At 34.7% G+C, this 72,089-nt stretch overlaps 4 protein-coding genes, 1 long non-coding RNA gene and 2 pseudogenes across 5 annotated transcripts in view; all 7 read right to left on the bottom strand.

Moving 5' to 3' along the window:
* LOC146936472 (uncharacterized) overlaps positions 1-749 on the bottom strand; it is a 918-nt gene extending 169 nt beyond the window's left edge. Inside the window, exons 1-2 of the mRNA XM_085749213.1 lie at positions 515-749; positions 1-475 (exon numbers count right to left, since the gene is read on the bottom strand). The exon at positions 1-475 is cut by the window's left edge and continues 169 nt beyond it. Coding sequence (XP_085605339.1) covers positions 1-475; positions 515-749 — 710 coding nt within the window. The remainder of the gene's footprint in view (positions 476-514) is intronic.
* A 6,005-nt stretch (positions 750-6,754) lies between these two features.
* On the bottom strand, positions 6,755-12,852 carry LOC146936471 (DNA topoisomerase 2-like). The gene is made up of 18 exons (XM_085751292.1): positions 12,462-12,852; positions 12,051-12,343; positions 11,877-11,943; positions 11,518-11,782; positions 11,283-11,428; positions 10,909-11,124; positions 10,677-10,790; positions 10,457-10,570; positions 9,662-9,826; positions 9,228-9,566; positions 9,005-9,138; positions 8,565-8,889; positions 8,286-8,481; positions 8,146-8,195; positions 7,657-8,046; positions 7,429-7,546; positions 7,279-7,342; positions 6,755-7,148 (listed from the first exon to the last, which is right to left on the bottom strand). Exons 1-17 carry the CDS (start codon positions 12,837-12,839, stop codon positions 7,335-7,337), a joined length of 3,318 nt encoding a protein of 1,105 aa, XP_085607418.1. The 5' UTR covers positions 12,840-12,852; the 3' UTR covers positions 6,755-7,148; positions 7,279-7,334.
* A 7,684-nt stretch (positions 12,853-20,536) lies between these two features.
* Positions 20,537-27,876, bottom strand: LOC146936469 (uncharacterized). The gene is made up of 3 exons (XM_085757700.1): positions 27,715-27,876; positions 20,910-21,086; positions 20,537-20,740 (listed from the first exon to the last, which is right to left on the bottom strand). The coding sequence occupies exons 1-3, from the start codon at positions 27,874-27,876 to the stop codon at positions 20,735-20,737; spliced, it is 345 nt and encodes a 114-aa protein (XP_085613826.1). The 3' UTR covers positions 20,537-20,734.
* On the bottom strand, positions 25,497-26,120 carry LOC146936470 (uncharacterized). The gene is made up of 2 exons (XR_015033190.1): positions 25,867-26,120; positions 25,497-25,552 (listed from the first exon to the last, which is right to left on the bottom strand). It is a non-coding gene; the product is annotated as an uncharacterized LOC146936470 (long non-coding RNA).
* Positions 27,877-47,531: 19,655 nt separating the features above from the next.
* Positions 47,532-48,394, bottom strand: LOC146936468 (cinnamoyl-CoA reductase CAD2-like; annotated as a pseudogene).
* Positions 48,395-50,741: 2,347 nt separating this feature from the next.
* LOC146936467 (SKP1-like protein 14) lies at positions 50,742-51,353 on the bottom strand (annotated as a pseudogene).
* Positions 51,354-51,766: 413 nt separating this feature from the next.
* Positions 51,767-54,880, bottom strand: LOC146936466 (topless-related protein 2-like; the record flags this gene model as incomplete). Its single annotated transcript, XM_085749212.1, has 10 exons — positions 51,767-51,808; positions 52,868-53,007; positions 53,224-53,462; positions 53,562-53,689; positions 53,867-53,959; positions 54,045-54,140; positions 54,224-54,299; positions 54,377-54,438; positions 54,590-54,699; positions 54,793-54,880. Coding segments are annotated over 10 exons (1,074 nt in total), but the record flags the coding sequence as incomplete, so codon positions are not given.
* Between the last annotated feature and the right edge of the window lie 17,209 nt (positions 54,881-72,089).

Here is a 72,089-nt window from a genome sequence, read left to right as displayed (position 1 = left end):
CTGTCCCATGGTATCCACCACAACCAGAAACGAATTTGACGAAGAATTGTGAAAACGGAGAACATCAAACACGAACTAATTCGTCCGCCGAGATCGAAATCAATGATTGATTCGTCATGTAACTGAAAGGACCGAATCTTGTTGTCGTCATCAGAAGCAATTAGTTCAGTCTGTTTTCCAACGAACAACCATAAGGTTGAAGGTCTCACGGCGGCGACGCCGTAAACAGAGCTCCTCAATCTCATCGGAGTTGCGTGAATGACGAATTCTTCTGACGCTTCAGAAACAACAAAATCAGAGCAGCGATTCTTCAATTCAGGTTCAAGAACTTGCAATTTCTCATCATCTTCGTGCACAACTAACACATAATCATCATCATCGACGATGTTGTTGCAAAAAGTAACAAGAATGCATGAAATCTCACGAATCTTGACGGAGAATCCATCAAATTTTGGTTCGATTGAAGGAGTAGAAACTGGAATGATGGGAGAGTCGAAACTACCAAATCAGATGCAATCATGAGAAGCTGAAGGTTCCTGAATTGCAGGAGCAGAATCTGTGTCAACGGAATCGTCATCTTCATCAATGTCAAAACCGGAAGCGGAAGCGGAAGCATCATCGTCTTCATCCCTACGGTATCGCTCTGATACCATGTTATGAATCATGGAATCCCAGGGATAAAGGTCATAGTGATCAGCAAGCAAGAGTGCATATGTGTATTCATGAGGAAGATAACCATAGAGACTCATAGGAGAATCAATAGATTTGATAAAAGATATGAATGAGTACAATAGAGTGAGGTATTTATAGGAGTGAGTTGGAGTAACTAACTCCCTAACTAACTTGCTTGCTCTCCAAGCTATCTAGATAACTTGCTCACCAAGTTATCTTCTCACTATAATAAGGGCAAGCAAATCATATCACATCAGACGGTGCAGACTAAGAAGTGGCAAGCAACTGGTAATCCCCTTAGCATTGGGTCTTCTTTGGCCTTTGAAAAACCTGTTGTAACAACGAAAATTGTGGTAACAGATAATGCAACGGAGCAGACTCTTGAACAACAGGTTTCCCTTAAGTCTGATGTTCACATTGACAATCACAGAGTGTAGATTGATAACGATATAGAGGTAATTCCTGAAACTTCTGCAGCCCAAGACACAAGCACGAATACCTTAGGTGATAAATCTGCTTTTGCTTATCGCTTGGCTCTTGACAACGTAACTGATGAGATTGTCCGTAATAATGATATTCCCATAGTGGTTGAACCGGTGCAATTACAACATGAGATTATTCCACATCCTATTGCAAATCACTCCATTGACAGTGAAAATGCTGGCTTGGATATGTTGGCACTTGACAAAGCATCTGATGCAGATGTCCGTAACAACGAAACTCCCTTAGTGGTTGCACTGGTTTTGCAGTTACAACAGGATACTGTTTCCTGATCCATCGTACTTAATGAGGATGAGGGGACTGACAGTGAAAGGAATGGCGTGGAAATACAAGCAAATTGCAATCCTGTGTTAAAGTCGCATCCTTTTGCTACCGTTATTCCACATCGCTGTCCTATTATTACGAAAGACTTGGAAATAATTCAAAAGGCTTTGGTTGTTTCGAATGTGGTGGATGTAGATGGGTTTACCAATGTTCTATCCAAAAGTAGGAAGAAAACGAAAGGATATCAAACCCGCTTTCGGGGTCCTTTACCAAATCCTTCTCAATGAAGAAGTCAAAGAGAATATGCGGAGAAAAGTAGAAGAAGTAGTGGCGGTTGGAGTTCCAGTATATGAAAGGAACGGAATCAAAGATTAGTTTAGTGGCATGTCGATGATGCTTGGAGTTTTATTTGTCCTTCAATGGACTGTTTCTGACATAAATATCCTTACTGTCCTGAATTTGAGAAATCAGATCCCTGTATTGTGATGGATCCACCAAGCTGGACGCAAGAGAGCTTTGCATTGGCTGGATACTAGTATGATATTTCTATTATTGCCATTTGTGGAACATTAGAGATCAATGTGTTGTTGTCAAGATAACAAGGTGTTTGTGGCTGCAATTTATGCGCACAATCTGTCTCCATTTGTCCCAAGGATGAGACGCAGAATGTTGAAAGAGCAAAACTATCATTGTTGAATAATAAGCAAGATGGGCTTGGTGAGGGAAATAATATTGATAGACAATCTGATCATTTACTTACGATTATAGCTTACAAATATGGGAGACTATTTTGATCGAGAATTAATGGACCAAAAGCTGTACAACAATTCTTCATATTTTCTGAGTAGCTCTGTAATGTTTTTGATTAGGGAGATATTTTTTTGTGGGATATTATGCCCGAGTTTGTTCGGGGGGATTTCTTTGGGGACCGTAATGGGTTACCTAATTTTCGCTTTCCATTTTTTTTCTTTGTATTTAGTTGTTTGTTTCTCTTTTGAGGGTTAGGTTTGCCACCCCCCCCCCCCCCCCCCCCCCCCCTCCCCCCTCTCTCTCGTATAGTTTTTCCCTCTTTTGTATATATATTATATGAATGAGCGGCATAGGATTGGAGTTCTCTGGGGGTGCCGACCTAGTCGAGATGTCCAGCGGTTCCTTGATGTCTTCCTCACTCTTGATACAGTAAAAAAAAACGTACTTACTTTATTTTATAAAATAATAATTAATTTAGTTTATTTTTATTATATCAAGTTTTTGTTTAAGTATATTTATTTTACTAATACATGTATTTCTTTTATATCATAATTTTCTTTCATTTTATCTCATACTAAACTACTTAATAATCTCTTCATTTCACGCTCCTTAATTTCCTCTATCTCTCTTTTCTCAACTATATAAAATATGAATAAGGTCTAAAAGTTGTTTAATTTTACTCATGGACTAAAAGTTGATTTTATTTTTTCTTCAAAACTAAATATATTCTTTCTAATTTTCTCATAGATCAAAATGGACATTCACTCATTTTTATTTTTATTTTTGACGAAATGGCTTGAATTTATTTTATTTTTGACCAAAAGAATGGCTTGAATTTTTTATTTGAATAAATTGAATTTTCATTGTATATAGGTCGCCAAAAACTAAAAGTCAATGCAACCATGATTGTGTGCTATGAGTCAAAAAAATCAAGTATAATTGTGCATCAAAATAAAATTCTAAGTATAATTGAAGTTATCTAATTCAAACAAGTACTTTTCGTGACTCAAAAGAAAATAAATCAATAGGGTTAGAGGCTGCTCACTCTAAAGAAGGTATCTCCGTATCTCAAAGAAAGTATTGTCTGGATTTGCTTGAATCTTTTGGTCTCTTAGGTTCTAAGCCCTGCATCAACACCCTTAGATACTTCAATCAAATTGCATCAAGACACAAGTAAACCATTTGATGATGTGTCTTGCTATAAGAGGCTGATTCATAGATTATTGTATCTAAATACTACTAGATCAGATATTTCTTTGGCTACTCAACAGTTTAGTCAGTTCCTGAATGCTCCAACTATCACACATTACAAAGCAGCTTGTTGAATATTGGGATATCTTAAGAATAACCCTGGTCTTGGTCTCTTCTTCCCTAGAACTTCAGAAGCTCAATTACTTGGCTATGTTGATGCAGACTGGGCAGGCCGTGTAGATTCCAGAAGATCAACAACTGGTTTCTGTTTCTTTTCAGGATCTTCACTCATATCTTGGAGAGCTAAAAAGCAAGCAACTATTTCCATATCTTTTTCAGAAGCTGAATACAAAGCTCTCTCCACTGCTACATGTGAAAGTGGTTATTGTATCTTCTAAAGGATTTGAAGATCAGAACTAGCCTGTAATTTGCCGAAAACACCGGTAAACAAATTGGCATGCCCAGTGGGACCCTGTTTGTGCAATTGATTTTCAAAAAAAAATTCATAAAAACTGTTTTTCAAAACTCATCTCCTTGAGAGATCTGTTTTTAGAATTTCATTACTATTTCCGGGTAACTTTATTGCTAAAAACACCAAATTGTTTGTGTATGCATTTGAGAAGTGGTAAATCTATGGCTCGTGCCAGTTCATCCTTTTCACAACCGTCTTCACAAGCACAATCTTTACAAGCGACTACTCCTTTGGGAGATTTAAACATGTGGACGTCCTCTCCAATGACACGACCAGAAATGGGAACCTTTGTGCCCCCATTCACTGTTGGTGTTCCTTTGACTACCAGTGTCCCAAGTTCTCCTTTAGTCAGGCCTAGGCTTGATGATCGAAACACAAATGTGCAGAACCTTCCTAGGGAACAACCGTATCATATGCCAACTTCGATTATGGCAAATGTGCATAATAGTGTGTCCGCATTTGCAGACCAAGCAGATCCTTTCATAATTCACAATGCACATAGTCCCTAAGTTCTAGCATTTTTTGTCAAAATACTCTACCAGTCTTAACAACTGATTCAATGAATTTGTTAAGACAACAAATGGATGAGAGTAATCACGAAATGGTTAATTTGTTGACGCAACAATTTGGTACCGTGTTTAACCCTTTTGATACGGGACACAAACCGTAGTTACCAAACCCTAACCACACAAATGGGGAGGATAGCAAATTTCTTTGCTCCTCCAGAACCTGTTTACCAACCGGTTCCACAAATCCAAAAGCAAAAACCGTTGCGGTTGATCGAACCAATGGTTCATAGGCCACAACCTGTGCCTCAACCCCATCCGGTCGAACCAGTGATTCAAGGTCGACCTGAAGAGGTATTAGTGGATAAAAATTATAAAAAGAAAAGCCTAAGGGCTAAGAAAGCCAGAACTCAGAAATATCACAAAAGAGAAAAGGTTGCTTATGTTGAATCAAACGAAAGCGACCAAGAATTCGACATCGCTTTTGGCGGTGTCGAAAGGAAGGAGGTTGACATTGCTGAACCAGAGCCCCCTTATACATGTAAATCGTTAAGGCCCTCATATGGGAATTATCCTATCGAACCAAGCAATGAAAGATATGTTCCCAAAAAATATACGTTCGACATAACCAAATGCGACGAGATTTACGATCTCTTAGTTGTTGATGGTCAAGTGGTAGCACCTAAGGATTTAAAATTCCCACCACTAGAGCAACGTAAGAAAAGAGGTTTTTGCAAATACCATAATTATTTGGGACATAACACCTCACGATGTTCCCTTTTCAGGGATTTGGTTGAGAAAAGTCTCAATGAAGGCAAGCTGAAGTTTGGAGACAAGACAATGCCTCAAATGCAAGTAGACTCTGATCCTTTGAAAGATGCAAGAATGATGTACACTGACATTGCAAGCTGCAATATGGTTGAAGTAATTGTTGATGTTGTCGAAGATTTGTCTGTCGAAGCAGAAGTAGAAGTAGGAGCTATGTTGCGGAATGTCAAATGGTGGACATCACTAAAGATGCAGGATACGTCGAAGAGACTACCCCAGAGCCTCAGTTCGATGAGAAAATGGAAATAAACTTCATGCTAGAGCGAGTTGTTTGGAATAGAAGTAAGGCCTACGTACGTGACCGAAAAGACGAGAGAGAAACCTTAGAGGTGTGAAGTTATAAAAAGATGGTTATGAGACCATTTAAACAAAGATACAGTTGAAGAACTTAGGGTGAAACCTAAAAGAATGGTTGATAAACCATAGATTTGATTGTGTCCCCAATAAGGAACTCGCATAGTTCCTAAATTGAAAACCACATGGTAAATTTTTGGCACTTGTTGCCATGAAATTAAAGGTTTCTTGTCAGAAACCAAGAGAAGTGATTGAGATCAAAATTGATATAATTCCTATCTAAGTCCTTTTGAAAATTTGTTAATGACAAAAATTGTGGGTGCAAGGAGGAGTTTGTTTTGTTTTAGACTCTCTGTTACAAATTTTGGTTTCTGAAAACAAATTTTTGCCGTTTACAATTTGTCAAAAGAACTGGTTTCTTCTGATAATATGCACAAAATAAAAGGCCCGTATCAAAAGATGTAAAGCCTGCCGTGTGAAAATGAAAGTAGCACAAAAAATTAAATTCAACGAGATGGAAAATATTGTCGAGATGCTACAAGAAATTGATAATGTTAGGATACAAAATGTCTTAACGCCAAACAAAAGGAAAGAAACTGACAAATTGTTGAAATTAGAACTGGATGTTTTGTTTCATGGCTTCGTAAGTTGCTATGGCTTCTTGCAACCTCGAATCAACCAGAGCTTCAGCTACTAGCAACGTGGTAGTAGAGATTTCGATTGTAGCAGCTTTCTCCATGTGTTGAAGAGCAGCACGATCAACCCTTCAAGAATATCAGAATCAGATAAATGACTAAGATTATTCGGTTATTCACTAAAAAGGAGGGCAAATGACTGGCTAGACGAACTGCATAAAGGAATTATCACAACATGGGACCAGCTCAAACGAAGATCCTTGGACAGGTATTTTCCAAGTTCGAGGTGCCGATGAGTCAATGAAAAAGTACCTCATCGCAAAGGGGCTGCGCACTTGCATAGACGTAAATAAGGTGTTTTTAGATGTGTTTACCTTGATTTTCAGTAAACAACTGCTGGTTTAAAAAATGGTTACTTGCAAGATCAACCAGTAAATCTTAGGACATATTATGTTTGTTATTTTCCAAGAAATGATTAATGTTCTTGATATTCTTAAAAGGAATTATGAATATAACCGTCAAATCCAACACGGTTTGTGATATACATGCAAGTAATTTTAGAAATTATGTAGCAACAAAGAAATAGAAAACTTACAACACGGTTTGTGATATACATGCAAATAATTTCAGAAAATTGTAAATGATGCATAATTAGTGCTATGTAATATTATAAGAAATAAGTAATCCTCAATTTATACAAAAACTAACTTTTGAACAACTCAATTCAAGGAATAGAAAAAATACGGTTAGAGTCGTAAATCCGATTCATTAATGCATGCAAACTCATTCAGTCATCAAATTAAAATGAAACTCTGCAAGACACTAATCAATTTTTTACATAACAATAGCACAGCTCCTTTGCTAATGCATAAAACCACTCATATGCTCATCATCAGAATCATTGTCGCCATCAGAATCACTGTCGCTCAGATACTCCAAATTCTCAACCACCTCGTCCACTGCAGTAGGATAGCTAGTAGAGCCATCGAACAAATCTGTATTTAACCTTAAATCTAAGTTACCAGCCATCACTATCTGATTTCAACATGGTTGTGGGAAAAAACACCAACATCAATACTAGGTGGTGTGACCATATGTCACTAAGCATGGAAAATTAATTGATGACTGAAAACACATTTAACCACTACATTTCAAAAAAAATTACCTTGTGTCTTTTCACCAGATGATTCAAAGTGACATGCAAGAGATGGAATATCGTCATCAGCTTCCTGATGATATAGGCACATGAAAGTGTAAGCGTTAAACATGATTGGAAGGAAAACATTGCAATACAGGAAATTGGCAATTGACATACCTTCTGAGTATTCTTTCGTGGTTGTGACAGCTTTTTTTGCATCAATTGCAAAATCATTCTTTTTCTTCACCATGCTTAATCTGTTTCGATCCTTTTCTGTCTGAATTTTCTGTAGTTTCTGAAAGTGAAACGCAAGTAAAGGATAAGAACAACAACAACAACAATAGTAATAATAATACAGACCATTATTTTAAATACAACTAAGCAAAATAAGTAATTGTCTCTTACATCAAATTCCTTTTCAAACAACTCAAGATCGTTCAACCACATTAAATCTGGTGAGGTATCCGTCAAAGTCTTGAGCTCTATTTCCTTTTCACCAAGTTCAGCTTCCAGCTTCTCAAGGCTTTCAAGGGTGAAATTTTCAAGAGGCAAGGATGAAAGATACTCATAGTCACCCAATGTCGCTACAGTTTCCTGCTCACCAGCTTCTTGCTCTTTTGAACTGTAATCAATTGCACCTGCAACTTGTGGTTCTGCAGATTTACCTTTCTTCAAAAACTCAATCAACAATTCAGTTCGGTAGATCGGGCATAACGCATTCACAACATTGGTTATAAACTTTTGTTTGATTCTTAAACTCCGCAAAACTTGTTTAAAGTTCTTCACTAGATATTCCTGCAGGCAAGCACAACTTGCATTTCAGTTTATATATATTAACAAATAGGTACATGATATAGAGAAAGATCTATGTAATTGTTAGCAACAATAATTCACCTTTCTCTTCACATAATACTCCTGCCGAAGTCTACAGAACTCTTCAAGAACTGCATAAGAAATGACAAAGAAAAGTGAGTAGTATGAAAAACATTACATGATAATGCATTCAAAGTAATTATACATAAAGAAGGGTATACTTTGTTCTGGGGAGTTATATTTTTTAATTTTTCCCTCTGCATCAAAAAGATACATGTTGCTTGTGCTAATAGTGCACGTCAGGTTAAACTTCTTGCGTAATTCTTCTTTATCTTCGTCCTCTGTTGTAGCTATTTTTTCTGGCTTCATCTTGACTTTAAAGTAAACTATTTCATAAACCCCTGTTTGCCTAAAACCCTGCAACAAAGAAAATTTACATATGAAAAAGGTACAGATTTACCTATGGAGTATATGGTAAGTAAAAGTATAGGTCAAGTCACCTCAATGAGCGCCCGAGCAGTTAGTTTTTCAAGGAACTTCTTATAATCTTCAGTCCACATTCGAATAGGAAGCTCTTCGATTATGACAGTTTGTTCATTTATTCTCTCCACTAAACCATTAACTGTATAGCCCTTGGCACTTTTCTCAATGGTTCCTCTGAACCCTTTGTACCATGGTTTCATTGGCACCATTTCCTCTTTATTCAAGAAATGTCTTACATTCTTAATTATTTCACATGGATGATATTTGGGAATATCAGAACTAAAACATGTCCCCGTGGCATGGCAACCATTAACAAGCACGAGAGGAATAATTGGTATGTACCTGTGTGGTGACAAGTCGAATTTGAATCAGTTCAACTTTGATGGGGTTCCTTAGTTGTTACTTACTAATAATCACAACCAAAATAGCCATTACAAAGAAAGGAGAAACAAAATACCAGTTTGGTTCAATGGACCTCCCGTCCTCATTTAAGTATTCAAGAAGCTTATCATCATCCACAGGGAAGAGGAGACGAGTAATGCAATTTAGCTCAATGTATAACTTTCGGTAACTTGCATGGTCTTTACCACCCTGGAACGAGCAAATTATCCACTGAATATAAGTTCAAGAAAGAAAATGAGAAATAGTGCAATAAAAAAAACTACGCCGGTTCATCTCACCAGGTCACGAGTGCCAAATTGACCATAAGGTATGAGAAGATTGATGTTGTTGCTGCCCACAAAATCCTGTGCCATTCCAATAATTGTGCTAGCAATACTTCGTTCACCATAGTGACAATAAGAATGTTCAATCACATAAGCAGTTAATAGCCATACTTCTGTTTGTTTGGTCAAATTCATCATACAGGAGCAGAAAAGAGCCTTCCTTTGACCAAGTGTAAGGCCATCTACCATAGACGGAATGGACCTTTGGAGATTTTTCATTGAGAAGAATAGAAGTTCTTTGTTAACAAAATCCCTGTACTTTATACTTTTGCTTTCATAATTACAAGTGCCAGGCTGCATCATCAGATAATGGAAATCTATATGTTAACTATACACCCTAGAAGAGTAAGCTTGCGTTAGAAAATTTCTGTATTGGTTAAACATCAAACCTGAGAGTTACAAATCCAAGCCTGCCAATCCTCAGCTTTTTTACTGAATGCCAGCTCAATTGAAGTTCCATCTTGTTCATCATCATCATCATCCCAAACAAAATATGCCCTGTGCTCACCAAGATCTTGAAAGTACTCTCTCACTTCCCGCGCAGAAGTTAAGCCCTGTACAAACACCAAAAATTTGAAATAAGCAAAGACTGAATGAAAGAATTAGGAACACAAAAAGTATTTTGGTTTAGGGGAACACAAAAAGTATTTTGGTTTGAACGATTCTGTTCACCGCAAAAATTGTTTATTGTGTTGACATGATGGAATCGCCTATTTCCTACAGCTCATGGGTGGCAGGTTGTGCAGCCATGGCCCAACCCAAGCCAAATCCAAAATGATGAAAACCGACATTTCCCTTCAACCTTTTCTATAGGCAATAAAGTGCAAACATGTTCATCTTTGTTTATTACACACCTGTGTTTGATAAAATGCGAGTCTTGCGTTGCTCCATTTAATAGAGAGAGAGATATACACAAGAAATATTAGTGGGACTCGTTTCATTTAGTGGGTCTCACTAAGCTATCACTTGTGTCAATCTCTTATAAATGGAGCAAAATAAAAGGAGCGAAGTCAAACTCATAAAAGACCCATTTACTTTTCATTTATTATTAATTATTTCAATAAGGCATTTTAACTTTTTTATAATAGGCACTTGTAATATTTAAATATATAAAAATAACAAATATCCATAAAATCTTATCAATTTATTTCAAAATAAAATATGGAGGTTTTCCAACAACAAACCTGACAGTACTTTATCTCCCAATCATTTGCAGTGTTACCCAATTCTTTTTTCCAGTCTTCATATTGCTGCTTAGAATCAAATGATAACTCCTCCCCTCTATTTGAACAAGAAGCCTGCAGAGAAAAATAAATGTATCTCGTAAAAAAAAAAAAAAAAAAAAAAAAAAAAAGACTCAAGAATGTGTACAGAGTGTTTTCATTATCAATTATACATGCTAACCTTTATAATGGGAAAGGTAAACACAGACATGAACTTTGAAACTTTAAGCAGTGATGGCCAGAATGAATAAATGAAGTTTATCAATAGTCCTTTTAAGTGAGCGCCATCTTCATCCTAAATCACACATAAATTTGAACTATTATAAGAAAATCAAGCGTAGAACATAATCATGCCTCATACATAGAACATAAAAGTCAAGGCATTAATAAACTATGATCTTTAAGTTACTCACCTGATTGGCCATAATCATCAACTGGCCATATCTCAAACTTCTCAAACTTTTTGCATTCCTGTATTCCTTGTTTCGCACAAGTCCAAGAATGGCCATCAGATTCTGAATTTCTTTCTTTTTAAATAGCTTTCTACTGTCCCTCGCATTGAGCAATTTGCTGCTCAACGGAAACACACCATAGAGCTCTGGATCCACCACAGCAGAGAGCCCGGACATCTTCAAACCAAAAAGTAGTCATTAGGTTCAAGTTTTTTTTCTTTCTTTTTTCCATTCTTTAATTAAATTTAAATAAATGACCATAAGCTTCAACTGATTGTACCAAAATTTGAAATATACATTTTAAAATTAGTTTTTGTATATAGACAACAACTTACAGCTAAGTCCTTCACATATTCTCCCTGTGTCAAAATCAAGGTACATTTGCCAGAGTCGGGTCTGCCAGCCAACTTGGCATCCACATGCGTTCGATGTTTAAAATGTATCCGTGGTAGGAGGTTGTCCACAATTTGAGATTTTTGAACTGCAAAAATATAAAATATTTGAGTAAAACACCATTTCCTGCTAATTTGATAACATTGCAAAACAACCATCAAATGAAGAATTACTAACCATCATTCAGCATTGAACCTGGAAAAAACTTCAAACCCAATCTAGCTGGTTTAGTGGTTAACATCTCTTTGGTTTGAGAATTAAAGGCAGGGTTGTCAATCAGAGCATTGACAAAAACCCACAACTGATTCTTCACAGTGTCAGCATTCACATTGACATGCTTCTTCTTCAATACTTCCTTCTTTATATAGGTAGTAATTTGCTTGCTGATGTAATCAACATGAGTCCCACCCTTAATTGTAGCAATGGAGTTAACAAAGCTGACCTAGTAAAAAAAATAAAAAATAAGTTGTGTAAGACAAGAAATTAACATCAATGAACCTGCAAGTTACACTATACTTTAGACGTTCACTAGTCACCTGTTGAAACTTCCCGTCACTTAGACTCAGGCAAATCTCCAACCTATCACTTAGTTTCGCATAAGTCCTAATAATAGCAACCAAATCATGTTAGATAAAAACAAAGGAAAATACACCAACCCACACGCAGATTGAGTTCTCAAGTCTCAACTACATATCTGTATAGCAACATACCTTGGCAAGGGAAAGGGTTTGGACTTCTCAGCACAATTCAAGAAGAAATCAGCATAATCTTTGAAAGACTTGAATGGAATCACTTTGCTGTTGAGTTCAACCGTAACAGTCTCACCAAGGCACCCTGCCATGTCCAGCACACGCTTTTTCATCAAAGCTACAACGTCCTCTTCAAGATAGGTCATTCCAAACTTAACCAAGTCTGGCTTAAAGGTCACCGTGGTCGAGTAGTCATTAACTTCGCATTTGGTTACCACTCGCTCAAACTTAACACTCATGTTATTATGGAACTCCTTCATAAAATCAAAGACCAAAAATTTTTTAGCACTTAAGCAGAAACAATGAAAGCACCAAAACCTAACCCTAGAAACATCAAAAATAAAAATCTCAAAGGAAGAAAGGAATAACCACCTGACTCAAAGTCTCCTGTCCATCAGCAAACTCAACACAAAAACAAGTCGAGTAACGATTCGTGAGATGAAAAATGTTTATTACATCATCAACTGTTTCATCGCCTAAAAATGGAACACCGTTGTGGTAAACAGAAATAGTATTACTCTCAGGATCAATTTCTACTTTCAACCGGTTCATGGATGAACCTCGCCGTTTTCTATCAGCAGCGTGAACGAGGATTATGTCGAAGATGTTGTAGAGAACAGGGACGTACGAGATTTTGCGGTGAACTATTTTGTCGTCTTTGCAAACCCATTGTTTCTGGGTTTTTCTTTTTATCGAGTCGATGAAGGTATGGGGTTCGCACAGTGTTTTATCGAGATAACGTTTCTCCATGGTGGTAGAGAGAAAAGTGATGATTCACTCCCACGAATTAGGTTATATATGGGCTCTGTTGGTGTGCATGAACCCAACTTGTTCTTATTTGAACAAGTTAAAAAATATATATATTATTAAAATTGCTTGAAACATTTACGTTTGAGTTTATTTCAAATATAATATTAAATTAAAGATCCAACTTTTCTTCCTAAAATTAAGGATTCAAATTATATCAATTATCTTTTATTTGAAAATTTGTTCCAAAAATTATTTTTTAAATTTTATGTATTTTTACTTTTCCAAAATAAGAAACTAATTCAAAAAGATAATGTAACTAATTATCTTTTACGGTCCATGTTTGTTATGGATCCAACGTCAATTCGATTGGTAGACTCTAATTAAAATCATTTATTTTATTTTAATTAATTGTCACAAATTTTGTTGTTGTGAAGAATAGTTGGTTAAAATCATTTTTTTAGAAGTAAATTGATTTTATAGTGGAAAATTTGGATCCATGATATTTGGAAATTTCAATTCCTCAACCACTAAAATCATGTTTGGCACCTAAATTATTATGTTTTAATTTCTTGAATTTTGGCACACTCTTTTCTAAACTATAGCTGGTCAATTTTTTCGACTAGAAAATTTTCTATACTTTCGAAAAAACCGAAGTTCAATATAAAGGAGATATGTACATCAATTTGGTCTTGTCAATATCTCTGCTTTCTTTTATTTTTATGGTTGTGCTTTCATGTAATTTGGGCAATTTTTGTGGATTTTGATTTAAACTTATTTAAAATCCATCATCATATGCACTTGAATGTCTTGCATACAAATATTTGTTTTGAATTATTAAGTATGGTTATTTGATCATTGTAACATCAAACGCAAATATGTTGTTAGCAATTAAAGATTTAAAATTAATTTAATTCAGGTGAATTAATTTGTTTTGAAAATATATTTTTATTTGAAAAAAATAAGTTTTATAGCCTTTTGTTTAATTTCTACTTTGAAATTAAAATTGTTTCACATAAATTTTGTGTATAAGATTTGTATTTAGAAATGCTATATATTTGGTTGTGATATATATATATATATATATATATATATATATATATATATATATATATATATATATTTGAAGAATATTTGTTGTATTTTAATAATGAATCTCATCTTTTGTTATTCAATTTGGTAGGACATTAAACAAAGGTTTGATTCGTTAATTTTGAGAAATATTGACTCTACAATAAATGGTTAAAGAATCATTCATGTGTAGTAAATCAATAGTGACATGAATATTTTTTTGGTGTATATATATATATATATATATATATATATATATATATATATATACTAGGTTGGACACTCGTGCCAAGTACGGGCTAGAATTTCGTTATACTCAAGATGATGGAAAATATTGTGATTTATCAAGTGTCACATAAAGCTCAACATTGGATAAAATAGTGGAAGTGGAACCAAAATTAAGTGAAAAAATTCATATACTTATGCCTTAAAATTTTGGAAGATGATGTATTATTCTCACTTGTGTGGTTGCTATTTCTTCAACATGTTGATCCACAACAATGTTGACCCCCCAGGAAGAATCATATCCCGATTCAGCATTGTGGGGGAGCGGGACTGCTTCTTGGTGGTCACATGGAGAGTCCAACACTTAATGGAGAGATACTAATGTGTCAAGTGTGAGTTAAAATTTTAAATTGGATGCAAGAGTTGATGTTGAGCAAGATATAAGTGAGATGACTCATATACCTAATGTTTTAAGATTTTGAATAATGATGTGATGTCAATCTCATTTGTGTGCTTACTTTTAGCCTAATATAGCAACATAATCCAATGCACACTTCCACAGAAGTTTCAATATTATGATGATTTATTTGGTTAGTTTGGTATCATTAGTTTATTTGTTATCTTAAATTTTAGTTTTTGGATATCATTCCTTTTCGTGCAATTTTATTTTATTCAACCTCTATTATTTTGAATTTTTTCATTGTTGATCTTTGATGGGATCAAAAAATGAAAAAATATAAATGTGTTCTACTAATTTGACGAAATATATGTTTATTATCCTTAAAAAATAGATGCTTATTAAGCAACATATAAGTGAGATTACCAATGCACTTAATGCCTTAATGTTTTGGGTGAAGATGTGGTGCCAATCCTACTTGTGGGGTTTCTCTTAGTTAAGTGTGATGATCCAGTTACTTAATTTTTGGATGTCAAAGTTAATGTGTCAAATATGAATCAAAGTTCTACAATAAATAGAAGAGTGGATGTTGAATAACATATAAGTGAATAACAAAGTTCTACAATATACATATACATACATATATATATATATATATATATATATATATATATGTATGTATATTCCTAAAGACTTTAGTGGAAAAGTTATAACTTGATGGAAGATTGGGTGTTATGTTGAGTTAATAAAATATATGTTTATTATTTTAAATTGATGTGGCATTTTTTTAATGAGCCTAATATTTTCGTAGCATGACTGCCCAGTAATCACCAACAAGTCCATAAAATTATCAGCAACTCACTTTTATTTTTGTCATGTTCATAATCCTTTCTCATCTTGTTTCTTTTCCTAATTTACTTTTCTCTCTTCTCGTGAAAGAAAGAAACAAAAACATTCATCCATTTTTTTTGACAGTCAACAAAACTTCATTCAATCAAAGGCAAAAAAATTACAACCGATTAAGAGTTGGGACATTCCCCATACCCATAAATTGAGATTAGACCTACCAATCAAGATAGCAGGATACATCCTAACGATACATCTATAAAGTTCAGAAAACAAAAAGGCAACAATACTCCAAAAAAAATACCCTAACAACCAGACTAATTCCTTCCACCTATTGTCCAAGATCACCAAACTTTTGAGATCCACAGTCTTTGATGTCATCCAACTCCGGAAAAAAGATTGTGCTGTTGTTCGTGCATATTGACTATAATTAGTCTCTGTGATAACCAATACAACCATACGTTGAAAAGTCCTATGTGAGGCTGAGAGGATGTTGAGTTTGCTGATTGTCGCCATGGATTCGTTACTCATAACAAAGTACCGATAAGACGAATCCTTCACTAGCATTCCAACAAACACATGGCATGCAAACTTGAAATAAACCAACAATAACAAAAAGCAAACAAAACAGTAAATAAAATAATAGAGAATCAAATACGTGGAGCCAAACCACACTCTCAAACGGGAAGATAGCAGAGAAACCCCAATAAAACTTTTCCATGGTGGCTTTCGAGGGGGTCGTCTCGGGATCAGATCACTGGTTAATTTGTGCCTTGGGGGCGGTTTAGGAAGTGGCCGGACAACTAGTGATGAAATTGATACCCATCCTGTCATGGAACTTATAGTGGGGGGCGGAAGGAACAGAGACCTCCTGCAGATGGAAAATCATGCTTGGCAAGACCAGAAGATGGTGGAGAGACTTTATGGGACTTGTTCCAGCAGAAGTGATGAGATACAATGATAGAAGGGTAAAGGGTCGTGGTGGTTTTCTGTGAAAAGTTAAAGAGGAGCTTTGCCATGAAAAAAGGAAGAAAAGGGACGGAAAACTTCTCACAGAGGAGAGACAAAATATAACTTCCCACAAGGAGAGACTTAAACAATAAACATCTCACAAGGAGAGAATAAGAGAGGATACTTCTCACAAGGAGAGATTAAAACAACAGCAATGACTTGGAGCAGCTAGGTCATCAGATGAAAGTGATTCTTGTGTTGTGTTGTTGAAACGATTTTGTTAAGGAGAAAATGTGATTCAGAACCCTGAACCCTAGAGGAGAAAGAATTCGCGATCTCAAAATAAAATCATACTTTTGAGTATCTTCTATGCGTACAAATTTCTAGTGCAATCGCAAATCGCAAGTGGCAATTTTCTTTTCTATCGCAATCGCAAATCGAAGTTTATGGCAATCGCAAATCATTTTGACGGTGGAATGTTATTATTGCAAATCGCAAATCGTTTTGTGTTTCTAATCGGTGCTGCTGTGTTCCAAGTAATTTTCACAAAGCAATCACAAAAACATTCATCTATGAAAGCTAATAATATTAACATCATCGGCAACCAATTGTAAAAAATAAAAAATTGAATAGGCTCTTGAAAAAGAAGAAGATTGTAAGTAAAACTTTCTGATTAATTAATTTGTATGATTTCATAGGATTCAGATTGTGTGACTTTAGCGAGGGAAATATATGTGACTTTAGTCTTTGTTATTGTGTTTTATGAGAGAGAAAGATGAAAGACATAATAGTAAAGATGAGAGAGAGAGAGGGAGGGAGAGAGAGAGGGGGGGGGGGGGGAGAGAGAGAGAGAGTCATGGTGACTATCCCTCCACAAAGTCACTCAATCTCAACCCAATTTATTAATTCATGGTGACTTATGGTAACTTATTTCTGTAACATTCAAAAATTGGATCAATTACATAAATTATTTTTATAAGGAATTTAAACAATTGGAATCAAGATTCACAATTTAGCCATTTTCGATATTTTCATGGCTAAAAGTTTGTTCTTCAACTCTGATATATCATGCCTAATTCATCAATGATATACTATAATGATTTAAAAAAAAAGGAAGTCAGAGAAGTAGAAGAATAAATGGGAGGAAAAACATATTTCTGATATGTTCATTAGGTTCAGATCGACAAACTTTCTTTGTTTGGTGTCCATTAAAAATAATAAAATATTAATATACCAAACTAAAAATATATTAATATAACGTGATTTTAATATTATTTTGTGTTTCCAAAAGAGGTTGAATAAATTATAAATAATTATAGATTTTTTTACAAAGTTCATTTTTATGTAAAAAAATGTAATTGTGAATATCAGTATAAATACTCGACTGACGGATAGTCGTGCACATATGGAGAGAGAACATATATCATTACTTTCCAATGGAGGGCCTAATGACGTTTAGGGATCGCACATGAGCCCATTTATTTAAAGGCAACAACTTTTTTCTTTGTAATTAATTTTTTTCTTTATATTTAAGATATTTTAGGGAACCATCTTCTCTTACCCTTGATCTTAAAGTCGTACTTAATTTTCATTTTTAAATAAGTATGTCTCTCTTTATTCTAAGACCATTCACAATGGTGAGTGTTTTACCTATTTAGCATCACGTTAAATAGGCACCTCCATTGTTGAGTATAATATATGGGTGTCTATGAAGAAGAGTGACTATGGAAGCACCATCTCTCTTTCTTCATTTTTTGCAGGGCCCATTTAATAAATTTTAATAAAATAAAGAAATTTTGTTGAAATGTAATTATATAGAATTATTTGTTGGATTTATTTAATAATTTCTTTTGAGGTGCTGGCTTTGAGAAAATCGGTGCTTATTAAGTATGCCGTAAAATGAGTGAGGTGGACATAGGGGACCTATTTAAGCACTCAATTTGGGATGCTCTGTTGTGAATGATCTAATGCTCTAATATGATTTCTTTAAAATATTGAACCCTCTCTTATGTTTTTGTAATATGATATTTAATTATTTTCTTAATGCATAATCTCACTTATAGAATAAATAATATTAAGTATTTATGCTACTTTGCATCTACTTATATAAACTTTTCTTAATTGAAATTGTTAGAGTAGGAGACCCAGAATATAGGTAGCCCTATTTGTCTCCATAGATAAAATATGAGTATTTGTGCTCATGGATATTTGTTGACATCCCTAACTTGTTGATAGATGTGTGATTTAAAACTAATACAATGTACCCCAAATCTTCATGACAAAACAAAAGTACCAGAAAGTAGATTAATGATAAGAGTGTGTCTAATATGAATCTCTCAAATATGGTCTAAAGGTGGACCTTTACCATTTTTAATAAAAAAAACTAAATTTTAAATAATAAAAAATGAACAACAAAAATGATATTTGTATTAAAATTTACCAAACATATGATGGTCCACATTTGAATCGAGTTCATATTAGGCACCCCGTAAAAGGATAACTTTATTAATATAATATTAGTGGCATATGTTGATAGCATAGGAGAAAATTCTTTAACTACGAATGTTAAGATTCATGAAAAATATCCTAAATATTGCCTTAAATTATCTATAAGAAATCGAAAATGTACAATTTTTTTTTACAAAATTTAAAATATACAATTGTTTAATAAATTTTTATTCAATTATATTTTTAATAACTAAATCAAAAAAACATTCATTTCCAAAGGTATTGGTTATTAGAAAATATTTTTTTTAAATTATGGCTATTACAAAAAATATTTATCAAAATATTTATTTCCATTCAAGTTTATTTAATCTAGATTAAGAGTATCTTGTTTCAAGTAGTATAAAATATTACTTTTTTTGTTTAACAACTCTCTTTTTTGGCCGACTTTTTTTCTGCTAAAGATTACCACATGATTAAAAGAACTCAATTATATGTCAAATCGTCAAACCATGTTGGTAAGACAACACCGGCCTATTCAAATATTAGTTTGTCAAATTGTGGGAGTTTAACCTTTTCAGATATTCTCTCTAGAAAAAACAAAAACTTTTTAATGAAAGTTATGAAGATTTATGAAACTTTTCCATATTTTTTTTGAAGAAGCTAAGCAAAACTTTATTAAAGAAACAGACAGCTCCTCAAGCACAAGTTGTGCTTACGAGAAACTGTTGAATAAAATTACATCAATGTTAAGCCAGAACCAGCCAAAAACAGAATAAAAATTACAGTAATGCTTGTATACAACATATAGGGTTTAACCTCCAATAGGAATAGTCAAAATCGAACAAGGCATAGTGCGATTTGGTGATATACGATTAAGAAGAATGATACGACCACCAAGACTCATGTACCTATTCCCCCAAGAATTAGGCTTCCTCCTCAACTTTTCTATAAGTGGCTCCCAAGTTGACATACTCTTTGGATTAGCCCGTACCAGAATTCATAACTTCCAAGAAGGAGAGCAAATGGTTAGAGACAACAACAAAGGAAAGTCTCCAATGATATCAAACAATGAAGTTTCTAGCAAAGGAATTCATAACTTCCAAGGAGGAAATTCTGTTTCAATTGAAGGTGACGAGGATGATACTATTTCTGAAGGTTCAGAATTTGTTGAGAACATTCAGCTGGAACGAAATGACAATGAGGTGGACTTAGAAGATGAAGTGAATAAAGAAGTTACAAATAGAAAAGAGAAGGAAAATAGTGAATATCTCTTTGTGGTTCTAGGGGTGCCAACCTTGTTAGGATGTCTATTGCCACTTTAATGCAAGTTCATACTCTTGATTTATCAATAAAAAGAGACTAAGACAGACATCAATAGTCTGTTCGGTTAAGATTGTAATCAAAAAAAAGTTCAACTTATTTTTCATAAACCGGATATCATAACCATCGAATTGGGTAGGTTCAACTCAAATGGATAACAAAACTCTCCTTCAAGAGTTTTAGCGCTACCTTGAGTTCAAGTTCAAAAACACCAAGCAAAACATACTACACATAAACTTGGAACTCTTTCGGAAAAGTAGTTGATAGCTATTTTCAAGAAGTGATACCCCTTCATTTTGTTCACTTTGTTTACCCTTGCACGGATATAGCAATGACCTTGAGCATTAATCATGCGACCTACAAACTTGAATCATTCTCCTGTTCATTCCTTTCTGCTCAGTATTAGGAATTCTTTTCATATACCATAAGGTTGTACACAAACTTAACCAGGCTAATAATTATCAAATAAGGCATACAAGAAATTGTTTAGCATCCACTGTATATTTATCAACCCACAGATTCACAAAGCTGATACTTTACAAAAGTAATCTGAAAATTTAGTCTTAATCACCATTAATTTGACCATAATACTCATACTCAAACAATATGCATGCACTAGGATGACGCCTCAGTTCCCCCTTCAGACCTGTTAATAGTATAAGAGACATAATATAGTACATGATTTGCATTAGAGTTGAGAAATTGGAAATAATTCCACACTAGCAATTTAGACTTCACATTATAAGGAATTAAAAATGATTATAAAATATGCATAACATCTTTCACATTTTGTTAGTGCTAGAAATAAAGGATACCTGGTTATCAATAACTGCAAGTTTTGCTTCCACGTTGCTATTTGTACCGATTTCAGGTGTAGCTGATGTAATGCCCTTTTTCGACTTCAATTTCTTTACATATTTGATGGGCGTGGAAAGCTCATCATCATCAATTTTCAAGTAAGTCGGGCAGCGCCATTTGTTTCCTGCAGCAAACTTCAAGCAAAACAAAATATAAGCATGCTTACCTTAAAGCTAAAGTAAAGGAATATACTAAACAAAACAAAAAACTTTAAGCATGCATACGAAGTTTATATGATGAATGTTTATAAAACTGAGATTACTTAAACCATTATGATTCTATATAAGTTAAATAATAAACACGACTTCTTGAGGCTAGAATACACGATTTCCCGCAAACATAGCAAAATTTATACATATATCCTCACTTTCAGTATATTTAAACCATAGAAAAATTTAAACATAACTATTTACTTAACCTTGGCGCAATTGGTAAAGTTGTTGTGATGTGACTGAAAGGTCGCAGTTTCAAGTCCGAGCAACAACCTCTTGTGTGAAACATGGTAAGACTGCGTATAATACACCAAATGGTGGGACCCCTTCCCAGACTTTGCGTATGCGAAAGCTTTAGTGCATCGGGTTGCCCTTTTTATTCATTTTAATATATTTAACCCAAACAATTTATTCCTAAACTAGCCTATTAACATGTTCATTACTTATTTGTTGTTTTAGGACAATTTATTTAGAATAATTATTAATATTATTTTCAAACATACTGCGGCGGCTGGAGACTGGTGGTGATCCGTTCAAGTCGGTGACGTAGTTTGTGCAATGGTGCCCATTGACAGTGCTGCAAAGACGTGTGAGTGGTTGTTGTTTGTAATAGAAGCATGAATCATGTGGGAACAGTCACAAACTTGTAGTGGTGGTGGGTTTGGAAGTCGAAGGTTGCAAAGTCGCTGGCAGTTGAGAGTGCTCCGCTACGCTTCTGGCAGGGTATTACCGTACTGCTGAGATTAGATGGAGAGTATGTGTGTGTGTGTGTGAGAGAGAGAGAGAGAGAGAGAGAGAGAGAGAGAGAGAGAGAGGCTGTGATATTTGGAAATCTCAACACAGTTATGTAGAAGGAAAAGAAATTGTGACAGAACCTACGATATTTTTTTTTGGTAGTGATATCTGAAAACTCATGAAGGGGTTCAAAATTTAAATTATCTTAGATACTATATGTGATTTTTAATAGCTAGAATTATATGTATTATGAATCAGAAAACAAATGAATAAAAGTGTCAAATCTTATTGATTGGTAAATGATTACAAGCTTATTTATAGTTGAAATAGAGTGCACCATAGTAACTGTAGGTTTACAACATCTAATCAACTCTAAACACTAAGCTTCACTTTGTTTCTTGTGCTCTAAGTTATGTTTGTCATCCTTGTTGTGTGGTAACTTGCGCTGCAAGTTATCTTCTGCACTTTGATCATGTAATAGCCCCCCACAAGGTGGAGCTTGGTAGAGGTCTAGCAAGCCCAGCTTGGATAGTAAAACACCAAAAGGTTGAGGCAGCAATGGCTTGGTGAAGAAATCTGCTAATTGGTCTTGGGAAGACACAGGCAGAAGTTTCAAAATACCAGCTTGCAACTTTTCCCTAACAATGTGACAGTCAAGGAAAACAATGTGATTGTCAGGCCAACTCCTAACCGATGTGGGACTCTTAACACACCCCCTCACGCTCAGGATTGCACATCTGAAGCGTGAACATAAATGACGGGTGGCCCGATAACGGAAACCTGACAACAGGTGGCCCAAAATCGTGACGAGGCTCTGATACCATCTTAGAAATCGTGGTTGGGCCTAACACAACCCCACAAAACCGGCTTGTGAGGTGAGGATTGCCCGCACTTATAAACAAATTGTCAGGCCAACTCCTAACCGATGTGGGACTCTTAACATGTTTTGTTCTTTCATGAAAAACTGGATTGGCAGCAATATGAAGAGCACTTTGATTGTCACAAAACAAAACTGGAGGCCTGGAACATTGAACATGCAAGTCTCTAAGCAAGTAAAGAAGCCATTGCAGTTCACAAGAGGCAGATGCAAGGGCCCTGTATTCAGCTTCTGAAGAGGATCTGGATACAGTTAGTTGCTTCTTGGTTCTCCATGATATTAAGGAATGACCAAGAAAGAAGCACTGGCCACTGATAGATCTTCTGGTGTCAATACACCCTGCCCAATCAGCATCAGAAAAACCTTGCAAATGTAAAGGTGAGTTTCTGGGAAAGTGAAGACCTTTGCCTGGACATCCTTTGAGGTATCTGAGAACTCTCAAAGCAGCATGATGATGAGTTTGTGTTGGTTTAGAAAGAAATTGACTAAGTTGCTGAGTAATAAAGGTGATGTCAGGTCTGGTAGTGGTCAAATAGAGCAATCTGCCTATCAATCTTCTATAAGAAGGGATATCATCATAAGGAAGAGATGAATCATGGTGAAGTTTGATTGAGGGATCAGAAGGTGTTGAGACAGGCTTAGAATGGATGGAGCCTGAATCAGACAAGAGATCCAAGCAGTACTTTCTTTGACACAAAGAGATACCTTGCTTGGAATGAGCAACCTCCAAACCCAAAAAGTATTTGAGTTGGCCAAGATTCTTGATTTTGAAAGAGTTGTGTAAGATGGATTTGATATGATCAAACTCAATCAATGAATCTCCAGCAAGTATGATATCATCAACATACACCAATAAAACTGTAAAGGATGAAGCAGTTTTCTTGATAAACAAGGAATGGTCAGATGGTGCTTGAATGTAGTGATGCTGCAATAGGACAGAAGTCAACTTCTCAAACCATTTCCTGCTTGCTTGTTTGAGACCATATAAGGATTTTATCAGTTTGCAAACTTGATTGGGTTTGGATGAAGAAACACCTGGTGGAAGAGTCATGTATACATCCTCTTGTAAATCACCATGGAGGAAATTATTGTTTACATCAAGTTGATGTAGATTCCAACTATTGATTGATGCCAAAGCAAGAACCAATCTGACTGTGGTCATTTTAGCCAGGTGAAAATGTGTCAAAAAAATCAATGCCTTCAATCTGGTTGTATCCTTTGGCCACAAGTCTGGCTTTGTACCTCTCAATAGAGCCATCTGCATGGTACTTGACTCTATAGATCCATTTACAACCAATAGGTGTGACATGTTCTGGTAGATCAACAAGTTTCCAGGTACCAGTTGACTCAAGAGCAGAAAGTTCAGCTTGCATTGCTTGCTTCCAACAGTCAAATTTGTTGGCCTCAGTGAAAGATTTAGGTTCAGGGTTGGAATGCAAAGAATTGACAAAACAAGAATGTTGGTTAGACAATTTATGATGAGAAACATATTGTGTAATAGGATAAAGAGAAGCATGAGTATTATTACAAACATAATCTTGTAAGTATGCAGGAGTATTAGAGATTCTAGTGGACTGTCTAGTAGGAACAGGTAAAGTGGGAGGTGGAGGAGTAGGGTTGTCAGGAGAAGGGTCAAAAGGAGGGCATCAACAATGATGGGAGGGACAGGAATGATATCAGGAGAAGGTGAAAGTTGTGTGGTAGGTGTGGAGGAAAAATACTCCCATTGGGAAGTAATGGAATCAGGATTGCTGGGATATGGAAGAATGTGTTCATAAAAAATAACATGTCTAGATATGAAAATGGTTCTAGAATGCATGTCTAAAAGGATGAAACCCTTATAACCAGATTGATAACCAAGAAAAATGGACTTTCTAGCTCTGGGATGTAATTTGGTTCTATTGGCTTGTAATGTGGAAGCATAACAAAGACATCCAAACACTTTAAAGGATGAAATGTCAGGAAGTTTATGGTATAAAATTTGAAAGGGAGACTGATTTTGAAGGATAGGAGTGGTGATTCTATTGATAAGGTAAACTGCATGAAGAATGGCATAAGACCAGTAAGATGAGGGAAGTTTAGATTGAAATAGAAGAGCTCTACCAACATTGAGAATATGTTGGTGTTTTCTTTCAACTCTTGCATTTTGTTGAGGAGTTTCAACACATGATTTTTGGTGTAAAATTCCAAGGGATGCATAGAAATCAGAAAGCATGAATTCTGGTCCATTATCAGACCTAATGGTTTTAGGGGTGACTTTGAACTGGTTTTGAATCATGGTAATAAAGGATTTGACATGATGAGGAACTTCAGCTTTGGATTTAAGCAATATGATCCATAGGAATCTACTATGATCATCAACAATGGTTAAAAAATACTTATGACCATGCACAGATGAAACAGATAAGGGGCCCCATATGTCAAGATGCAACAATTCAAAATTGGAAGATGCATGAGATAAACTAGAAGTAAAGGGAATATGTTTTTTTTTGGCAAAGTGACAAATGTCACAAGTTGCTTTATTATCATTAACAATAGAAGAGTACAAAGATGACATTTTATCCATTCTTTGATGAGATAAATGTCCCAATCTGAAATGCCATAAGGCTTTAACAGGAATAAACTGGCTTGCATTACACGTAATAGCAGTAACATAAGTACATGGTACATTTATTGTGCTAGAATCTGAATTGATAGAAGCTAAATTTGAACTATGAAACTTGTATAGGCCATCTTGCTGACTAGCCAAACCAATCATCTTCAATGACTTGGTGTCCTGTATAAGACATTGTGTAGCAGAAAAGTGAAAAACACATGATAGAGATTGACACACTTTAGCAACAGACATGAGATTTAACTTGAAGGTTGGACAATATAAAACATTGGTAAGATAAAATTGAGGACTGAATGTAATGGTGCCAGCTTGATGAATAACAACAGTAGTTTTATTAGGCAGATTAACATAAACAAGTTTAATAGAGTAAAGGGATGAAAAATGAGACAAGTGGCTGCAAATATGTTCATTAGCACCTGAATCAAGTAACCAATATGAATTTGAAGGTAAAGAGGAGGAATGGATACTATATATACCTGCAGATGAGGAAGAAGCAGAGTATCCAGGAGTGATTTGAGGGGAAGCATTGATATGATTGGTTGTAGGACCAGAGGGAGGAGCTGAAGCTGAGGAAATCAAATTTGCTTGCTGAAGCAAAGATACAAGCTGAGCAAGCTGATCCTGAGCCAAACCAATATTACCAGAAACATTGCCAATACCACCAGAAACTGCATTAACTTCCCCAGAAACATTACTTGCATCAGAAGATTCAGCTGAAGATGCATTAGCTTGTGAATGACTAACAGATTGTGACTGAGTGTTAGATTTGTTGGGAAAGCCATGCTTTTGATAACAATACTCAACAGTATGGTTATATCTATTGCAAAATGAGCAATATCTAGTAGAAGGTTTATTGAAGGAACCTCTACCACGACCTTGGGGTCTTCTAGCTTCAGAAGCATTCACAAGAACAGAGCCTTCATCCATGGAAGAGAGAGAAGGAGTCAGTGTAGTGTTACTCTCTTCCTGGACAACTAGAGAGAAAACCTTATTCAAAGAAGGTAAAGGATCAAGTAGAAGGACTTGAGTTTTCACAACTGAAAACTGATCATTCAAGCCAAGTAGAAACTGAATGATTTGATCTTCAACGCGATACTCTTTGTTGGCTCTCATAGCAGCACATTGACACTGAACTGGACAAGTGCAATTCTGAATAGGACGATGAGAATGAAGCTCTTCCCATAGAGCTTTCAATTCAGTGAAATACTCCAAAACTGATTTGGAACCTTGTTTGAGATTATTAATGGAAGAACGCAAATTTGCAATTCTGATACGATCTACCTTTGAGAATCTTTCTTTAAGGTCTTGCCAAACTTCAAAAGCTGTATCATGAAAGACAATAGTTTGTGCAATCGAATCAGAAACTGAAGCAATGAGCCAAGATTGCACAAGATGATTGCAACGTTCCCAAGCATTTCTATTAAGATCATCATCATCTGGAACAGGGATGGATCCATTGATGAAAGCGAGCTTGTTCTTCGCGCCAAGAGCACGCTGCATAGATCTACTCCAAGAAAGATAATTGGAGCCATTAAATTTGGGAGAAATGAGTACAGAATGAGGACCTTCACTCGGATGAACGTAAAATGGAGATTCAGTATCTTCACGCTGATTACGAACCATGATGAATCAGAGGAAGAACAAAAAATTGAAGAAGGAGAAGAATCAATTCACGAGAAATGTGAAGAAAAAGGAAGTCTCAAGAAGAAATTGAGATCAATAGCAAGAAGAAGGAATCGAAACGAGAACGATTCACCAGAAAACAAGGAAAAACAGAGTGATGAAGAAGCTTGAGCTTCAAGCTTCAATGGCGGAAAACGGTTAGAACTGGATCGTAACTAACTCTCTCTCTCTTGAAGAGAGAAACTGATACCATATTATGAATCAGAAAACAAATGAATAAAAGTGTCAAATCTTATTGATTGGTAAATGATTACAAGCTTATTTATAGTTGAAATAGAGTGCACCATAGTAACTGTAGGTTTACAACATCTAATCAACTCTAAACACTAAGCTTCACTTTGTTTCTTGTGCTCCAAGTTATGTTTGTCATCCTTGTTGTGTGGTAACTTGCGCTGCAAGTTATCTTCTGCACTTTGATCATGTAATAATATGTGAAATCTCAGCACAGTTATGAATATACGGAAACAATTATCTGTGAGCATAAACTAGAATGATTCAACCACAAAGATTCATGCTATCAAATTGAAATTAAATACCAAAAAAAGAAAAGAAAAGAAGGATTCATCTTAACTTGCAGCTGACAAAAAATGCATTCCAAAGAAATTATTAGGCAGAAACTGGAATAGTAAAACTAAACTTACGCCATCATCTCCGATTTCAAGTGAAACATCAGTTTCAAGCATAGATGATTCAGAACCGAAGGGAATGTTTAAATCCAGATCTCGAACCATTCTTCTTCTTCGTCTTACATACACCTGATGGAAGTCTCTAGCATCCCTTTTCATAATCCCAAATGAATCCATCCTGAAATCGTTATAAATGATGAACAAAAAATAAAATGGTACGACTAAATAAACAACTAGATAAGAGATGGTGCATAAACAAAATCTGCATTAGACTGCCTAAGGCACCCTATTTAATGTTATACTAGATTATAACATTAAATACAATTAACACGAAATCTGCATTTACAAAATTCCTTTTAAATTAAACGCTCAAAAAACTCTCCTTTCCGTATGCATAAGCAGTAAACACCATTCCATATTAAAAACAGCAGAAGTTGTGTTCTTTATAATCAGGCATCATATTTATACATTTCTTGATTCCCATAAAACCAATCAGCATTGCAACTCCGATTTCTTGAAAATCATCATTTAAAACAAACTATAAATAAAGAAGCTTAAATGAAAAATCGATTTGCATTAGAAATCCAAGAAAAAAGCACACTGGTTAAAGAATAAAATCATTGATAACAAAAGACAATTAGATAGAAAATTGAACTATACTGAACATACTTGAATTCTTGTGATTGAAATGACCTTAGAGAAATGTTGTAGATAAATGAAATGAATGAGGTTGAGATGGGATATAAGAAGAAGAATCTCGGCAATTGCATGTAACAGAAGATGCAGTGTATTGTAAGTGATGTAACTTAACTACATTTTTTTTGTCACACACATTTTTTATGGAAGGGAAACTTTAATTGTACTTCAAATGGAAAGGAAATAATGTGGTTGATCTCTATACTTGAAATATAAGAGTGGCGGTTAAGGGTTGAAAAATTGAGAAGATCATTTTCCTACACGTATCGACTTTGGTAGTATTTCAAAGACAGTTTGCATCATTACACTAAATATGCTTATTTTTTGTGCAAAAATAGTCATTTTTTCATATATAATAACTAAATAGACCTTTTGATACATACATGCACAACATACCATATGTATACATAGAGAAATGTTATGTGGAAACATTTCTTATGTTCAACACCGTATCTATTTATGGTTTGGATACGGTTTTGCTTTATAAATTTTTTTCTCTCTTTCAATAACATTAGCAGTTATAATTTATAACTAATAAATGATGTATTTTTATACGCAGTTGAAATATTGTGTCAACCTTTTGATGTTAAAATAACGTCACTATAAAAAAAGAAAAAGTCTAAGAAAAGCCTCTCGGCACTAACGGTAACATCCTATCCTATCCACTACTTTGGCCCAAGGATATTACCTCTTACATGCTTCTAACCTCTTAAGGGCATAACATACACAACTTAGGAAAGTCACTATATGATTTGCATTAGACACGAGAAATGAAGAGGTTAAGAATGTTATGCATACCTGATTATCAGTAGTTCTTGGGTTTGATTGCTATTGCTCTTTGTACCAATGGAGCAAGAATTATTGATTTCCTTCTTAGTTGACATGCCCTTTATTTGACTTCAATCTCTTCAAATTTTTTATTTGCATCGAAAGTTCATCAACATCACTGCCTGCAAGTTGAGCAGATTCGCAATAGTGACAGTGTGGAAGGTAAAGTTTGTTCATCAACACAAATCAAAACTAGTTAAAGTTTGAAGCTCACTAATTTCAGCCAACCTAATAATCTCCATTAATGTTGCATCAACCTGACCAAATTGTTTCAAATATTCAATATCATCGAGAATTTCGTACCTATGGTCCTTATGTTGATGCCATACATTGTTTTCTGCAAGTCCTATTTTGAACAATTCATTCAACGTGCACGATCAATGATTTTATTTTTCTTCAGTGTGTTCAAAATTCCTAACCCTTGGTATAAATATTCGCGAAACGTATCAGGTGAGAACTAATACTTAATGTTAGAAACCAATACTTATGTGAGAAAAGATCATGAAGTATTAGTTCCAAAACTCATCGAAAATTCTATATTTAATCTACCTCAGCTATGAATTGATAGTTATTGGTGCAATGTGTTTATGTTTCTCTAGAAATATCTTCAAAAAATCATTCAATAATTTAAAAAAATACACAAATTGACTTAACTAATAAAATCGTTGACAGAAAAGTTGACTTAACAAATAAAATCCTTTGACGGAAAATATCTTATAAATTAAAAGTCAACTTTCTTATATATTCAAAATAAAATTGATTAAACAAAAATACAAAATTAAAAAGAAAAGAATAAAAAATAAGAATTAGGTGTATGCAAATATGCATATTTTCCTAGTGGGACAAAGACTCGACGATCCGAATGCGGGAACAGAATCTTTTTGTCGTGAATCTCAATTTTTATCCTTTTCTTTATCCTTTTCTATATAAAAAAGTTGACTTTTAATTTATAAGATATTTTCCATCAACAATTTTATTTGTTAAGTCATCTTTTACTTCAACGATTTTATTTGTTAAGTCAACTTATGTATCTTTTGAATTATTGAATGATTTTTCGAAGATATTTCTAGAGAAACATAAACATATTGCACCGATAACTTAAATTTTGTAGCCAGAGGTAGATAAAATATAAAATTTTGAAGAGTTTTGGAACTAATACTTAATGCTCGTTTCTCACATTAAGTATTCGTTTCTCACATTAAGTATTAGTTCTCACCTGATACGTTCCACGAATATTTATACCAACCAAACTGTAGGGTTAGGAATTTTGAACATTCTACCCAAACTCCGCTGCATCACTCAACATGCAAAGAGCAAGTGACTTTCCTGAAGTCTTTATATTTGCTACGTCGATCAACAATAAAATCTTTGACGTGCACGTTCAGCTATGAAAGAACTGTGCAAAATAGGACTTGCAGAAAACAATGTATGGCATCAACATAAGGAACATAGGTACGAAATTCTCAATGATATTGAATATTTGAAACAATTTGGTCTGGTTGATGGAACATTAATGGAGATTGTTAGGTTGGTTGAAGTTGGAGAGCTTCAAACTTTTCCTAGTTTTAATTTGTGTCAAAACCAAAATCCAATGTACACAATGGAAGTTTTTGGACATGGTTTGCAGATTGAAGCTTCTCGGGACATGGCATTGATTAAGATATGTCCAACTAAACTAGTTGAATTACTTATGGATGTGGTAAGTTTTCTTTTTCTTTTTTATGTCACTTCGTTTATACAGTTTTTGCTTTTTTTTTTTATAGTGCAATCAAGGTTTAAAATCTCGCATACCGTACGGTGACAATTGCAAGGTGATTTTTGAACGGTTGTCAACTGTTTTTTATGCAACTTAGATCATTCACAATTGGGTTGTGGTTGCGAAGACAAAAGAAACATTGATGACACGACTTAGATCAACATCGCGAATAAAAATACATAGCAGTTTAATTTATCACTTGCCTTGTTGCGGATTTGAGTAGTTTCTTGTTGAGTCTATGGAATATTAATTATTTTTCCTCATACAATATCAAATAGTCAGTGGTAATTTTGTAAACATTGTAAATTTGTCGAACCATAAAAATAGTTTGAAACAATTTGACACCAAAGCTATCTATATAAACAAATTCTCCATAGATAAATTGAGTTACAGCAAATAAAAAATATTTGAAGAAAGTAAACAAACAAACTAGAAGAGAAATACCTAAACATCATAAGCTTGTCAACGGTATGATATCAAATTTGTCATAGCTATAGTGTTCTGCATCAAAGAAATCTGAATTGGTCATAGCTTCAGAAGCAGCTCTATTTCTCTTCCGTGTATAAACCATGAGTTCATCAACCTTTGTGATTCCATTCTTAATGATTCTATTTAAAATTTAAAGATCCATAAAAGATATTTTAATACAGAAATTAGAGCTCTAACAAAAGTAAATAGCACACATTTGTCAAAAAGAAAATGTCTATCTATTTAAAGATGTTTTTTTGAAGATAATATACCAACTAAATTTTAAAAGCGTTTTGAAAGATTCATTCAAAATATACAGATTTTATTTTTTGATAGATCAAACACGGTTACACACAAAACCATTGTAAAAATGCATTAATTTGAAACATGGGGAATGATAGTGTGTTTTTCAAATGGCTATCTATGAAAAAGAATCATTGAGATAAAATGAGTTACATTTTATGTAACGGTCGGCGCTTGGACCCTGAATTCTCCAGCTATTCATTTTAAAGGATGAATTTTTAGTTGTTAAACTATTTGACAAAAGTTATATTTTTAATTACACATATTATATTTACAAGAAAAGTGAGCTAAATTCAAGCATAGAGACAAATCCAAAATAAATTAACACATATATTAAAACCTTGAACAATTGTGTATTAAATGATGAACTAAATGCATATTTAAACTTAAAAGACAAAATCAATCACAATTGATATATGATTCAATTGAAGGAACGTTAAATGTAACATTTGAACCATATTCTATTACAAAAATATATATAATATATGAATCAAACATTATCAATATACTTATGGATAAATCAACCACATAATATATGAATCAAACATTATCAATATACTTATGGATAAATCAACCACCTTTTAAGAATCAAGTATATTAGTCTACAACAAGGAAGAATAATTTCAAGAACTACAAAAAAAAAAAAAAGGATTACCATATAAGTAAAAAAGGATCATCATACCTGAGGAAAATCAAATGATCAGCTTCAACACTAAGAAATAAACCAAACCTAAGGAAAATCAAATCAGCTTCAACACAAAGAAATAAACCAAAGGATATAGATGAGATGAGAAATATATTCAAGGAAAAAAATATATATTTGACCAAAGATATTATATATTATATGGGTTTAATTTATACTATATAAAGAGGATAAAAAAGTTTGACTTTTCCCTTTTCAATTTTGCCATTTATTATAAAAAAAAATTATAATTTTTTTCTGTTCACATTCTAGTTGTCGGGAGAAAAGGGTTCTGCTAATCCGGAATTCAACTCGGAATCTTTTTTTTATTAGATAGACAAAATGACAATCTTACTTACTAAAGCTTGTCAGGTCAAGCTAACCCTAACCCTAAACCTAAAGCTAGCATTTTCCCGCTCATTCTAAAGCATTTATGTCAACCCTTAACCTCCTCACCTTTAATACACGCCATAAAGTCATTTCATTACAGCCTTCTAAAGCATTTATGTCGACACTTGACCTCCTCACCTTTAATACACGCCATAAAATCATTTCATTACAGGCTGGAAAATTAGACCCGTGAATTACGTACAAAATTGTATAATGGAAATAAACTAACACACAATCAATTGTATATTTATTCGCAATAAAAACAGACTGTTGAAAACTTCCATTTATAACGCTGGAAAATTATACCCGTCAATTACGTACAAAATTGTATAATCGAAATAAAACAACACACAATCAATTGTATATTTATTCGCAATAAAAACACGGTTGAAAACTTTCATTTATAACACGATTGCATATTGTTTTTATTTTTGAAATAGAATATCACACGATTGCATATTAATTGTCATCCCAAATTTGAAATGTGAATTAGCAACATTGGAAATAAAATAACACACAATCAATTGTATATTTATTAGCATTAATATCACACTGTTGAAAACTTCTTTAAAAAAACAAAAAAGAGGTCACACGGTTGCATGTTAAAAAAAACAGTACATTTTGCATATTAAAAGAAAACCACACGGTTTGCAAAATGGAAATAAAATAACACCCAATCAATTGTACAATAAATAGCATTAAAACAACGCGGTTGAAAATTTCTTTAGAAAAAAAAGGCCACACGATTGCATATTAAAAAAAAAACACCGCTTGCAAATTAAAAAAAAACACACACGGTTTGCATATTAAATTCAGTCTATAAAATCAACCTCTTTTCTCCTTCCAATATTCTATTGTTGAATCAAATGAAGGGTCGTGGTATTGAAACTCCGCTGTGCTATCACTACTTGACAAGTAATAAGGTTATTTTTTCTCACAATTACGACGTGTTTTAATATCGTTTCCTATTTTTTAAACCTTTATGATGTTGCAGGTCCTTTGCTCAAAAATCCATCTTCATCCTTTGAAAGTGTTGTCAACAAGTATTGTGTGAAGTTTAGGACGTACATAATCGAGTATGATGTTGAAGAGGTGAAGATGATTTTGTCTGACATGTTTCAATTTTTTTATTAGCTATTTGTAATGGTTCTAATCTTGTTTGTTGTTGCATCAGGGGGGCTGTTATGCTATCGAACATGTTCATGAACGACCTTGGGGACCAAGTTCAACGATTTGCAACTTTGATTGATGCAAAAAGCAATCAGTTTTTGGTGTTGGTTGAAAGAATTGATGGGTCAGTGTTTTTCTCCAAGGGATGGAAATCCTTGCGAGATTTTTACGGGATCAGCTTGGGTGCTTGGGTTTCTCTTATATTTGTGGATCAAATGAAGTTTGTGATTAAACTGAAAGATAGGTTTGGCAAAGTGATTAAGCCTCCCATATTTGATTCTCCTATGCATTTTATGATTGACAAAACAAATGTCCAGACAACTTTTGATCCTAATCTCCCCCCCCTTTCACTCCTTTGATTTCTTATCATCACGATGTCGTCAACGACTTTCAGATAGAGTTTGTGATGAAGTTAACTGAATTTGATGTATCCAAGGGTTTTTTGGTATGGAAAATGTTTGTTGTTAGAATATTTATATTTACCAACGCCTATCTTGAAGTAATTTCCATCTCACATGAATTCCGAAATATTTTAGGAGCACGTAATTATTCATAATGGTTAACGTTAAAAAAAATTACCGTTTCTTTTGCTATGACTATAAACAAAAGCAAAGGTCAATCTTTGAAACATGTTGGCGTATATTTGTCATCGCGTATCTTCTCTCATGGTCAATTGTACGTGGCTTTGTCAAGGGATATTTTAAGAGAAGGTTTGAAGATATTAATATCTGATGATGATGGTGAAGACACTGATGTAACGTCTAATGTAGTTTATCACGAGGTTTTTTGCAATGTATCCTAAATTGTGTACTTTGAATGATTGACCGGAATTAAACTTCTTCATTGTTAATTATTTATGACTGACAATTTTCGCTAAGTTGTGTGCTTTCTGTTATTTACAAAATTAAAGTTCTACGATTCCTATGATTCATAGTTTGGAATGTATCATAAATTTTGTACTCTATGTTTTACAGCTTATTGTTATATTTATTAGGTTTAAATGTGTAATTAGTCCCTGCAATTTCATCAGTTTTTGGGATTGGTCCCTGCACTTTTTTTTGTTTGGTTTAGGTCCCTGCAGTTTGTAAGTAATTTGTTATTGGTCCCCCTGTTAGTCAACTGTTAAAAAAAAAACTAAAACTAACAGAGTGCCACGTGGCTCAATTATTTCATGCCACGTGGCATCTGACAAAACATAAAACTTTAAAATTCAAATAAAATAATTGTTATATTATTTCCTTTTTATATAAATAATATTTGTTCAGATTTAATTAAAAAACAAAATTAAATCTACTTCTTCATCCAAAATTAATCGTGAGCCATTTTATCGTTAAAATTCATCACGACCACCATTGACAAACACCATGTCTTTTTTTTTTTAATCGGCATATATTGTAAAGCCAAGCACAAGAAGTGCAAATTGGCAAAGCTGATGCAACTGAAAAACAAACCCCTGCATACTGTCATTAACGCAGCAGCAGTAAGGGAAAATGCAGAAAAATAAGTGCAACAAACAGAGGGGCAAATAAAGCCTAAACACCAAAAAGAACAAAGTTATATACATGCCCACCCTAAATAACAAACACCATGTCTACTTCTTCACTTTTAAATCATAATCCATCTAAATTTTCATCTTCTTCTCAAGTTACTGTTTTTGCCCTACATATTCATATTGGTTCTTACCCATCTTTTTTTATCTGCAGAATTATTTTTTTTAGACTTGAAACTTGATGATGGATGTCGAAATCTATTATCAATCTGCAGAATTATTCATTCACGCCGTTCCCTTTCTTCTTTACTTCTCACTCGTGGCTTGTCTTCCTTTTTGTTTATATTTTTAATTAAATAATAATAATAATAATACTAATAATTACAAAACAATTATTTTATTTGAATTCTTTTAATAATTTAAAATTTTGTTTTGTAGTGTGCCACGTGGCGGCAAATAATTGGGCTACATGACACTATGTTAGTTTTGATTTTTTTTTTAACAGTGCACTAACAGAGGGACCAATAACAAATTATTTACAAACTGCAGGGACCTAAACCAAACAAAAAAAAGTGCAGGGACCAATCCCAAAAACTGATGAAAGTGCAGGGACTAATTACACATTTAAGCCTATTTATTATGACTTATTCTACATGAAAATAAGACCCGTGCGTCAGCACGGGTCATGGTTCTAGTACCATTGAAATTTATACATCCAACTAGAGGTGTCAAGGTTCTAACCCTAATCAAGACATTCTGCCTAATATTATTTCCTTCAATTTTACCCTCCTTTGTTTTATTTCCTATCTCTTTATTATTCTTTACCAATCAAAGAACATGTTTTAAGTTGGCTGACCTTCTTTCAAAAATAAAAATAAAATTGGCTAACCAATTCCATTTGGATCTTTTCTTGCATTCGGATCCCATTTTAACATTGGTTTAGTTATTGTTTAGACAATTAAACTATGGGATTTTAAATAGATCTTTAAACTAAAAAAAATTGTAACCAATTCCTTGTACAAATATATTCTTGATCACAATATAAAAATTCTTAAATAATTTAGAAGATCTAGTGAGTGCATGGAAGCCATTTGGATCCTTCCTTGAATTTTAAACAATTAATTTTGAATTAATTTTATTTATTTATGTATGCATTTAATAGTAGATAGTCAAGCTTTTTTAGTCTCCAGGCAACATGGTAAACATCAGACGAGACTCACACACAAAACTACGAAATCTCGAGTTCAAATTTAAATGAAGATGTCTAACCTATTAATATTTACATTGTTAGTTGACTAAAGTCTTATGTACAACTTTTTTTAATTTTTAATGAATGAAAAAGAGATATGAGAGAATTTTTAAATACACTTTTAAACTAAAAATAATTATAATAAGATCTCTAAACATATTTGCTTTTTGTGATAGTCATTGTGGGTTACGAGCACTTACGAGCTTACATGACATGCACGTTGATGATAATCACATGATCTATTACCAACTTCAAAAAGAGCTTATCGGTGAAGAAACTGAACGTTATCGCTGAATGATTGGGTCGGACAATCATTTCGACGAGGTCTTATACGCTTTGACCGGTGATGGTATTTGTCCTACTCCACCGAATAAATGGATGAGCATGTCTCATATGGTAACAAAGATACAAACATGTGGTTGTTCTACTGTCCATCGAGAAAGGGCGATCGGTAATCTTTTTCCACTATGCGGTGCACCATCGCATAGAAATCGAATGATGTGTCTAGCTCATGTGAATGACAACCATTTTATGATGGTGTTGGAACATTGGTGTGATGTTGGAAGAAAAACGGGAAGATTAAACACAACTAATTATACTTTGATCTAATGTTGTGTTAATTGAAAAAATAGTGTGTAGGTCCCACATAAAATAGAACACACACATTAGTAGTGTTTAAATTGCGGTATTTAATTTTAAATACTTGATAATGATAAAAATAATAGTAATTATTATTTTTGTTGGTGAATATCACTTCCCATAAATTTAGCTTATGGTGGTTGTGATAAGAATAAAAACTCAACTGAATTTTCTATCTTTCCTTCATTCATATCCAATGAATTTGCTTCCTTCACTTTACTTTTGTGGATTTGTTTCTTTTTTTTTTTATCCTATCCACAAGTGTTGTTGAACTGATTAATAGATAAATTCCTTTGTTGTTGAACTGATTAATAGATAAATTCCTTTTTGATCTTATCCATTAGAGTAACTGCTGCAACAATTTTTGCTAAAACAGTTACAAACTGTAATATCCCGCCTGACAGTATCGGTATATTACCAGTTGACCGTGTCAGATGAATTTAATTCATGGAAAGTAAGTTATTGGAAATATTTTATGACATGCCAGCTATTTACGGGAAAAGTATCTGTGTCGGATTTAACCCGTTTAAAGGCAAGGGCATAATGGTAATTTCACGTGGAAAAGATATTTAATTGGTTTTAACCCAAAAATATCTCATTTCCTATTCTCTTTCTCTCTCTTCAATGTTGGCAAACTTTTTCTCCTCCTTCTCTCTACTCCATCGATCTCTCCTTCTTCTCTCCCTACCTCACCAATTCATCAAGTCTTCTTCATCAAGAATCATGTTCAAGTTTGGTCCTTCTATCATCCTATAAGAGATTGGTACCTTGGGGTAAGCTTCTTTCCACTTCTTCTCCTCTTTATAAGAAATTCAAGGTTAGGGTTTTGTTGTTTGGGAAAGAGGAAGCTAGAGCTTGCTTATGTTATGGTTTTTCCTTGTTCAAGGAAGTAATATGAAGTTGTAGTGAGATGATTTCACTATTTTTCCTTCTCAAGGGAAGTTTAAGAAAACTTAGGGTTTGGTTTGATCAAGAAGCTAAGGCTTTTGTTTTCTTAATTTAGGGCTTATAAGGATCCTATTTCATGGAGTTGGAGAGTGAAGCATGAAAACAACCTTGGAGTTGGTTTTGTATTGAAGTCAAGAGTTATGTTTTGGCTTATGGTATGATGAAAGAGGTTCCAAGTTAGGTTTTCTTCAAGATCAAGAAATCATGGTGCTAAGGTTGCAAGAATGAGCAATAAATGGATTGGTCTAAGTCAAGGAAGTAAGTGTTCAAAGCTAAGGTTTTGGGTATGTTTGAGCTTGGAGCTTGGAGTTGCTTCAAGATTATGATTAGGTGAGTTCCATAGCTAGTTTTCCTACCCTTTGGGAATATGATTATGCCATGTATGTTTAGTATGAATAACATGAAATTCTAGGGTTTATGTATTAGTCTAGTTGCCCCTTTTTATGTCATGCATGCTATACATGCTAATACTTGCCATATGCATGTTTTATAAGTTTCCAAATGATCAAATATGTTCCAAAACACATAGAGACACTTGGTTTGAGGTTTTTGGTTCAAAAAATACCATTTTTAAGTGTCCTGGACTGTCCTAACTCGCCACGACGAGCTATTACTCGCCACGGCGAGCTAGAACTCCGAAAGGGGGGTTTTGCTCGCCCCCAACTCGCAGCTGCGAGATGCTGCTCGCCTCCCCAGCAAATCTACTCGCCTAGGCGAGTAATACAGGGAGAAATCCCATTGTTTTGCTCGCTTCAGGTAGACGTGGGGATTCGCGACGCAGTTTTCTCTGTGGTGTCTTTTAACGAATGTAAACCCCTAAAACCAAGGTCCTAAATGATGATCAAATAAAGCATGATTTTTATGAGATGAGGCAAGTATCAAGCATGTTAGTAAGGCGTGGCATACGAGAGAAACAAGTCATGAATCGGGTAGCAAAATATTCATTAAGCAAGGGAAAACTAGAGCCTCGACATAGTTGTCGAGAACTAGCTAGTTAGCAAGATCCCTAGAATGTTAAGACGCGAAGTATACTATCTTTGCACATGATTAAGATTAAGAACTTACAAGCATGAACAAGTATGTATTTACCGATAATCGGATCGACTTAAGGGTCCGAGGTAATAAGCAAGCAAGTATGAATATGTATAAGTTTTATGTACGACAAGACCATGACTAATAAGTAGGTGGCATGTCTCTTGCTATCCACATCAGGGGGATACAAGAGGTTCTCAATCTAAGGGGAACGATTCAAGCCGTAAGGGACCCGCATGTCACTGAAATAAGCAAGACGTAGGTGCTCGTGTCTCTTGTTATCCACGCTAGGGGGATACGGGAGGTTCTCGACCTAAGGGGAACGGTTTAAGCCGCAAGGGACCCGCACGACACCGAGGGAGTCCGATGTACGTACATCGGTCATGTATGGGATTGATCTCGGGGTTACTCCACCCGGGACTATCCGTAAAATGAATCAAGATAATAATTGTTTGTTCAACGCTAACCTAAGGAATGAACTTAGATACGTTTATGTACAATATGAATATGATTATGATATGTTCACGATCAAGCAAGAATGAATCCATGCATGTTTATGTTTAAGAACAAGAGCATTAGATGCTATATGACAAGTATAAGGCATGGAATAGAGCAAGTGAAGAGCATGATACCGACGACGATCTTAGGTTTCCCCTAATCGTCCGGTTAAGAGCCGTGTCATGATCATGTTATGTTTAGGCCTCGATACATAGAGTGTATACTTGGCGACGCGGTTCTAGGTTCCCCTCAACCGCCATGACACGTATAGGATGAGAAGCCTATAACAAGTGAGTTATGATTATGACGGATTTAGTATGCACCACCGTCTAGATATGCAAATCCCCACACACGTATAATCCATACATAGGTTGTAATGTAGACACGTGGTGACCGTAGGTTTCCCCTTGAGGTTGCCTATAGCCTAGGATTTAGGGGAACTCACTGAGACATTAAGTCTCATCCCAATCCTCTTTTGTTTCAGATAAGCAGGATGTATATGCTTGTTCGGAGCCGGATGGATATTACTTCAAGGGTTCGTTCGTAAAGCTGCAGGACGTTATGGACATCAAGGATGTATTTTTATGTATGGATGAGTTGTATTGTATATTGTTTTATACGAACGTGACTTGATGTAAATATTATTCATTCGTAGAAATTTTATGTTGTATATTTTAATGTATCCAGTACTAATATTAACGCACGTGCCAGACTTTCTAGATACGTCTGGTATGGGTGTTACATTTGGTATCAGAGCAGGTCGATTCAGACCGTGCCTTGGGTCATTAAATTTACAACAAAGGTAGTGGGACCATTGGGTTCCGGGTAAATGTTCTAGCTGTTATTGTTAGTTGAGCCTGATCAACTCAATTTAGCATTCAACAGTTAGAACGGATGCCTGAGAGCTGAATAGGACCCAGGAGGAACGAAGTATGTGATGAAGAAGTTTTATCGTGCCAAAAGGTGGCCGGTGAACTAATCAGGTACAAGTATGAATCCTCCGGGAATGTAAGGCATGTTAAGAAGGGACGTTCCGACAATGTCGGGTAAGATGTTAGTGATCCTTCATGTACCCGAAAATGAAGTTCATGACATGTAAGTTATCAAGTTGCGTTAAGTGGGACGTAATGAGGTAAGCTATTCGTAGTGGAGAAAGTTATATGTTATCAGGATTAAGGCATTGATTTCCGACGTGCCAAGAATTGTATCGAAAAGGTTGAAGTTGCCATGCATACGTTATAGAATGTTTTATGATGCTAGGAACGAATGATGTGCATTGGTTACTTGAAAGAAAAAAAAATAGATAGTTGGAGAAACTCACCAATAGCGAACTTGGAATGAGATTTTCTGTTTTTATGAAATTTAACCGTTCGTTCCAAAGGTTTGCAATGACTATTGGGGAGATGTCTTCACAATAGTATTTTATGTGATGAAAAATCTTTTGTGACATCAAGTGATGAATGCATATCATATCCTAAGAATTTCAAGGGAAAAGGCATGGGCAACAATCAACGAAATCGATACAGTTTAAGGTAACTTTGGAAGTTAATGTTTTAAGAGTCAAGAACGAGCCAAGATCAAGAGTATAAAAGTTCCGGCATTTAAAAGGAAAGTCGCAGAAGTTTATGCATGAGGTATGAAGTAAGAAGTTTAAGCGGTGCAAAGTTATGAGAAGTCACAAGGTTCACGGATTATGTGGAATTATGACGTATCGCTCAAACCTATGTTTTGCTTAATTAACTTGCTAAGGCTCATTATGAAATTGAACTATCAGGTTTAAAGGATTTTAAAAAGAATTACGCGTATGGGTGATTGAAGTTGACATTTTGGAAATTCACAAGAGATTTCTAGGAACCGGTTTGCTATGACATTCGTAGAGCGGGCTAGACTTATTAGAGTCTAGGATTGGTGGCACGTATGTGTTATCAACTCGTTCTATGATTTTAGAGTAACGACCGGGGCCTAAACTCAGTATTTGTATACAGTAGAAAATCATCAACGTCAATGACCTGTGCGCTAGCTTGCGAAGTTTTCTTTAAAAGAAAAATCAACCAGCAAGCATTGTTATGATTAAGCAAAATATAGTATGCGAGAATACGAAGGTACAAGGATTAGATGTTCAAGAAGGATATGTTCAAGTGGTATATGAGTTTGTCAAAGGAAATCGAGTTGCTTGGAAACAGGTTCAATTATGATATGTATGGTAAATGTAACCAGCAAGAACGTAAGGTTTACCCCCAAGTCAAGAATTATGAGCATAAGATAAGTTATCACAAGTTTTGAATTTACAAGGCAAGTGTAAGGTGGTGATGTTGGTTGCAACATGGAGGTTCTCAAGAAGTAAGTAATCAAGTGATAAGCATGAATTGAAGTTTCAATTGCTTTAATGGATTATGGTATTTGTTTAAGCCAACCGGAGGGAATCAGAGTAGCGCCATGAAAGTTAATCGGTAATCATGAAATATGGAAAACTTGTAAGATTCAGAAGGTTTAACTTACGACTCAAGTAAAGAATCAAGTTTAGTGTTCCGAAGAAGAGGAACGATGTTAATGTCAAGAGGTTCAAGGATTTCCTACGGATATGTAAGCAAGTTATCATGAGAGAGAAGCAGCTTTTAGGTGATGTGCAATGAGATTCATACTTTTGTATGAAGTACTTGTCGAGTGAAAACGATACTTGTTAAGACATTTCAAGTCATGATTTTATAACTTTTAAAGCTAAGATTGGTATTTAGGAACTTGGGAACGATACTTATTTTTAACTCATGAAATTTTACATTTTCAAGACTGATAAGATACGTCGTAAGTAAACATACTTAAGACGTACAAACTTCAGGACCAACTTGTCATGGACAAGCTTTGGCCGAGTTGTAAAATCTTTTCTCAAAAAATATTGAAACTCGTCTAGTGGTTCTGTAGTACCATTACACAATCAGTTTTGGAAATGATAAAATCTTTTTAGTCATGTGTATATTCGTTCCAAGAACCCGAATACCAAAGTTTAAGAAAAAGTTTCCTTAAGAAAGATTTTAGAACATGTATCGTTATCATTTAACAAGAGACGTCACTTGGAAGTATGCACATGCTTTTGAAACGACAATGTTCGTATGAAGTCAATATCATGTAGGATACACGGAAGTGTATTAAGAGTATACGATGTATGTGCAAGTGGATATGTTAGAAAGTTTCAATAGCATGTGAACCGCAACGTTGGTTATTAGATTGTCAGATGAAGTGGCTAGTTGATTTCACTTTTTCAGGTCAGGCAATATGAGTTACCTATTAGTTCGGATGCGATAAGAATGCAATGAGATTGCAATGAAATTGGAAGATTTCTCAAGGCTCTGGAAAAAGATAAGAAATTCGTGGAATCGTCTATACGAGTAAAAAAATGTAAGAGGCATAAGTCGCAAAATGCGGTAAGAAAGATTATGTATGCATGAAAAGATGTTTTAAAGTTACAAGTAAGCACTGCAGGGCAAACCTGGTTTTCGGTGGGATTCCAGTTAAAAGGCAAATCCTGAGTGTTCATGTTATGATAACATATCTTTATGAATGGTTCATGCTAATCGGGTAAGATACGAGTCCGATATAATAATACATCTATGTGTAGCAAGGTAAGTTCTGAATCATGATGAACTTCTTGGATATGTATGAATAGAAGATGTATGGATCAGACCATAAATGGTAAGTCTTTGTCATGATGATCGGTAGGTGATCTCTAAATTTCGAGGACGAAATTTTTTAAGGGGGGTAGAATGTAATATCCCGCCTGACAGTATCGGTATATTACCAGTTGACCGTGTCAGATGAATTTAATTCATGGAAAGTAAGTTATTGGAAATATTTTATGACATGCCAGCTATTTACGGGAAAAGTATCTGTGTCGGATTTAACCCGTTTAAAGGCAAGGGCATAATGGTAATTTCACGTGGAAAAGATATTTAATTGGTTTTAACCCAAAAATATCTCATTTCCTATTCTCTTTCTCTCTCTTCAATGTTGGCAAACTTTTTCTCCTCCTTCTCTCTACTCCATCGATCTCTCCTTCTTCTCTCCCTACCTCACCAATTCATCAAGTCTTCTTCATCAAGAATCATGTTCAAGTTTGGTCCTTCTATCATCCTATAAGAGATTGGTACCTTGGGGTAAGCTTCTTTCCACTTCTTCTCCTCTTTATAAGAAATTCAAGGTTAGGGTTTTGTTGTTTGGGAAAGAGGAAGCTAGAGCTTGCTTATGTTATGGTTTTTCCTTGTTCAAGGAAGTAATATGAAGTTGTAGTGAGATGATTTCACTATTTTTCCTTCTCAAGGGAAGTTTAAGAAAACTTAGGGTTTGGTTTGATCAAGAAGCTAAGGCTTTTGTTTTCTTAATTTAGGGCTTATAAGGATCCTATTTCATGGAGTTGGAGAGTGAAGCATGAAAACAACCTTGGAGTTGGTTTTGTATTGAAGTCAAGAGTTATGTTTTGGCTTATGGTATGATGAAAGAGGTTCCAAGTTAGGTTTTCTTCAAGATCAAGAAATCATGGTGCTAAGGTTGCAAGAATGAGCAATAAATGGATTGGTCTAAGTCAAGGAAGTAAGTGTTCAAAGCTAAGGTTTTGGGTATGTTTGAGCTTGGAGCTTGGAGTTTCTTCAAGATTATGATTAGGTGAGTTCCATAGCTAGTTTTCCTACCCTTTGGGAATATGATTATTCCATGTATGTTTAGTATGAATAACATGAAATTCTAGGGTTTATGTATTAGTCTAGTTGCCCCTTTTTATGTCATGCATGCTATACATGCTAATACTTGCCATATGCATGTTTTATAAGTTTCCAAATGATCAAATATGTTCCAAAACACATAGAGACACTTGGTTTGAGGTTTTTGGGTCAAAAAATACCATTTTTAAGTGTCCTGGACTGTCCTAACTCGCCACGGCGAGCTATTACTCGCCACGGCGAGCTAGAACTCCGAAAGGGGGGTTTTGCTCGCCCCCAACTAGCAGCTGCGAGCTGCTGCTCGCCTCCCCAGCAAATCTACTCGCCTAGGCGAGTAATACAGGGAGAAATCCCATTTTTTTGCTCGCTTCAGGTAGGCGTGGGGATTCGCGACGCAGTTTTCTCTGTGGTGTCTTTTAACGAATGTAAACCCCTCAAACCAAGGTCCTAAATGATGATCAAAGAAAGCATGATTTTTATGAGATGAGGCAATTATCAAGCATGTTAGTAAGGCGTGGCATACGAGAGAAACAAGTCATGAATCGGGTAGCAAAATATTCATTAAGCAAGGGAAAACTAGAGCCTCGACATAGTTGTCGAGAACTAGCTAGTTAGCAAGATCCCTAGAATGTTAAGACGCGAAGTATACTATCTTTGCACATGATTAAGATTAAGAACTTACAAGCATGAACAAGTATGTATTTACCGATAATCGGATCGACTTAAGGGTCCGAGGTAATAAGCAAGCAAGTATGAATATGTATAAGTTTTATGTACGACAAGACCATGACTAATAAGTAGGTGGCATGTCTCTTGCTATCCACATCAGGGGGATACAAGAGGTTCTCGATCTAAGGGGAACGATTCAAGCCGTAAGGGACCCGCATGTCACTGAAATAAGCAAGACGTAGGTGCTCGTGTCTCTTGTTATCCACGCTAGGGGGATACGGGAGGTTCTCGACCTAAGGGGAACGGTTTAAGCCGCAAGGGACCCGCACGACACCGAGGGAGTCCGATGTACGTACATCGGTCATGTATGGGATTGATCTCGGGGTTACTCCACCCGGGACTATCCGTAAAATGAATCAAGATAATAATTGTTTGTTCAACGCTAACCTAAGGAATGAACTTAGATGCGTTTATGTACAATATGAATATGATTATGATATGTTCACGATCAAGCAAGAATGAATCCATGCATGTTTATGTTTAAGAACAAGAGCATTAGATGCTATATGACAAGTATAAGGCATGGAATAGAGCAAGTGAAGAGCATGATACCGACAACGATCTTAGGTTTCCCCTAATCGTCCGGTTAAGAGCCGTGTCATGATCATGTTATGTTTAGGCCTCGATACATAGAGTGTATACTTGGCGACGCGGTTCTAGGTTCCCCTCAACCGCCATGACACGTATAGGATGAGAAGCCTATAACAAGTGAGTTATGATTATGACGGATTTAGTATGCACCACCGTCTAGATATGCAAATCCCCACACACGTATAATCAACCGTCAGGTTGTAATGTAGACACGTGGTGACCGTAGGTTTCCCCTTGAGGTTGCCTATAGCCTAGGATTTAGGGGAACTCACTGAGACATTAAGTCTCATCCCAATCCTCTTTTGTTTCAGATAAGCAGGATGTATATGCTTGTTCGGAGCCGGATGGATATTACTTCAAGGGTTCGTTCGTAAAGCTGCAGGACGTTATGGACATCAAGGATGTATTTTTATGTATGGATGAGTTGTATTGTATATTGTTTTATACGAACGTGACTTGATGTAAATATTATTCATTCGTAGAAATTTTATGTTGTATATTTTAATGTATCCAGTACTAATATTAACGCACGTGCCAGACTTTCTAGATATGTCTGGTATGGGTGTTACACAAACTCTCTATATAAATAGAGGACTCCACTCAGTTCAAAAAACACACCAAAGAGTTTCTATTGAGTTGTCGAAAACTCTTTCTCTCTTCTCCCTCCAGCTTGTGTTGACGAGCTATTCTTATCCTCATCTCATTTTTCTGTCCCTTCGGAAATAAGAATGTTCTTAAGACCTTAGTCCTTATTCGGTATAATGTCCCATCGGAATTAAGAAAGGTCTTAAAAACATAGTCCCTTTGATAATGTATGTCCCTTCGGGATAAAGAGTGCTTTTAAGATCATAGTCCATTTATTTTGGAACAATAATGTCCCGTCGGAATTAAGAATGATCTTAACAGCATATAAATATTCTTTCAATATTTTTTAATTGAGGAGAAATTAAAAAGTCGAAATTGTGGTATCACCATAGTTGAGTGGTCGTAGTGCCATATTGATATTTTTGAGAAATTAAAGTTAGAATGGTGGTAACACCAAATTTGAGTGGTCTCAGCACCATATTTGAGTGGTAACGATACCATATTAAGGTGGTTTAAATATTAAAGAGTGGTCTTAGTAACATATTTGACGGTGTTAATCTCGAACGGTTTTCTACAGTGCAGTAGTTAACCGCACAGTTGTAGTTGGGCTTGTTTTATTCTGGAGGTGGCGTGGTTGATAGGCTGCCTTGCACAATTTTGGGAAGTGCCACGAAACGTCTTAAAGAGAGCTACCTGATCATGACTCAGCCTAGTAACAACTTCGGTAGATATTTATTTTAAAAATAGAATTTGAAAATCTAAATACAATAGTTTGGAAATCCAAAAACAACATATGGTGTATTTGAAGAATGGTTGTCCAATTCCTCCCACTTCTGTTATACTAAGTAGTCCTAAAGTATATAAAATTAATGAATGTAGTATTTGATGTTAAAGATGTTAGGGACTAACTTGATGGATTTTTATACCCTAAAAGAAGTACTTAAAATATTTATATAGTTTATGGATTAAATTGGAATGAGAGTGATAGTTTAGTTTAAAAAATAACTGAGTAGGGAAAATTGATAAAGCAATGCAAGAAAGAATAGGGTTTTTGAGAGGCACATACATTTGATTTAGCACAGAAATCAGCATCAGTCAATCAAGTCTCATCAACAACCACATCAGGAGTTAGAGGCCTTCCATTATACGCAACATCAGCAATAGAAGAGGTTAACCCAACACGTTTGAGTGATGGGGATTTTGCACATGAGTTGAGAACATTGAGAGTCCCTTTGAGCACAGGATCAATCAATTCAGCTTGAGGGTCCTTGGCATCATGATAGAAAGGAGATGCAGTGTGAAACACACCATGACAGCCTTGAACAACAGAATCAAAGGCACCCTCTTCAAGTAGATTTGCCTTGAAAAGTTGCAATCTCTCCTTAGCACCTTCAAGCTTAACCAAGTGGTCAACCTTCTTCGGATCATCTACAAGCAGACACAATAATCAAATCAAGGGTCAGAACATGTGAAGCACAAACACAGACACAAACACCGAAACAGAACACATGCATATTACCACCAATAAGAATTTCAATTGATGATAATTGATATAATTCAATATAATTATATATATGTGTGCGAACACCTGTCCGGCCACGCCTTGAATCATAAGTGTATGTTTTAAAGAGATGATAACAAAAATGAAAGAAAAGAAGAACAAATATTTCCGATCAACACTTCAGGCCGAAGGGTGACTGATGTCTGACACATGTGAATTATACAATTTTCTTAGATTATTATTGATGTTCATGTGTGAGTGTTTGATAGATCAGAAGAGAAGAGAAATGAAAGAAAAGAAGAAAAAAGACATACTTGGGTTGCGAACGGTATCTTTAACAATGTAGCAAGAAGCAATTGTACGAGCCATGAAGCGATGTAACCTGAAGCGCCAGTCACACACACAACATTTCCCAAGTTGCTGCTCATTTTTTTTCTATCTCAATTTAGCGCTTCCTACTAACAACACACGGGTCTATATATACTAATTACAACTTAGAAGAAGAATAAACAATTTTGATCTTCAATATTCTCTATTCTCTAAGGCTGCTATTTGGTTAGCAAATTAATAAGATGAGAAAAACATATTCGGTACTACTGTATACTCCATCTGGTCACATTTATAACAAAAAAAATGTTTCTGGTCAAATTTATATGAAAAAAAATATTTACGGCAGAAACATGAAAAGTAAAACTAAACTTACGCCATTGTCTCCAACTTCACATGAGCCCACAAATATAGGCATACAAGAATCGGAACAAAATGCAAAATAGGTGCCTTTTCTTCTTACTGAAGTACTACATCAAATGTTGAACAAAATAGGTGATTACACATAATGAAAACAATAAATAAATGATCATGTAACTGAGTTGATAACGAGTGAAATAATTAAATAGTAATCATCCATTTCAAATCTTTCGATCCATCAAAATGCAAAATCTAGTACATGATCATTATAAAATTACTATTTGGAGAAAACAAAAATCAAATATGAATTAAAATCGAGCAACAATTACATTTATTAGCAACTAACTCCAAAAACAGCATCAATGTACAAGGAAAGATGATGATACAAAATCATCTTCAATGTAAAAAGAAAGATCATCAAACTAGATTGTAACGTTTAAATAGAATTAACAAAATCGATCATAATATTAATAGTGGCGGAGCCTTTCATGGGCTAGGCTGGGACACGGTCCAGGCCACGGCCCACCCGGAAAAATTAAAAAATTAACAATCACAGGTCTACTTTGCGAGATTTTATACAATTTTGTGTCGGTTTTAGGTTTCGGTTAGTCCAAATTCCACCAAAGTGGTGTAGTGGCCCATCCAAAAAATTTAAATAATTCAATTGTAGATCTATTTTGCGAGTCTTTAAACATTTTTTCAACGGTTATAATTTTCCGCGGTTTCAAAAGTGGCATACGTGATTTTTGTGATGCTTATACTTGGCATATTGTACATGTCAACTGAAAATTCTCTCAGTTAACAGTCGTAATGTACAAAAAAAAGTTTCATAATTTATAGTAGTTGTTAAATACGTAATTTTATAAGTATCAACCCTAACTTTTTAGTCAAACTCCGTCATTTCAACTTCGTACTTAATGTTTATTACAACTTTAATTTATGTTTATATATTATAATTAATTTTAGTGGTCCATCCGATTTTTTTTTCTGGCTCCGCCACTTCATAATACACCCTAAATTCCTTTTTAAGTGTCTTTTTAGAAAATGAACACCAAAATAGCGATGTCTATTTTCACACATTTTCTTCTTATAATACCCTCATTTTAATCCACCAATAAATTTATATTTTTTTGCACACACTTTATGTTTCCAATAAATTGAATATGTTATCTTTCTCTCGTAACAAACAATTGTCAGTTTTCATCTTTTTCTCCAACAAATTCATTTTTTTTTTGCGGCCCTCTCAAACAATTGTCAATTTTCTAAATATTATGCTCATCTTTTTAATTGTTTTAAGTCAATATAAAAATTATTCCAACTTCACATTAATCAAAAGTTAAGAAAAAATTAACTTTCTTCCAACTCCTTTAATCAAAGTTAAGGCTTCAACTATGGCTTCAACCAATGCTAGAGTCACACTTAAAATTTTTAATAATTGTTACTCATCTTATTTATAGAATTTTAACTATTCTTGGAACCATTGTTTGGAACAAAATTTTATTTTTAATTTGAAGAAAACAAGCAACAAACTTTGTCAAAAAAAGAAACAAATTTTGTTTTTAAAAAACAAACAAACTTTGTTAAAAAAAAAACTTTAGTTTTTCAAATAGATAGCATTAATTAGTTTTATTGAAAAAGATAAAAGTAATAGACAAAGGGTATAATTGATAAATTGTACTTCTTAAAATACCAAAAAGACAATTAAATAAGAACTAAAAAGTTTACCCTAAAAATACGTTTAAAAAGGAACGGAGAGAGTAATGTTCAAGAAAATAAAGAAAAGGTATATGGAATATTAAAAGGTGGTGAAGAAGGCTTACGATGCAATATAGAAGGATGAAACGCCCAACAATGGAAGGTTGATCCTTCTGATAGGTTGAGAAGATAGGAACATGTCTATGTATGATACAGCAAGATGAAGTGTATCATTATGAAGCCAACTTCTACCAACCAATCCACCAAATATGCCAGAATCAGGATTTACAAAATCCTCTTAGAATAAAATAAACACATACATATGAAGATGAAATAATAGAGTCATTGATAACCAAAGTCAAGTCAAATAACATCAATTTTTGCCCATACAAGTCATGGATCCAACACCTCTGGCCATAAGAAAAAACCCTAATTCTGTTTCATAAGAAAAACATATCATAAAAACTATTATATTCAATTTGATCTTTATTATCCTCAACTTTTTCTCCATCAATTTTTCCATCGGCATCTTCGTCTTTGTCTTCATCTTTATCAACTCCTGTAAAAGTCCAAGCAAGTTCTTCACGAAGCTTCTAATACTTCCTCACATACTCCACACTCTTGTTCGCAATTCGATCAGCAATAACCTGGCTCGTAAAATCAAGAAGCTTCTTCATATCCAAGTAATTTGCAGCAAGAAAAAGATCTTTCACCTCTTCATTGTTGAGATTCTTCACGAACTCGGCTTCGAAGGCCTTGTTGATCTCTCCAGCGGCGTTCTTCTCACAATACTTGATGATTGAGGGAAGTTCAGTGCTTGAAACATTGTGAAGAGGAACGGTTGTGATTTTTCCATCGCTTTTGTCGACGAAAGATTGAACCGTTGCCATCTCCTTTGCGATTGAGGGTTTGACTTTGAAAACGACGTTGTCGGAGGTAATGAGTGAGATCATTGTTTCGGAGAGGGAGAGTTCATCTCTGATGAAACTTGTTGTTCTGCCATTGTTTCAGAGAGAGAACGGAAAACAGAGAGAAATTGTTTCAGAGAGAGTGAGAAGGGAAAACAGAGAAAAAGAAAGGGCTTAATTAATGATTTGGTCCCTTAAGTTATTTGTTGGTTACATTTTGGTCCCATAAGTTATTAACGTTACAATTTGGTCCCTTAAGTTATTTGTTGGTTACATTTTGGTCCCATAAGTTATTAACGTTACAATTTGGTCCCTTAACTTATTTTTTGGTTTCGTTTTGGTACCTTAACTCTTCCTCCGTCAACCACTCTGGTCCTTTATGTTATTAGAGTTAAGGGATCAAAACGAAACCAAAAAATAAGATTTGATCGAAAAATAAGTAATAAAACAATAAAGAATATATTTCGATATATGGTTACTAGACTAAGAAATTATCCGCAAAATTGTACAACTCCCCCTAGAATACAATAGGTTCATCTCGGCGGAAATCATACTGAGGCTATTAAGACACAAGAAATACACAAAGTAACTTAGGCAATTAGTATTTTTTTTAAATGGAAGAAGAAAAACAAAAGTTTACTTATGAAAATATGACTCAATTTTGTTTGTTTATCCAACTATAATGTATGTTTTGAAGCTTTTGGAAACGCGAAAGAAAGCTAGGTTCAATTTCTTTTCCTTCTTAACATGACAACATCACAGTTCAGAAAAACAAAAAACAAATATATAATTACAACAACATATATTATTTTTGATCAAGTAAAATGATATAAATGCAGGAGATGCCTGAACCTTGATACAAATCAGTCCCATATACAATCTAGAGAAAGAAAGGCCTATGCTGTCTCTAAGAAGCAAAGAAAGCACAAAGTTAGGGGGAGCCGTCCACCATTGAGAGGAGTATAAAGCAAGTTGTTGTCCATTCTTAGCTAATGAGTGTGCTACCAAGTTACCCTCTCTAAGGGTGTGAGTGATTTTGCATCTAACTTGAGCTCCAATTCAATTTGTCAGGGACAAAACCGTCTGGTAGATTCATAGTTTGATTATGAAAAATGCTGAATTTGTATGTCAGATTCATGCTAATATATTCAGGAAAAAAATAAACAATTATATCAAATAATCGTCAATGTGTTTGTCTTTACTATCGAATGGATTCATGTTGGCAACCATGAAGATTCACCACATACGGCCTTATTCCTTGATGACGAAGAAACCAAATTTATGTAATAAAACAATAAAGAATATATTTTGAGTCTGTTTGGATTGACTTATTGAACTTACATAGTGTTGAAAGCACCTGTAAGAGAGTTTTGTAGAGTTTATGATAATAACTTCTGACATTTCCAGTAGTTGTTTTCAACTTATTGTCATAAACTCCAGGATTGATTATGAAAACATCTTATTGATTATATGAAAACGGTTTGACTTTATCTTATCTTTTGATAGAGAAATAACTTATACATAAGTGCCTATATGAGAAATGTGTATGTCATAAGCACTTAAGTTATTTATCTAAACAGAGTCTTAGTAGTGATAATGAGTTATGGCAGATACAAACCTTTACATCAATAGGAGCTTTATTTGCTTCAATGCTGCCCAAGAATTTGATACCGTTGACATTAGCAAGGACTTTAAAACCACCATCTGCTGTAGAAACAGCAAGCAGATTTCCTTCCTTATTGTACGCCTTGAGGTAGACTCTGACACAAGGCATCAAACATGTCAAACAGTTTTCACAAAATGTATACAAACTTGTATTGAAAACTTAATCTGGTTACAATTTACAATATGTTGTATTCATTTATTGAACAGCAATGGCGTTTAACAACTAATTATAATATCACATTAGGCATTAACCATGTCACATAGTTTTCACAAAAATGTATAAAAATATGGAAAGTAAAAGGACTATACTCACAGGAAGACCACCATCAGCATCTGTACTAGTCAGAACATTAATAATGTCCACATCCCAAAACTTAATTTGGTTATCTACACCAACAGCCAAATATCGACTCTTTGCAGTGTCGAATTGCACCATGCCGGCATATTTGGTTCTCAACCCAGAATAAGTTCTTTTTACTACACCATCATCCTCATCCCACTCAGCTAGGAAACAATCTCCCTCCATAGTTGTCCCACACAAAAACAATCTAAACATAGAAGAGAGAAAATTACAACTCACATAAAAACATAAATAGAGTTAAAACAAAAATAAAAAGTATAATCTTGATTATTCCTAATTTTTTTACCTAGTTCCATCAGTTCTATAGATCAGTGTAGTGCTACACTTTCCGGGAGTGTCGTATTCCAACTGGAGGCTCTCGTTCTGATACAACCAGACTCTAATTTTTCCGTCAATTGATGTAGAAAATAAAAACTGCAAGAATATGATGTCATAACAATTATGCCAAGCATTAACAACACCATATTCGATTGTCATGTATATTGAAAATCAAAACAATCACATCGTTAATCAAATGTAATGATAAAAAATTTAACATTGAAAGATGCCTCATAATCAAATAAAAAAAATACACAATGTGAAGAATTTAACCTGGATATTTCGCTTCGAGTGAGGAAGAACCGAACAAACAGGAGCTACATGACCTTCAAAGCTAAAGATTTTCTCTCCATTCAAATCCCATACCTATATTTATCACTCTTCCAATTTAATATTTAAAGAAACATTCATATATTACAATTTATTATAGACTAGGAAACTTCTCTGTCACCTTAATTAACTTATCATCTCCACAAGTTACAACACATAGCTGATTTTTTGGAAATGAAAATGCCAAGTCATTAACACCACCATCATGAGCATCAATCTGTAATCAAACAAGGACCTTATATTAGTTAGGAATTTAGAAAAAAAGTATTTGATTCATATCAAAATTTGATCTTAGCATACCTCCAAATGCTGTTGAAGGCCATTAGGGACTTGATAGGCATACAAATGAATCAAATGTTTTTCAAAAGCAACCCCCGAAAAGAAGGGTAATATATTATAAACCAGTAATCAAGCAACAAAAATAAAAGAAAAGAATTGGCATGTTATTTACCAATGTAACTAGCATCCGGGCTCCATGCTACACGAATGACAGACAAATCTTTCGGATTTGCAGCCTGTATAAAAGACCGCATGTTATTAAAAAAAATATTTGCTTGCAATAATTTATTAGTAGTGCATTCATCATTTAGTACTTGACAGAATTTATTTTATTTATAGTACTAAATTTAAATTTTAAAGAGTATTCTTTGAACAGATATGCATGACCTGAAATTCGACGGAACAATTATAAAGATTCCATATATTGAAAGATTTTGATATCAACTTTTCTTTCATCCTTGCTCCCCAAAGTGAAATCTCCCCATTTTCACAATCAAACTATTTGTATTTCAATTAATATTCTAGGTCATTAAAAGGACTAATTAAGTTTTTGTATGTAATATAAAAACACGATGTCTATTTGAACCTACCAGCTAGTATAGAATGATATGTAAGATGAAACTCCATGCTCTTCACAGTTGATCCCTGATTTAATTCCCAAGCAACAGTTCTGGGAATTTAATCAAACAACCTAGGTGATTGTTATTGTCGTACCATTGATCGAGTTTAAAAACATATGACTCATAGTCATCATAAAGGTAACAATTAAGTATTGAATGAATAACGTAAAGCCTTAAACCCTGACTTAACCTTAGTGAGCTTGGGAAACCCAATTCACCTAAGTATTTTGTTACAAAAAGATAAGAAAAGAAAAAAAACCATACCGATTCTAATCCAATTCGAATGTATGTTTCATGGTGTAGTTCAGTTATTAACTCCAGTCAAATTGCTTGGTTTTATTGTTTATATTTTTGAATCAAGTAAGGCGTTTATTTTTATTTGATACAAGGGAGACCGTTAGGCCAAGCTAAAGACGAACACGACAATTAAAATCGACATTGGTTACATCCTACCATAGAAGGTTAACGCAACCAAGAAATGTGAGAAATGCTAATTTGTCAATCCTTTAATTTCATTAACTATTGGATACTGAAATTAACATCTAAATCAAGCATATAATGAATCCCAAGATTCAATTCGAACCAATTAAATCGGAATTTCTATTTTTATTCACAATAACTTTATTCATTTATAATCAGAAATAAACCATTATTGTATGTATCTTTTAATCACAATAACTATTTTTAAAATCTTTAAAAATTTATATACTTGATCTACTCGGTAGCTTTTAATTCAACGGTTGGATTGAAGAAATGTAACGTCAATAACAAGTTATTAAGCGGAGTACCTGTATGAAGAGTTACTGTTGGTTGTCAAGAAGAGTATCAATGAGTGGCTCTTTAGGGAGCCTTTCATCTGAGGAGCAGGACACTCAACTTGATTTGAACAAGTACTTAGTAGAGGACAGAGAATATAAAAGGGAGTTGATCACTTTTGCTTTCAAAATACAGAAAAGGAAGGATACGAATAATCAAGAGATTAGAGGAAGCATAAATGGCATTCAAACTTGTGATAGCTTCTCCAAATCCATCATTTCATACATTGTAAAACGTTTGTTTGTTCACTTTACCTCATCTAAATTAACAATTAAAGAACACACTCGGTTACTCACTCAAGTTTAGGATGAATATAGCATAACCTCAAACATTAACCATCTCACGGCCATATATACAACTTGCATGAATACATAGATTAACATTCATCGCATCCTAGTTGCGTTTAGTATGAATACATAGATTCACATAAATTTCAGTACACAATGTAAAGGGTCGTAAAGCAATCGCAATCGCTATTGAATGTCTTAAAAAGCAAGCCTAATTAAAGGCAGAAGGATAATACAAGAAATTGAGCATATACAAGAAATTATTTTAAATCCTCTATTTAACATTCTGATCCACATTCTGTTCCATGCAGGCAGAAGGATGATGCCTCTTTCACCCTTCAATTCTGTTAATGACATAAGAAACACAGCTTAAGGAGTTAGACTTGACATTAAACAAATTCAAAAAGGATTATAAAAGATCTAGAATTCAAAATAAAAACAGGCTAAGAAGTACTTGAAATAAAGAGGTTAAGTCTGTTACAATAACTGCTTCTTCATTGCTCTTTTTATCAATTCGAAGTGCCAAATTTTTTGACTTCAATTTTACTAAATTTTTTAGGGGCATCGAGAGCTCGTCAATTTCATTGTCGGGAGCAAAAACAAGCTTAAGGCTATGTAAGGAAATAGTAGAATATACTTTAACATAGAACAAAAATGGAAGCATGCCATAAAATTAATTCATATTTAATAGTAAATACAACAGCAAGCTTTCCATCTGATCAATTTCCCACGATTTCAAGAGGATAGAATACATGACTTCCCACGAACATAGCAAAATTTAATCATGTTTACTCACTTTCAATATATTTAAACTGGATTTCAAAATTTAAATCGCGTCCATTAATAATTCAGAATATCTACCATTTGACATTACAGTATATTTAAACCAAGATTCAGGTGCTATGAGTGACATAGGTGTATTGCAATGGTAAATCCAAGCAGCAGCAGCAACAACAACAACAACCAAGCCTTATCCCACTAAGTGGGGTCGGCTACATGGATCAAATGACGCCATAGTGTTCTATCAAAAACCAAATTTGGATCCAACTCATTGACCTCTAAATCTTTTCGAATGGTTTCTCTAATGGTTTTCTTATGTCTTCCTCTACCTCTTTTAACCTGACTCTCCTCCATTTGATCTACTCTAAGAACGACATCTACGGGTCTTCTCTCTACATGTTCAAACCATCTAAGCCTATTTTCTACCAACTTTTCTACTATAGGTGCTACCCCCACTCTCTCTCTAATGGTGCCATTCCTAATCCTATCCTGTCTAGTCTTACCACTCATCCAACGCAACATCCTCATCTCCGCTACGCTTACTTTACTCTCGTGTTGGCTCTTTACCGCCCAACACTCCGTACCATACAACATTGTCGGTCTGACTGCTGTCCGATAGAGCTTTCCTTTCAGCTTAAGTGGCACTTTCTTATCGCACAAAACACCTGAGGCTCTTCTCCATTTCAACCACCCAGCTTGAATAAGATGATGTACATCAGCTTCTATTTCTTCGTCATTTTGTACTATGGACCCAAGATATCTAAACCGCGTAACTTGGGGTATGATATGATCTCCAACTTTCACCTCCAAGGTAGACCCAATTCTCCTTTTGCTGAATTTACATTCCATATACTCCGTCTTGCTTCTACTCAGGCGGAACTCATACGCTTCTAAGGCTTGCCTCCAAGTCTCTAGCCTCCCGTTTAACTCCTCCCTCGACTCACCAAGCAAGACTACATCATCTGCAAAAAGCATTCATCTCGGTGCTAACTCTTGGATGTGTTCCGTCAGTACATCCAAAACTAAAGTAAAAAGATAAGGACTTAGGGTTGACCCTTGGTGCAGTCCTATTGTTATGGGAAAATCTACGGTATCCCCATCCCGCGTCTCACACTAGTCGAAGCCCCCTCATACATATCCTGGATAGCTCTTATATAGGCAATCCTCACCCCTTTCTTCTCCAGGGCTTTCCACAAAATCTCTCTAGGTACTCTATCATACGCCTTCTCCAAATCAATGAAAACTAAGTGTAAGTCTTTTTTATCCATCCGATATGGCTCCATCACGCGTCGAAGTAAGTAGATCGTTCCATAGTCGACCTCCCAGGCATAAAACCAAATTGGTTATCCGTAACGTGAGTCTCTTGTCTTAGTCTTCGCTCAATTACCCTTTCCCATAGCTTCATGGTATGACTCATTAGCTTAATTCCCCTATAATTCGTGCAATGTTGTATATCCCCCTTGTTCTTATAGATTGGAATTAAGGTGCTTCTTCTCCACTCGTCTGGCATTTTCGTCGTCCTCATAATCTCGTTGAAAAGTTTTGTGAGCCACACAATTCCTCTATCACCAAGACTTTTCCACACTTCGATAGGTATGTTGTCCGGCCCAACTGCCTTGCCATTACTCATCCTTTTCAACGCTTCTTTCACCTCGTGCTCCTGAATCCGACGATAATAGTTATAGTTTCGGTCCTCTTCTCTGATGTCTAACCTGTTAGAGTCTGGTAAGATCTCATATCCTTCATTAAATAAGTTGTTGAAATAATTCTTCCATTTATCCTTAATATCTCTTTCTTGCACCAAAACTCTACCCTCTTCATCCTTAATACACATCATTTGGTCCAGGTCTCTTGTCTTTCGTTCTCGTCCCTTTGCAAGCTTGTATATAGATTTCTCCCCCTCCTTGGTACCGAAAGATTGGTACAATCCTTCAAATGCTTGAGTTCTCGCTTCGCTCACCGCCTTCTTAGCCTCTTTCCTAGCTATCTTATATTTATCCCAAGTTTTGGCATTTTACACTTAGACCAATCTTTAAAACAATCTCTCTTGATCCGAACTTTACTCTGAACATTTTCATTCCACCACCAAGATTCTTTACCCCTAGGTCCAAAACATCTAGATTCTCCCAATGTCTCTTTTGCCACCTTATTAATCTCATGAGCCATCCTCTCCCACATATCATTAGCGCTTCCATGTGGTTGCCTGAAACCTCCCTCTAATATCTTGTGTTGGAATATCCTTTGTTTGTCACTCTTTAAATGCCACCACTTCATTCGCGGAACCCCGCTATCATACCCCAAATTTTAACCCAAAAATCATGCATTCATACACTGACATGTGTCCTTTGACCCCGACCGGTCCCAGCCTTTTCAATAAAAATTCGACATAGGGGTATTTTAAAATACCTCATATTTGGTTCCGAGTCGGGCCCTCTTCTCTCAATATTTCATTTTTTATTTTAATTTTAGTTTCCATCTTTTATTAACTTTAAAGTCATTTTTTTAATCTTTATTTTTATCTCATTTTTGTTTTTTATTTTAGTCCTTCTGTATTTTATTTTTTATGTCCAAAACATATTCAATTTGACACAAGAAGAACGTTCTCAAGAATGTTCTGCTGAAGTTACAAATATCCAAACACAGCTCATTCCCAACTCATCACAACCTATCAGGTTTCCTCTCCAAGCCAAACAGCCTGTCATGTTCCTCTCCAAGCAACAAAATTTTGACCATAACCCAGCTCTATAAATGTAACACCTGCAGACAGCATAAGAAACACAGAAAAAATTCAACAGAAGCCTAAACCGGCAAAAATCACGGTTTTGAAACCGATCCAAACATCAACAACCTGCATAGCCAGACCCATTCACAAACACAATCCATTTCACAAACCAGTCAACACCAATACCAAATCAAATCCAACACATAAACACGCACGCAAACCATCATCAAATCCAGTCTCTAAACTGTCACATACAAACCGGCCAGAAAACCGAATCACCAACACACCACACATACAAACCGAATCGGTTTTGAAAGTAAAGGTAGAAGGTGGTTGTTTCCTCTGTTCTTTCTCTTTTAGATCTTGCAATTTTGTCTAAACTTTTATAATTTTTGATTTCGAAAACAAAAAGAGAATAAAAAGAGGGTTTAGAAAATATAATTTTTTTTGAAAAAGAAGTCGTTTTTATTTTCCGGTACGGTGGCGCCGCCGTCCCAGGCAGGCGGCCACCGCACCGGAAAATCACTCCGGCGGTTTTTTTTATGAACAGAAGCATAGAAGAGAGAGAGACGAGGGCAAATAGAAGAGAAGAGATAAGAAAGAACGTGAAAAAATGAAAAGAATGGGGGGATTAGCCATATATATAGATCCCCGAATCAGGTGTGCGAAGGTGCATGTATTATCATGTACCCACGCGCTCTCATCCTTTGTTTTTAATCCAGTGGCCACGAATCCAGCATGTCCCAAACAGACCGGAGCCTTGTGATCTTGATCAGAAGGCCATGATTTGTTTCCTAAGCCCAGAACACGCTTGTCTCTCTCTGTGGCCAAGCTTGCCTTTTTCATTCCTGCACACCCCCCTTTAACTGCTTGCACCCCTTTTTCCTTTTATTCTATTCTATTTTTTTATGTCTTTCATGCATTTTATTTTATTTTTACATTACATTCTAATGTCTACTATTATCATATGCATATTTAAATTTTGTCATTAAGTACACACCTTTAATCCAGAGTGCTCTGGTCCTAAATTAACTATTAATATTATATTATTCTCCAGAACAATTTGTCCTTGTTTAATTAAATTAATCTAGAGTGCTCTGGTCCTAAATCAACTGTTAATTTTATATTTCCGCTTATATAATCGTTCTCCAGAGTATTCTGGTCCATGTTAAAATAACCTCATATTTCAGCTTAACATTATTTTTCTCATTCTTCTTATATAATTTTCATATCATTATTCAAAAATAACAAAAACATTCAAATAACAAAAATCACAAAAATATTTTTATAAACATACCTTGATCTCAAATCAAGCGATCGTCATTTTATTTTATTTTCTTAAACCAAATTTCAAATCAATCTTAATTCTACTTTGAGTCATTTTTCTTTAATATAAAAAACACAAACAAATATTCATTTGCCATTTTGGCTTTTCATTTCAAAACCTTTTTTCAAAACCAATAAAAAACACAAAACAAATCAAACGTCAATTTCAACCCCGAACTACGAGGTTTTGATCCCTCACGGGTATGTAGGCAAAGGACACGCGTCCTTCCAAATCAATAAAAACGTAGATAAATTAGGTCTCTATTTTCTTTCATCATTGCAAATTCCATTTTTTTAAGCAAGCAAGTTTATAGCACAAAAGTTAAATAAAATCAAGAGGTTCTCGTAGAGTACTACGAATATTTAGGGTGCTTAACACCTTCCCTAAATATAACCAACCCCCGAACCCTTAATCCCTAAAAAATGTGGTATTTGAACCTTTTTCCACTTTCTTTTGAAAAGAATTAAATGTTCAGTCGTGAAATCAAAAGTGGGTCAAACGCCAATCAAATGGCCTTCGACAATCCGAAAAATGACGTGACACCCGCTACAGTCTCTTCTCTTTGGGTAGTTAAGCCCTCTCCAGGTATGACTTTACAATCTAAACAGATCTTCCTGTCTGTTTTCTTAATGAGAAAGAAATCAATCTGAGAACATGAGGCCCCACTCTTGTAAGTGATGAGATGCTCCTCTCTTTTCCTAAAACGCGTATTTGCTATAGTAAGATCAAAAGCCGATGAAAAATCTAAGATGGAATTACCCTCCGCATTTAGCTCCCCGAGCCCATACCCTCCATGCACGCCCTCGAAATCTCTCTAAACCCTCCCTACATGCCCATTCAAATCCCCTCCTAGACAATGGTAAATCCAAGACCACTCAAAAATTTATTTAAAATATTAATTGATATTATTTTCATACATACCTCAAAGGCTGAGGGCAGTGATGGACTGCACGCTGATCTGGGAAGCCATAGGTCGCGGCGTGGCTGCCGGTTGAGAGTGCTGCGCTTCCGGCGATGAATTACCGGTGCTTCATTGATTATATGGAGAGCTTGAGTGAGAGGCTGTCATATTTTGAAATCTCAGCACAGTTACAAAGACGGAAAAAATGGTGACAAAATTTACAATATCTTAAAACTGCAGAAGGAGTTCAAAATTAAAACTATCCTATATGCGATCTTTAAAACTCATGGAGTGTAGCTTCACCCACTCAATTGAAAATTTATGATAAAAAATTGCTTGCGAAAAAAAATATCAGATAGCAAAACAAATTCGCAAAAGTAAATTTTTGCAAAAAGAGAAAGTGCAGGTTCTGTAAAATAACATCATAACACATTGAAAACATTTCCTTACATTTGACTGAAATATTTTTCAATAAGATAAAATTAGCTTCGGAAACTATAACCCAATTTGTAATATTGTGAAACATTGTGAGGACAAATTAGAATGATTCAAAATTAACAGTTTATGTTAACTTGTACTTGACATAAAATGCATGCCACATTATATAGAACAGAAACTTACGCCATCATCTTCGACTTCACTTGCAACATTAGTGTTAGTAGTGAAAGATTCGTTACACAGCGGAATGTTGAGATCGAAATCTCGAACGACATTCCCAGAACCAGATTCGCAGGGAATAGAAGATTCAGCACATAGTGGAATGTTTAGATCGAAATGTCTTACGGCATTTCCTGAACCAATGTCGTTTCTTCTGCTTCTTCTTTCATACACTTGACGAAAGTCTCTAGCATCCCTTTCCATATCCCCAGATGAATCCATTCTGAAACATTCTCAAGTGATGAACAAAATAAAGGATTGTTTTGATGCATAAATAAAAATAAAATGAGATTAGACTAAGGAAAAATAAATCAAAAGCTCTAGTGGCATCAGACTGCCTAAGGCACCCTATGGACACAACCTTCAGAGAATCTGAGATGCATTTGGTACCAAAGACACCTTCAATGTCAAAAGAAAGATCATCATACTAGATTATAACATTAAATACAATTAACATAAAATCTGCATTTACAAAATTCCTTTTAAATTAAACACACAAAAAACTCTCATTTCCGTATGCATAAGCAGTAAACACCAATCCATATTAAAAAAAAGCAGAAAAGATTGAAAAAAACAGAAGTTGTGTTCTTAATATTCAGGCATCATATTTAAACATCTCTAGATTCTTAAAAAACCAATCAGCATTGCAACTTCGATTTCTTTAAAATCATCCTTTAAAGCAAACTATGAATAGAGAAGCTTAAATGAACAATCGAGTTGCAACAGAAATCCAAAAAAAGAGCACACTGGTTAAAGAATAAAATCGTTGATAACAAAAGACAATTGGATAGAAAATTGAACTACACTGAACATACTTGAATGCTTGTGACTGAAATGAACTTAAGAAATGTTGTAGATAAATGAGATGAATGAGGTTGAGAAAGTGAAGGTGTGTATATATATAATTTGAGATGAGATGGGATATTTGAAGAAGAACCTCAGCAATTGCATGTAACAGAAGGTGCAGTGTATTGTAAGTGACGTCACTTACTACATTTTTTGTTGTTATCTCATAAAGTAACTTAAAACATGGAATAAAAGAAGGTAAAGAAATTGAACCTAGCTTTCTTTCGCGTTTCCATCCACACCTTTTCCAGAAGCTTCAAATCATACATTAGAGTTGGATAAATAAACAAAATTGAGTCATATTTACATAACTAAACTTATGTTTTCATCATATACCAAGAAACTTTTTTGTTCTTCTTTTTCTTCTTCCATTTAAAAAAATACTAATTACCTAAGTTACTCTGTGTATTTCTAGTGTCTTAATAACCTCAGTATAATTACCGCCAAGATGAACCTATTGTATTATGGGGGGAGTTGCGAAATTTTGCGGATAATTCCTTTAGTCTAGTGACATAGTCACACCTCATTTTTCACTTTACATTTTTTTGTTTTGTAGTTTGTGATCATTCGGTCATCCGTGAACAATAGTTTTCTCAAAAATTAACTTAAAACATGGAATAAAAGAAGGAAAAGAAATTGCAACTAACCTTCTTTCACGTTTCCAACCGCACCTTTTCCAGAAGCATCAAAACATGCATTAGAGTAGGATAAACAAACAAAAATATGAGTCATGTTTTCATATTGTTGTATTGTTCATTCAAGTATCTTCATGAAGAGGTTTGTGCACACACATTTTTTATGAAAGGGAAACTTTAATTGCACTTCAAATGGAAGGAAAATAATGTGGAAGATCTTTATACTAGAAATATAAGAAGGTCCCCTTTGCCATCACTCTGACTATTCTGCTCATTAGCGGTTTGCCCCATTGAAAACCCTAAGTCCGGAGCATGTGAAAGGTAAAGGAAGACTCTTGTCTCAAATCTCGGCGAATCCGGTAATCATCGTTTACAAGTAAGTGTGTTCTAATTTCATGTAATAACTCGATCTTGACGATTAAATTGTTTACATGTGGTTAAGGGTTGAGATTTGAAACTTGAGAGTGAGAAATTAAATTGAGAAGATCATTTTCCGACACTTATCGACTTTGGCAGTATTTCAAAGACAATTTGCATAATTGCACTAAATATGCTTATTTTTTGTGCAAAAATAGTCATTTATTATGCATACGTAGAGAAATGTTATGTGGAAACATTTCTTATGTTCAACACTATATCTATTTATGGTTTGGACACGGTTTTGTTTTATAAATTTTTTTCTCTCTTTCAATAACATTAGCAATTATAAGTTATAACTAATAAATGATGTATTTTTATACGCAGTTAAAATATTGTGTCAACTTTTTGATGTTAAAATAACGTCACTATATAAAAAAAGTCTAAGAAAAGCCTTTCAGCACTAAAGTTAATATCCTATGCCCCTGTCAACTGAGTTATGCTCACGGGGACCGACACTTATATATCTTGTTCATGCTAAAAAAAAGATCATAGCCGCTTTTCAACGATTAATATATCAAGTTTACTATCGTTCCCTTTATGTGTCAAAACAATATCGTTCCCTATAATTCATTTATTTGTTGTCAATTGCAAAATCACCAACAAAAGGAGAATAACCGCTTTTCTTCTCTATCTGGTTTTCGTATTTGTGCTTTACAACTTCAACTCGATGCTAATTAAATTGACAATCAACAAAGCCTTATTAGACTTAGTCAAGGTTTTTATTTAGTAACATATATCGTATCCAAATTTTATAAGTCGGACTTTTTACATCTTAAAACATCAATTATACTTCTAATTTCCATGGTTTTAACTCTCTTTTACTTAAATATTCCGAAACACGTCGTAACCTGATTTCAACCATAAATTTAACATGACAACATCACAGTTCAGAAAACAAAAATCAAATATATAATTACAGCAACATATATATATATATATTTCTGATCAAGTAAAATGATATAAATGCAGGAGATGCATGAACCTTGATACAAATCAGTCCCATATACAATCTAGAGAAGGAAAGGCCTATGCTATCTCTAAGAAACATAGAAAGCACAACGTTAGGGGGAACCGTCCACCATTGAGAGGAGAATAAAGCAAGCTGTTGTCCATTCTTAGCTAATAAGTCTGCTACCAAGTTACCCTCTCTAAGGGTGTGAGTGATTTTGCATCTAACTTGAGCTCCAATTCAATTTTTCAGAGACAAAACCGTCTGGCAGATTCATAGTTTGATTATAAAAGTGCAGAATTTGTATGTCAGATTCATGCTAATATGTTCAGGAAAAAAAATAAAAAAATTATATCAAATAATTGTCAATGTGTTTGTCTTTACTATCGATTGGATTCATGTTGGCAACCATGAAGATCCACCACATACCTTATTACTTGATGACGAAAAAACCAAAATTAAGTAATAAAACAATAAAGAATATATTTCGAGTTTGTTTGGATTGACTTATTGAACTTACATAGTGTTGAAAGCACCTGTAAGAGAGTTTTGTAGAGTTTATGATAATAACTTCTGACATTTTCAGTAGTTGTTTTCAACTTATTTTCATAAACTCTCCAGGATAGATTATGAAAACATCTTATTGGTTATATGAAAACGGTTTGATGTTATCTTATCTTTTGATAGAGAAATAACTTATACATAAGCGCTTATATGAGAAATGTGTATGTTATAAGCACTTAATTAAGTTATTTATCTAAACAAAGTCTTAGTAGTGATAATGAGCTATGGCAGATACAAACCTTTACATCAATAAGTGCTTTATTTGCTTCATTGCCACCCAAGAATTTGATACCGTTGACATTAGCAAGGACTTTAAAACCACCATTTGTTATAGAAACAGCAAGCAGATTTCCTTCCTTATTGAACGTCAAGCGAGGTCGACTCTGACACAAGTCATCAAACATGTCAAACAGTTTTCAAAAAAATGTATACAAACTTGTATTGAAAACTTAATCTGGTTACAATTTACAATATGTGGTATTCATTTATTGAACAGCAATGGCGTTTAACAACTAATCAAAATATCGCATTAGGCATCAACCATGTCACATAGTTTTCACCAAAATGTACAGAAATATGGAAAGTAAAAGGACTATACTCACAGGAAGACCACCATCAGCATCTGTACTAGTCAGAACATTAATAATGTCCACATCCCAAAACTTAATTTGGTTATCTACACCAACATCCAAGTATCGACTCTTTGCAATGTCGAATTGCACCATGCCAGCATACTTGGTTCTCAACGCAGAGTTCCAATATTCTTCTCATGTTCTTTCAACTGTTTCCACACATAAGCCACAACCTGATGATTCTGCATCAACACACCATCAAGACCCATCTTAGAAGCATCACAATACACAAAAAATGATTTATTCGGATTCGGTAAAATCAACATTGGCACTGACGTTAACCTCTTCTTCAACTCTTGGAAACTTTTCTCACACTTAAAATACCAAACAAATGCTTGTCCTTTCCGAGTCAACTACGTCAACGGTAAAGCCAACTTGAAAATACTTGAATGAACCTCCGGTAATAACCCGCCAAACCAAGAAAACTTCTGGTCTCAAAAACTGACTTCGGAGTTGTTTTATCTTGGTTTTCGGGTGTCAAACATTGATTACGTTTGAACCTTTTAAACCGGTGATATCTTATTTTTTCTTGGGAAGGGAAAAAGTAAGCAAAACCCTTGAGAATCGAGGTCCGGGAGTTGTTTTCGCTACGGGAAGGTGTTAGGCACCCATAACGACTATAGTAACCTATAGGAACCGTCTTTAATTTCTACGCGCGCGCTTTATTTTTAAATGCTATTTGAAAAGATGTTATTTAAACCTAAGAGTATTCTAAGTGAAGAATTGGAGGGAGAAGAATGTTTTTGGATTTTTATTTTAGTTGAATTGAAGGAATTTTGTTCCTTGCCTACGTACCCGTTTAAGGGATCAAATCCATCGTAGTTCTCTTCCAAAAATGTTTATGTTTTTGTTGGTTGATTTTAAGTTTGAAAATTGGAATTTTGAAGAATGGAGATTGAGAGGCTTCATGAGCATTGAGGTTTAAGAAAAAGTGGGGTTTGATTAGTGATTTGCAAAAGAAAGTCAAAGTATGATTAAAGTTCATTAAAATTTGATTAAGAAAATGAAAGGGAAAATTACAATGGGATTTTGATCCCAAGGTTTATTGTGAAAATGATTTGAGTGAAGTTGGTTCGTATTTTTTGGAAATTGATTTTTTCTAAGTGTAAAGCCTAAACATTCATCTAGACATACAATCCTAAGCATACATCTAAACATGCATATTCTAGCTATATACCTAAAGTGGCGTGTGTGCATGTGTCGGTGCTTGTGTCGGTGTACATCATTAAAGTCCATTGTCCTTTACATCATTGGCCTAGATACATTCTATGGTCTTGCAAGAAATTTAAAATGGCATGAAAGTAAAATATTACAAAATTCCTAAATCTTTACATTCTAATTTTTGCATGTAATTGAAACTTAAAGTGCGAGAGATAAGATGGAGAGGAAGATGAAGTGTGGAATGCTTATGAATGAATGAAACATGAAACGAAAGTGGTTAGTAGCACAAGATATAAAGCAAGTCAAAGCTATCATAACAAAAGTAAGAAAATTTACATAAAAAAACAAGCAAAAACAATGTTAAGTAGGCCTAAAAAATTCATCACCAATGCAAGGCTTGAATATGACCTATAATCCTCATGTTTCAAAGGGTTCCCAAAGAATTTCAATTCAGTTTTCACAAAGAGGATTAAAGGAATATACACTACCAAGCATTTACGACAAAGATTAGGCCAATTTCACATTATTTATTCACAAACAAAACTTGGAATACAAGGCATTAACGAAATATTCACAAACAGCACCAATTTCATGGATTCAAAGTCACAATCTTCATAAAATTCATATAGTAAGGTTCCATATCAAATACTCAAGATTAAGGGCCAAGATCATGCAAGGTTCTTTCTAGTTCTTCACAAAGTATCACACATAAGCAAGAAAATTCCTACACTATTTTTTTTATCAATTTTAAAATTGTAAAAACACTGCAAAAATACCACAAATGTACTTAGAAACGTATAGAAAAAAGATTAGGACATTAACATGAAAATTGAGCAACATAGGGGTATACCTGGCAAGAAGCAAGGTGCAAATAGCGAAAACACATCAAGAATGCAGCAAGGGGCAAGAACCAGGCCCAGGCCCACGCAGCTCTTCTTCTCTTCTTCTTCCTCTTTCCTTCTACTGGTTTGCGGTTCACTCCTTTCCAATTCACAATCATCCTTGAGTTTAGTGATAACCTCTTCTTTGCCAACCACAACTTCTCCTTCTTTGCTGCTTCCCATCACTCGCATTTCTCCTTTGTTGTAGCATAGACTGACCCGTCTTTCTACTTTCTTCTGCTCCTTCTGCTGTTGTTCAGTTTCAGTCTTGGAAGGTTTAAAGCAATTAATTAACAAATTCGGCACAAGCTCTTTCTCCAAAGAAGACAGATACACCGACACAGCGGCATCAGCAGCGGAGCTAGGTGAAGAAACCGAACTCCATCTCTTTTCATCCTCATTCGGAGAATACTGATGAGGATAATACTCAAACTCCGTGGGTTCACCATCAACCCATACACTCTCAATCCCTAAATTCTCCGCATGTAAACCTACGATCCCAATTTCAGGTACCGCAATTTTCAATTCAGTGTACCCGTAAACTAAGCGTTTTCCATGTCGATTGAGAGACAGAGCTTCTGGTGTTGAAGGACGGCGCCGGAGTTTTCGGGCTTTGGGTCTGGATTGCGATTCACGCGAGATTTCATCGATTGGGAGTTTGAATTCGTTGAAGTTGCAGTAAAAGAGGAAACCTCTCTCTGATGGGATACATCGTGAAGAAGCGGCGAGTGAAGCTATTGATGACGAGAATGGACCGGAGGTTAGAGTTTGGAGTGCGGCGGTTGTGGTGGCGGCACCATCCTCATCATCATCACTTTGAATCTCGTTGACGATGAGTTCTTCTTTTTCTTCTTCTTGTTGTTGTTCGCTACACTTTGAAACGGTTAATTCAGCCATGAATGAATGATCACTCTTTCACTTCAACTTTCTCTTTCTAATCGTTGTGTTGTGCTGTGTCGTGAATTGTTTTCGGATCAGATTATGAATTGGTGATGGATATTGGTGGATTGGTGGAGGTTGAAGGTTGTTAGAGTGGAGGAGAATGGTGGTTAAGGAGGTTGTTATGGAGGTTTTAGGTGGTGGAAGTGGTGGAGATAGTTGGTTATGGTGGTTAGAGTGGTGGAGAAAGTTTGTTAGAGGTGGTGATGGAGGTTGTTAGGGATGAGAAAGTTAGTTAGAAGTGAGAAAATGGGAGGGAAAAATTGAGAGAAAAAGCTTTGTGATTTTTGTGGATGTGTAAAATAATTAATGGTTGAATGAGAAATTGTGAGGTGAGTTGAATTTATAGGTGATGTGGGAATGCTTGGACCAATGAGGAAATGCCACATGGACTTGACTATAACAAATTTTGACTTTGACTCTAACAAACTTTAAAAAAAGGATTAAAATGCAAATAATAAAAGTGCGAGGACTAAAATGAAAATTAAAACTAAAATTGAATTGAAAAAGTAAACTGAAAATTAACGTAAAACGAGACGATTAAAAACAACAAAGCAGATTAAAACGAATCAGAAATATTATGTGAAATGACCAAAACGCCCCTAGGGACTAAAATGACTCGAAACGACTCAAATGCAATTTGAAAATGATTTTTTAAGAAGGGATTAAAGCAAGAGTTTATACAAGCGAATTAAAAGACTCAGAGACAATTTTTAGAATTTAAACAGGGTTTTAACACATGAAAAGACTAAAATGCCCCTAGGGGCAAAACTGACTCAAAATTACTTCAAATGCGATTTTTGAACTGGATTTTGACATAAAATTGAAATGAAGACTTATTCAAACAATTTGAAAGGACTCAAACAAATTTTTAAAGATTGAAAGAGATTTTATCATGGGAAATGACTAAAATGCCCCTAGGGGCTAAACTGACTAGAAAATGACTCAACTGATATTTTTTGAAATGAATTTTGACATGAGATTGAAACAAGGACTTATACAAACCAATTTAAAAGACTCAAACAATTTTCAAGGATTAAAATGAGTTGAATGCAGGAAATGACTAAAATACCCTTCTGTGTGAATTTTGCAAATAACATTGAAATAAAATGCAGAGAAAGATGCAATTGATCAGAGACAGTTCAAATGACTTATAATGCAAGAAAAGAAGAATTGAATAAGTATTTTTAGGTCCAAAATTAGGGTATAACAGGAGTCTCCGACTGCAACACTGCATCAACCTTAGACGGATATCCACCGCCATGCCACCCTTCGAAATCACACGACCAAGAAAATTCACCTCACGCAACTAATACTCACAATTCGACAACTTAGCAAACAACTTCTTCTCCTTCAAAGTGTGCAGCACAACCCTCAGATGCTCAGCATGCTCCTCCTTTAACTTCGAATACACCAAGATATCATCTATAAACACCTTATTTACGTCTATGCAAGTGCGCAAACCCTTTGTGATGAGATACTTTTTCATTGACTCATCGGCTCCTCGAACTTGCACAGCTTCTTTGTTGAACCTCTCGATGTAGTCTCGGAGAGACTCGCTCTTTCCTTGCACTATGGCGTCGAAGGACGCCATAGTTTTAGGTTGGGTCCTCGAAGTAGTGATGTGAACGGTGAACTCATGGCACATATCATTCCATGAGTCAATATAGTACCAAATTTAAACCATTTCCAATTTGAATTTCACTTAAAATGATATCTGTAACGCCCATTTCGATTATTTAATTATTTTAAATGAGTTTTAAGATGTATTTATATGATTGACGTGATTTATATGTGTTTTTAGATTATATTTATATAATCGGTGTGATTTATGTGATTTATATGAATTATGTGATTTTAGAGAATTTTATGAGATGTTGTGACTTATTTTATAAAATAAGATTTGAAAATAAAATAAATATTGAGTTGTGGGGCTGTTTTGTGAATTTAGAAAGTTTGGTGTAGAAATATATTTGTTATTTTGTGTAGAAATATATATGTTATCTGGTGTAGAAATATATTTGTTATTTTGTGTAGAAATATATATGTTATCTGGTGTAGAAATATATTTGTTATTTTGTGTAGAAATATATTTGTTATTTGATGTAGAGATATATTTGTTATTTGGTGTTAAAATATTATATACACATATATATTTTGATGAAATATGCTATTATGTGTTATTTGGTATATTAATATATTTAATGGAAGAATATATTTAGTGGAGAAATATATTTAGTGGAGAAATATAATTATTTAGAATAAAGAGGCTTTGGGGCAGAATTGGAGTTAAGAGAAAATAAGTAGGTTGGGATTTATATATAAAGAGGAGAGTCAGAGTTAGAAAATAAGGATTACGTGCAAACTGTTTTGGAGAAAAAGGAGAAACCTAGAGAAGAGAAGAGTCAGAGAAGGAGAAGATTGTAGAACCTTGCTGTCAATTAATTTAAGGTAAGGGTGAGACTAACTCTCAGTAATATTAAGTCTGTAATTCTGATAATTAGATTTAACATGTTGTAGGTTGAGTTTGTGAGGTTTTGAGAATTAGGGTTTTGAGAGAGATTTGATGTTTAGATGATGAAAACTTTTTGAATTGATGTAGAAATTGTGTACATACCTTAGATAATCATTAGGATGATAATTAGAATCAGTTTTGAAGTTAGAACCATGATATTAGGTTAATTTTAGGAAATGAGATTATTAGTAATAAGATATTGTTATATATGCACTTTATGTATTGTTTACGATGC

This window comes from Medicago sativa, chromosome 3 (genome assembly GCF_051527215.1).
Source record: "Medicago sativa cultivar Bolivia chromosome 3, Bolivia_mono, whole genome shotgun sequence".
Taxonomy (NCBI): Eukaryota; Viridiplantae; Streptophyta; class Magnoliopsida; order Fabales; family Fabaceae; genus Medicago; species Medicago sativa.
This window is presented reverse-complemented; position numbering and strand designations above follow the sequence as displayed.

Coding starts and splice junctions, on each gene's coding strand:
- LOC146936471 (XM_085751292.1), bottom strand. CDS start 12,839: ATGGAGAAACGTTATCTCGATAAAACACTGTGCGAACCCCATACCTTC. Junction 11,429..11,517: donor AGGTTCAATGCTGAATGATG/GTTAGTAATTCT, acceptor ATATTTTTGCAG/TTCAAAAATCTCAAATTGTG. Junction 10,571..10,676: donor TTACCTTTCCCATTATAAAG/GTTAGCATGTAT, acceptor TTTTCTCTGCAG/GCTTCTTGTTCAAATAGAGG.
- LOC146936469 (XM_085757700.1), bottom strand. CDS start 27,876: ATGGATTCATTTGGGATTATGAAAAGGGATGCTAGAGACTTCCATCAG. Junction 21,087..27,714: donor TTGAAATCGGAGATGATGGC/GTAAGTTTAGTT, acceptor TTTTGCTTGAAG/TTTGCTGCAGGAAACAAATG.